The sequence below is a fragment of the Primulina tabacum genome, chromosome 3 (genome assembly GCF_025594145.1).
Source record: "Primulina tabacum isolate GXHZ01 chromosome 3, ASM2559414v2, whole genome shotgun sequence".
Classification (NCBI taxonomy): Eukaryota; Viridiplantae; Streptophyta; class Magnoliopsida; order Lamiales; family Gesneriaceae; genus Primulina; species Primulina tabacum.
Genome location: NC_134552.1, coordinates 2,298,267 through 2,368,833, shown reverse-complemented (window position 1 = coordinate 2,368,833; position 70,567 = coordinate 2,298,267). Strand labels below are relative to the sequence as shown.

Genomic DNA, 70,567 nt, shown 5'->3' with positions numbered 1-70,567 from the left:
TCTGCAATTTCTTGCAGTCAATAATTCAAGAAATATAGAAAGAGCGGCGCCAAGGGAGACCGAGGTGTTCCTGTGGGTGGAGGGAAGAACTCCATTTTTGCACACTCCTTCTACCCACAAGTGATTTTCTTGTTTATGATTGCAAGAAGTTTTTTTAATTTTTATATACGTGGTAAAAATTCGACTTTCTCGTTCTACCCTTGTTATTTCCGTAACCGCGACCTTGATTTTGTCGCCCATTTCGTTGATTTTAATGAATTTGTGATAAAGGGAAGCTTCTTTGTTTCCAGGCCCAGCTAATTCTTGAGTTTTTATGAGGAGTTGAACGTCAGAACCTCACCTGAGATCTGTCGGCATTAAATTTGAATTTTATTTTAATTTTATCAGGCAAATGCAGTTTTTTTCCACAGTGATTTTTTTTTTTCATTCGACGTTTTTGTACGCCATAAAGTCAAGATTTTGGTTTTTTGCTTCTAACAAAGTTAATTCTTGATACGTGTCTACGTATAATCCTCATCAAATAATTTCCACGAGGCCCACGATTTGGGGTTGGGTGGGCTTCTTTTTAGCTAATAAACCTTCAAATTTCAATTTTTAAAGAGATTTGAGAGACCCCATTTTGCTTAATTTAATGATCGGTGAAGTTGGAGAGAAAGACAGAATTGTTATTTACTTAATATTTTATTATTAGGCTGATTGCTTTTCCATTATTGGTGCCTAACTTTTTTAATCACGCCCTTGGATTGGGTATTAGTATCTATCATCACAAATATATATTCCCAACTGGAATCTGTCCTCGCCTGTTAAATGTTTTTCTTCTTTATCACTTGTTGCTTATCCTTCATCCTCCTCAACCAATCTCTTGCCCTCAAACCGCTTCCCCCTTGGGCTTGTGATATGAGATTGCTTTCTCTCTGGTTTTGGAAAGATCTTCATTTTTCCCCCATCACCAAGTCAATAAAAAACATCCTATTCTTACTTTTCTCTTCAAGAATGTCCCTCAGGAAGAAAAATTTTCTCTTAAAAGCTGAAAATTATGAGATGAAATCAGACATGTCGGTGCTGGATTTGCCTGACCTTGTATTGGAATGCATTCTTGAAAAGCTTCCACCCGAGGGGCTTTGCAAAATGGCCTGTGTGTGTACTTATTTGAGAGAGAGATGCATGAGTGGTCATCTTTGGGAAAAACACATGAAAAATAAGTGGGCTAGAATTATTGGCCCTGCTGCATATAGGGAATGGCAGTGGCATATTGCTTCAAGAAAAGGTTCAGTCTTTTTCAATCAAGGGAAGCAGAAGGGTGGTTTAATGGGATATCTCGCTCATTTGTGGCCTCTTGCATTGATTAGATCCAGTTCAATCAATGTCACCAAGAAGAAGAATTTACCTCAAGTTGATTCTATCATGTTTTGGTATATTGCTCTCGAATCTGGCAAGTTTTGTTTTCCTGCTCAGGTCTATAACCGAGAGGTATCGAATGTTTGGACATCCTTTTCCCTTCAACTGATTCTTCAGCTCGGATGGACTTCTTGAGTACATGATGTTAGGTTGTATTGAAGTGTTTGTTTGTTTAATGTGCAGAATGGTCATGTTGGCTTTGTTTTATCTTGTTATGATGCCGAGCTTAGTTACGATCAGCAAACTGATACTTTCCAGGCCAGGTAAATTAACATGATTTATTGGATTTCAACTTGGACCCTGATATACATGTACTTTGAGGAGGGCCTGGATTGTGGTCAAGCGGCAAAAATTTAGAATTTTAGAAAAATTATGTATATATGTTAAATATTTTTGAGTTAAGGGCGATTGTCCCATTTGTCCAGGCATGTATTAGTAAAAAAAGTGGTAGCTTTACGTTTACGTGCAGAACAAGAGTCTTGGCGGAGATACCCATTCTCAGTGACTTGTACTGCACCATTACTGATGTATTTCTGGAATTTGTTATGGGTTTCATGAATCCTTTTCGGAAAATAAATTTAGGGCTCTAAATTTTTGCTGCTGATTTTTCTTTGATGATTTTTATGCCAACAGATATCCTCCCCATGGAAGGAGAGCAAGTGCATTAGAGGCTGGCGTAACATGGGATAGACTCAGAGCTCCCCCTGTTGATACATCTCCACACGAACTTCACATCTCCAAGTGCTTGAATGACTTACAACCCGGAGATCACATTGAAATCCAATGGAGAAGAAACAAAGAATTTCCATATGGTACTCTTTGACCTGTACCTTAAAAAAAACAACATTGTTTCTGTACTTCTGTTTGTTTTAAAATGTTTTTTTCCTTATAAACTCGCTGGGATGCATTCTCAAAGAAATCAACAAAGTTTTCCTTTGTAAGGTCTATTGAATTGGTGTAAGCAATCTTTTGTGTTCTTGATATGAAATGGTTGGTGGTGGCATTAGAGTTGTCTTGTATTGATGGAATCTTGCTAAGAAACTTCTCAAAAGAATAACTGCCGTATACACCAAGATTATCTTTATGATCCCACATTGACTACGATAGAAAGTAAGGTGCGACTAGCAAGGCAGAGAGACACTTCACGGATTAAATATTCGGGTCTAGCTTTTCTCTTTGACTTATGATATAACTATTACTCTCCTTGATATCTTATTTTATATGATCTCAAAAGAGATTTTAGTTTCCTGATCAAGAAGTGCATGCTTATTAAATTGTTTTTATCGATTTCCTTGTGACAAATCTTCCATGCCATACTTTTTCCAATTAAACTTCTGGTGTGCCATTAACATTGTTTTGGCTTTTGAGTGCGAAATGTGTTTTTTCGTGATGCATTTTTTCCCCTGAAAATGGATGGTTGCCATCCCTTCATCCTTGTCGGTCACGAAGCTTGGTCAACTAAAGAAACTACTTTTATATTCTGAAAAGTAACTAAATTTTATAGGCTCTCCCTCGATCAAATCTTTTTGAAACATTGTGCTAACTCACTAATCACTTGTACAGGTTGGTGGTATGGTGTCGTAGGGCATTTGGAAACATGTGACCGGAATGCTAATCACTGCCAATGTCAGAATAGCAGTGAGTTTTTTGAATTTCATGCTGTTCAATGGATATTTTATGTTGAAAGTTGTAGATATGATCGAAATTGGACTTATTGAACCAGATAAAAACGATTATTACAATTTGGGGACCTTGACTGCTTTTTGGTGAGACATGTACAACTTCTTAGAAAGTGGTCATAATTTTATCATCATAATGTTTACTTCTAGTCATGGTACGCCGTTTCTTGATTCTATTTTGCTTCATATGTGTCTCCCATGATATATTAATGGGCCCTGAGGAAAGTCCTCAACAAATGTCGTAATCTCTACAGGCATAGCCATTAGTGCTATCTCAGTGGAATATTTGTAGCCAGCCAATCTGAAAAAGACTTGATTTTTTATTCTTTTCCCTTGCTTGGCATTTGGTTGTGGGAATTGAATGATTCTTCTTCTTGTACTGTGGATAATGCATTCACGTGTATCCTTTCTGAACACGTCCATTTGCTAGCCATCACTTCCTTGTTTGCCACGACCTAATTCACCCGTACTCTCCCTTTTTCTGCTTTTTTCCAGGTTCCTTTTTGTTTCCATACATACTGTTCGTCAGTATTATTGTCTTTTTCAGAATCTATCTTACGGGCATTTTCACTGTAGTCACCTGAGTCGAGCTCTTAAATTCTTGAATATATTCTGTTGTCCTTGTGTAAGATAATACTTATTTATTGTGGTTGGTCATGACCCTATGATCAAAACCCATCAACCGGTATCAGGATATAATTGTGTGTCTGTGTAGATATACACATTACGCTCATATTAGATGGTTTCACCGTGCAATGGCAATGCTAGTTGTGGCTTGAGATTTTCTTACTCCCAACCATTTGATTCAGACACACTGGTGCTGGAGTTCAACCAGTACACTCGAGGCTCGCGTTGGAGACAAACAGCTCTGAGTAGGAAAGATCATAGGGAAGCGGGAAATGAGGCAGATGGATTTTACGGTGGAATTCGGAAACTTTGTACCAATGAAGAGATTTCCGTGTGGAGAAAGCTCTGGCCTGCTGAAGTATTGGAATAGATTGCATGTATGATTCTTATCTTCGTCCACCGCACTACCTGCTACACTGTCTAAATATTTGCCAGGAGTTTCAAACAGTCTAAATATTTGCCAGGAGTTTCAAACAATTCTTGATCTCAAGAGGGCCAAGCACTAATTGACTCATTTTCCCACTCCCATCTCTTTTATAGGAAATATTTTGATTGATAGTAATTTTGTAAATTATTTACTGAATTGTATTCTAAGGAGGTATGTATAAAGAAAGATGTGAAAGAAAGAAACTGTAATCTTGGGAAATTTAAGTGCCAATTAATGTGTCCAAATTTAAAAAAACCAAGCTTTCTACTCTTTTTGTGTTCAATTTTCTACGGTCTTGATCTTTCTATATTATTATTTTCTCGAAGAGTAAGAACATCGCATTCAATCGTAAGCAAATTTTCACTTGATCTGATCTTGAATCTGTGAAGCATAAATTTCTCTGTGTTATTGGTAGGTGTAGAGTGGACAAATAGGGATGACAGTATGTTTGAATATAACGGGTATATGAGTATTGCTTAGCTAACGGGTCTTATATGATCCTACTCATTATCCAATATGTACATGATCTTGAGAAAATTATATTTTTGGTCGCGTATTTTTTTATTTTTAGTTATGTTTACGGGGAATTTGTATTTTTATTCCGATAACTTATATTTTTTGTCTTTTTAATTTATATGTTTTTTTATATTTTTTGTCGATGTTTACTAAAAAAACATGATGAAAAATGAAAAAAAAAGTTCAAGATACAAGACTAAAAAAATAATCATAACATTATCAAAAATGAAAAAATACAAATTATAGAACTAAAAATATAAATACATGATTAACATGATTGAAGTTTTAAAAAAAGTGTAATTACAAAAAGGTCATCCATTCTCAAACTTAATATAGATGCAGCCGTGAATGATGATCGGAATCAATATAACGTTGGTGGAGTAGTTCGAGACACTCAAGACCGGCTACTTTTGTCATTCGAAAAACAAATTAATCAACCAATTTTTGTAGCTCATGGTCAACTCCTGGCAATCCGAGAAGGCATTGAACTCTTTTATGAGAAATATTTTCAAGATGCTCAAGTTGCATCAGATTCTTTTTTTGCGGTGCAGGCAGTCACCGACAAACATGAATATCTTAGCTATATTGGATTCTACACGACAGAAACAATAAAGAACATGAAAACACCTATGATTTCTGAGATTATTCATAACATTATCAAAAATGAAAAAATACAAATTATATAACTAAAAATATAAATACATTATTAACATGATTGAAGTTTTTTAAAAAATGTAATTACAAAAAGGTCATCCACTCTTGTTTGATCTTCAAGATGTTGTATTTATAGGCCTGAACAATGATGTATACATTAAATACAAGAATATGACCCTTTGAAAATTTCATGTACTGTTTCTGAAATTTTAACGGTCAAATTCGTCTTGGTGGACATTTTCCCGAGCTTAAACTAGTCATTTAGTGGTTGGTCAACGGTTCAAACTGGTCAACAGTTGAACTGGTCAGCGGTTGAAAACAGTTCAGTGTTTGAAACTGGTCAACGGTTCAATCTGGTCAGCATCTCAATCGCAGCTCAACTGGTGTGTTGTGCAGAACCAGTAGTTCATCGTCATTTATCAGCATCTTAAGCTTGGATTCAGACTTTTTGTGAGACCCCGTGATTTGATTAACGTTAATTATGTCGATTATGGAAATAGATCTGAAAATATTGCATTAAAGTGTTGATGGCAATTGTGTAAATTAATAGAAAAATACTCAATTAAATTTGATGGCACTTGTGTAAATAAAGTGAAAAATACTTGATTTAATTTTTAAGGGCAATAGTGTATTAATACAAAGATGGGAATATCATGATATGTTACCACATGTACGTGACTTTTGTTGATTGGAGAATGAATCCAACTTGTTCCTCACCACACATATAAGTGGTTGTTCACCTGCATGAGCAATATACGTGTAAAAGCCAACAAAGAAGAGACAAGGCGGTGAGATAATCTCAATTACAGGAGTGAAACGAAAGCAAAGAAGACCGAGCGAAAGCAGGGAGAAGCCGACCAAGGAATTTCGTTAAAAATCAAAATTTGAAGTACTAGTTGAGAAATCACAGTTGTTGAGTTACTACAAATTGTCTGAGAAGGGTGAGTTATCTTCGTTTATTTTAGGATTGGAGAAGTTTTTGATTATATATATATACACTCATGTCAATTAATGAAGAGATTAGCTAAATAGTTTTAATTAACAGTTTCTTGTATTTTCTACTATCACATGTTGATTTGCGAGAAGGAAAACTAAATATTAAAAAATGATAATTAGCAATAATTGCTTCAATTTAGTTTAACAAATTGAAGAATCATAGGAAATAAATCGGTAGACATATTTGGATTATCGAATGAGAAACTGAAATAGAAATAAATATATGGACTTGTGTAGATTCCATTCAACATTGAAGATATCAAGTTTGGATAATAAAAAATAAGGTATGTTGCGACCGGGTAACATACGACAAGTATCTGTATTATATGATATATGTCGGTTTGATTGGATTGATTTGAAATGAGATTATGTGTCTATATGCCTTATTTGTTGATTGATGTGGCATACATGACATTGAGATTGAGATATCGATGTATAAAATAAATGTTTTGTTAACACACATCGTTTGATGCATACATCGATACATGACATGCACGTTGAGCTATGATCCTTGGATACCTTGATATGATTTGATTGGATTCTGAGGTTTGTGAACACAATTGCTATGTTGGTATTATATGACCCGTAAAGCATAGACATTTGTTGCCCCGATGATTGGATATGAGATTTGGGATTTGATGGCGCTTTGTCGACGCTATCATACGAGTATCCCTTATTGAGGCCGGTGTGCCAGCTCGAGCATTGATTTGGTAGCGATTCGTTTGATTCTGACATGTGCTTAGTGGATGTGCATTTGACCTGATACCTCCACGACATACATGCATTGCATACCATATATCATTGTTTAGATATCTGTGGTACATATGATTGGTTGTTCCATACGGAGCTTTGCTCACCCCCAAGGGGGGCTGTTGTTGTCTTTGTGTGTGGACAATGGCAGGTACTCCAGGATATCAGGAGACCGGAGAGGGTACTTCTGGAGGGAGCCACAGTTTGGGCTGAGGTTTTATGTTTATGTCTTGTTCCCAGTATATATGTATATGTATTTATATACCGGGGCATGTCCCGAGGATATGAGTTGTTTGTATATTATTGGTTATGATTTCGTGTGGGCATGTTTATGATGTGAGATTAAATACTATTTTTAGTATTTAAATTATAGAAGAAATATTTCGGGCTCATTGTAAAGAAATTTTAAACTCGTTTTCCGCTGTAATTAGTTAACCCTAATCAGATTGCATTGTAATAACGATTAGGAGCTAAGGGCCCCACACAGTATGGTATCAGAGCATAGCTGGGAATGCTCGATTGAGTCTTGTGTACACTTGAATAGGCACAAATGAATTGTGCGTATGTGTTTGATTTATTTGTATTACTTACTCCTACTTGATTTGATTCGAGTAATTATCTGACGAGATTGATGATATGAGATGATGAGATTATGAAATTGTTATTGATTTGTGTTATTCATCTTTTGATTTGTAGATGGATCCCACAAATAAAACTGCGAGTAGCAGTACTGAGAGAATAGTTGGGCAATTTGAAGGATTGTCCATGGATGTGGTGATGGCTCGATTCCAGGATCTAAAACCACCGAGGTTCTTTGGCACTGAGAGTGCTGAAAGAGCTGAAGCCTGGTTGAAGGATATTGAGCATCTGTTTAATATTGTTGAGTTTTCCAAGGCTCGGAGACTGAAACTTGCTCTTTATCAATTGAAAGACCGAGCTAAATCTTGGTGGGAAGCCGCTGAGATTGGACTGAAAGAGGCCGAGATTGAAGTCACCTGGGATGTCTTCAAGGCCCAGTTTTTGGAGCAGTACTTCCCTCCTTCCTATTATACTGCTCAAGAGAATGAATTTAATAATCTGCAGCAGGGAACGATGTCTGTTGCGGAGTATGCTTCAAAATTTTCTACTCTGTTGAAGTATGCACCTCACGTAGCTGGGAATGCGAGGGCAAAATATAAAAGGTTTGTAAATGAATTACATCCTGCTTTATATACTTATGTTGTTTCTGGATTGCCTACAAGCTACGCAGAGGCAGTGGAACGAGCCAAGGCAGCCGAGGCTGGACTTAGGAGAGGAGGTCCACAGTATACTCCTCCACCTCCGGTGTTAGCTCAGCAGCCTACTTTGCGGCCGAGGGGTAAGAAGTTCAAGAAGACTGGCTCTGTTTCTTCGTCTTCTTCGAGTTCGAGTGGATCACAGCGAGGGAGTCCTGTGATTGCTCCCTACTGTAGTCATTGTGGAGGTAAACATACTATCGAGCAGTGTCTTGGTATGTTTGGTACTTGTTATCAGTGTGGGCAGGAAGGCCATTTCTCTCGAGTACGTCCGAACAGGAGTACAACTTCTGCTCAACCCCAGCCAGGATTTAGAGGTGGCCCTAGTACTATGATGAGACCTGCTGTTCCTGTTCCATCTTTTCAGCAGTCGAGTGTCCCACGATATCGAGGACCGGGTGTTCAGAGTGCCCAAGTTCCTCCTCAAGTGAGAGTGTATGCCATGACTGAGGATCAGGCGAGAGAAGCTCTTGGAGGCGTAATTGCAGGTATTTGCACGCTTTGCGATTATCCTGCACGTGTTTTATTTGATACAGGAGCATCTCATTCATTCATATCTCATGCATTTGTTGCATCTCACGATATTGAGTGTACCCCGTTGTATGATACCCTATCGATAGCCACGCCAGCATGAAAGATTATTTTGTCTGAGCAAGTTGTGCATAATTGTGTATTAATATATGAGGATAATGTGATGTTCTTGAATTTGATTGTCCTCCCAATGCACGACTTTGATTGTATTGTTGGCATGGATATCTTGACGACAAATCGAGCTACTGTTGATTGTTGTCATGGAGTGGTTCGATTTCGACCGATTGATGGACCCGAGTGGAATTTTTATGGCAAGGGTTCCCAAGCCAAAATTCCATTGGTATCTTCCTTGGAAATGTCCCGATTGTTGACTACCGGAGATGAGGGTTATCTTATCTACGATATTGATATTTCGAAGAAGGAGTCTTCTTTATCTGAGATTCCTGTTGCGAAAGAATTCCCAGATGTATTTCCCGATGAGATTCCTGATTTTCCTCCTCATCGAGAAGTTGAGTTTGGTATTGATCTTATGCCGGGGACTGCTCCCATATCTAAAGATCCCTATCGCATGGCAGCTCTGGAATTGAAAGAATTGAAAGAACAATTACAGGATCTTCTCGATAAGGGATATATTCGACATAGTGTATCACCTTGGGGAGCTCCAGTTTTATTTGTTCGAAAGAAAGATGGTACTATGCGAATGTGTATCGACTATAGGCAACTGAATCGGGCTACTGTGAAAAACAAGCACCCACTTCCCCGTATTGATGACTTATTTGATCAGCTTCAAGGTACTTCTGTATACTCGAAGATTGATCTTCGTTCTGGGTATCATCAAGTACGAGTTTGAGACGAAGATGTGCACAAAACTGCTTTTCGTACGAGGTATGGCCACTATGAATTCTTGGTTATGCCTTTTGGTCTGACGAATGCTCCTGCTATTTTTATGGACTTAATGAATCGTGTCTTTCGAGATTATCTTGACAGATTCGTTATCGTCTTTATTGATGATATTATGGTATATTTGAAAAAGGAGCATGCTGAACATTTGATACTGATACTTCAAACTCTTCGTACTAGTCATTTGTATGCTAAATTGTCCAAATGTGAATTCTTGATGGACAAGGTAGTATTTTTGGGCCACGTCATTTCGAGACATGGCATATCTGTTGATCCTACGAAGGTCGAAGCTGTATTGAATTGGCCGAAACCTATGAATGTTCCTGAGATCCGTAGCTTCATGGGTTTAGCGGGATATTATCGACGTTTTATTGAGGGATTTTCGAAAATAGCTAAACCTATTACTCAACTGACACAGAAGAATCAGCGATTCATTTGGTCAGATGAATGTGAAGATAGTTTTCTTGAATTGAAGATGAGATTGATCACAACACCTGTGCTTACTATTCTCTCAGGTACCGGAGGATTTGTGGTATGTACAGATGCGTTTAGTAAAGGTTTGGACTGTGTTCTGATGCAACATGACAAAGTGGTTGCTTATGCGTCTCATCAATTGAAATCTCATGAAACACGTTATCCTGTTCATGATCTCGAATTGGCTGCCATTGTATTTGCTTTGAAGATCTGGCGCCATTATTTGTACGGAGAAAAGTTTGTTATCTATTCGGACCATAAGATTCTGAAATATCTCTTTTCTCAATCTGATTTGAATATGAGGCAACGCAGGTGGATGGATCTCTTGAAGGACTTTGATTGTGAGATTCAATATCACCATGGATCGGTGAATGTTACTGCGGATGCCCTTAGTCGGAAAGTTCATGATTCTGTTTTAGCATCTATTTGTGTCGCCAAGGTACATGAAGATATATGTACTTCTGGTTGGACTTTTCACTCGAATTGGAATTCTATCACTGTCTCAACATTGCAAATTGAGCCGAACTTGATATCAAAAATACGAAAGGCCCAACGAAGCGATGCTCAGATTCAAAAGTCGAAAGAACTTGTATCTGCTGGACATCAGTCTGGATTCCAAATTTCTTCTGATGGTTCTTTACGACTTAATGGTCGGCTGGTAGTTCCTGATGATTCTGATTTGAAAACTGCCCTTCTTCGAGAAGCACATTGTAGCAAATACAGTATTCACCCTGGAGGCCGAAAGATGTATTTGACATTGAGACCTTAATTCTGGTGGAAACGTATGAAGAAGGACATTGCTGAGTTTATTTCGAAATGTCTTGTCTGCCAGCAAGTAAAAGCCGAGAGAATGAAACCTGGAGGATTACTCCATAGTCTTGAAATCCCGAAATGGAATTGGGAACATATTGCTATGGATTTCGTGACTCATTTATCTCGTTCACCCAAGGGTTGTGATGCTATTTGGGTCATTATTGATCGACTTTCGAAATCTGCACATTTTATTCCGTATGAGCGGACTTACCCTTATAAGAGAATGACCCGTTTATACATTGAGAATGTTGTGAGACTGCATGGTGTGCCAGTCTCAATTGTATCAGATCGTGATCCCAGGTTTGCTTCTAAATTCTGGGGTAGTTTTCAAGAAGCGATGGGTACGCGTTTGGCTATGAGTACTGCTTATCATCCTCAAACTGATGGCCAGACCGAGCGTACGATTCAAACGTTGGAGGATATGTTGCGTGCTGTTGTGATGGATTTCAGAATGGGATGGCAAGATGCCTTACCATTGGTTGAATTTTCTTATAATAATAGCTTTCAGACGAGTATCGGTATGGCACCGTTTGAAGCTCTGTATGGGAGACGATGTAGATCACCATTATTCTGGGATGAAATTGGTGAAAGACAATTGACTGGACCTGAAATGATACAGGAAATGAACGTTAAGGTTCAGTTGATTGGGCAGCGGATGAAAGCTGCTCAGGATCGTCAAACGAGTTATGCGAACAAACGAAGATGACCCTTGGAATTCCAGAAAGGTGACAGAGTGTTTTTGAAAATATCTCCCTTTAGAGGCACTGTTCGATTCGGCATGCGAGAGAAATTATCTCCTCGTTATGTTGGTCCATACGAGATTCTGGATCGAGTTGGTGATCTTTCGTATCGATTGGCATTGCCACCAGCTCTATCTGCTATTCACGATGTGTTTCATGTTTCTATGCTGAGGAAATATGAACCAGATCCATCACATGTACTTGCACCTGACGAGGTTGAACTTGATCCTTCTCTTTCCTATGTCGAACAACTTGTTCGTATAATGGATCGAAAGGAAAAGATATTGCGTAACAAATCGATCCCTTTGGTTCGAGTACAATGGACACGGCATGGTGTGGAAGAATCGACGTGGGAGTTGGAAAGCAAAATGCGAGATTCATATCCGCATTTATTTGATGCTAGTCCATCTGTTCCATTGTATTCGATGTATTCTGATCCGTTTACTGATTTTAGTTTTGATATGTACTATAACTGGTAACATATATATGTTTGCCAATGTTATGTATATAGAGATATTTGAGATTTCGAGGACGAAATCTTTTAAGTTGGGGAGAAATGTGAGACCCCGTGATTTGATTAACGTTAATTATGTCGATTATGGAAATAGATCTGAAAATATTGCATTAAAGTGTTGATGGCAATTGTGTAAATTAATAGAAAAATACACAATTAAATTTGATGGCACTTGTGTAAATAAAGTGAAAAATACTTGATTTAATTTTTAAAGGCAATAGTGTAATTAATACAAAGATGAGAATATCATGATATGTTACCACATGTACGTGACTTTTGTTGATTGGAGAATGAATCCAACTTGTTCCTCACCACACATATAAGTGGTTGTTCACCTGCATGAGCAATATACGTGTAAAAGCCAACAAAGAAGAGACAAGGCGGTGAGATAATCTCAATTACAGGAGTGAAACGAAAGCAAAGAAGACCGAGCGAAAGCAGGGAGAAGCCGACCAAGGAATTTCGTTAAAAATCAAAATTTGAAGTACTAGTTGAGAAATCACAGTTGTTGAGTTACTACAAATTTTCTGAGAAGGGTGAGTTATCTTCGTTTATTTTAGGATTGGAGAAGTTTTTTATTTGAATAGGTAGTGTATATATATATATACACACACCCATGTCAATTAATGAAGAGATTAGCTAAATAGTTTTAATTAACAGTTTCTTGTATTTTCTACTATCACATGTTGATTTGCGAGAAGGAGAACTAAATATTAAAAAATGATAATTAGCAATAATTGCTTCAATTTAGTTTAACAAATTGAAGAATCATAGGAAATAAATCGGTAGACATATTTGGATTATCGAATGAGAAACTGAAATAGAAATAAATATATGGACTTGTGTAGATTTCATTCAACATTGAAGATATCAAGTTTGGATAATCAAAAATAAGGTATGTTGCGACCGGGTAACATACGACAAGTATCTGTATTATATGATATATGTCGGTTTGATTGGATTGATTTGAAATGAGATTATGTGTCTATATGCCTTATTTGTTGATTGATGTGGCATACATAACATTGAGATTGAGATATCGATGTATAAAATAAATGTTTTGTTAACACACATCGTTTGATGCATACATCGATACATGACATGCACGTTGAGCTATGATTCTTGGATACCTTGATATGATTTGATTGGATTCTGGGGTTTGTGAACACAATTGCTATGTTGGTATTATATGACCCGTAAAGCATAGACATTTGTTGCCCCGATGATTGGATATGAGATTTGGGATTTGATGGCGCTTTGTCGACGCTATCATACGAGTATCCCTTATTGAGGCCGGTGTGCCAGCTCGAGCATTGATTTGGTAGCGATTCGTTTGATTCTGACATGTGCTTAGTGGATGTGCATTTGACCTGATACCTCCACGACATACATGCATTGCATACCATATATCATTGTTTAGATATCTGTGGTATATATGATTGGTTGTTCCATACGGAGCTTTGCTCACCCCCAAGGGGGGCTGTTGTTGTCTTTGTGTGTGGAAAATGGCAGGTACTCCAGGATATCAGGAGACCGGAGAGGGTACTTCTGGAGGGAGCCACAGTTTGGGCTGAGGTTTTATGTTTATGTCTTGTTCCCAGTATATATGTATATGTATTTATATACCGGGGCATGTCCCGAGGATATGAGTTGTTTGTATATTATTGGTTATGATTTCGTGTGGGCATGTTTATGATGTGAGATTAAATACTATTTTTAGTATTTAAATTATAGAAGAAATATTTCGGGCTCATTGTAAAGAAATTTTAAACTCGTTTTCCGCTGTAATTAGTTAACCCTAATCAGATTGCATTGTAATAACGATTAGGAGCTAAGGGCCCCACACAGTATGGTATCAGAGCATAGCTGGGAATGCTCGATTGAGTCTTGTGTACACTTGAATAGGCACAAATGAATTGTGCGTATGTGTTTGATTTATTTGTATTACTTACTCCTACTTGATTTGATTCGAGTAAATATCTGACGAGATTGATGATATGAGATTGAACAGATCAATAAGAAGATTTTTGAATTAATCAACCAAAAGATTATAAGATTTAAGAATTCTTATATATTGAATTGTTAGATTTGGTATCAGGATAAGTTATTCAAATTGGGACCGAATCTCTATATTTCTGGAATGAAAAGGTGATTATAAATGTAGGTATACGACTTGTAACCTGATGTTTACGAAAATATTTACTAAGAATAATAATTTCTTGAATATACAATCACTAAAAATGGTGATTAATAATCATATACCTCAAATCAACTATTAAATCATTGATTCTGAAAATAATGTGTCATATTTTGAGGATGTGATATGTTTCCCGCATAAAATGATATAGACATTATGTCAATTAGTTAATGTTGATATTGGCTTGAGCCAAAGTTTTTGTAAAAAAATATTGATTATGCAAAAAAAAAAAAAAAAAAAAAAACGTCATATTGACTCTCAAGCAAGGACTGAAAATATATTGGAATTTATGCTGAAGTATCTTGAATCAATAATAATGTTATTTTTATATTGCAATATCAATTATTATTTTAATAAAGCAATGTTTTCTAACATTTAAGGGGTTGAACATAAAAGTTAAATGTAAATGAATGAGAATATTTTGTCGTTTTCCATCGGTTCTTATGAAATATAAAATGAACCCTTAAAATTTAGTTTACAAATACATTGTTTGATATAAAGTAAACCTGAAATTCAAATTTTAATTTTCAAATACATTCTTTGACTTAATGTGTTATTTATTAAGATATATTATTTAGTTATTATAAATATTCTAGTTGAACAATTTAGTTTTATCGTTTGAAACAATATAAATCGAATTGGTTTTTGAATATAAAAACAAATAACACCTTCAAACGAAAATATGGAATAACTTATATGTCAAATTATTGAGGCTGACTGTCCTGAAGAGATCATGATATATATAATAGTAAAACCAACCCTAGAAGAGATTTAGGTGTATGAAACATCTGAAATAAATTATTGGAATCCGATATCATATCGTATTTTACCTGCAAGTAAATCTAAATATGTCAGAAGCGTAGTCGACCATAAATTCAAAAGATTTTTTATCTTGAAAGTATAAAACTTCAGAAGAAATAATTTTACATGATACAATAAAATAGATCGATAAATCAAAACAATGTTATTTCGGAAAGATTAACAAACATACGTAAGAAAATGAAATTTGAACAAATTATTTGTCTCATGAAAACTATGAGATCAAAGTAATATGATTATTTGTAATTATTTTGATCTAAATATATCTTTTGTCAATATAATGAGTGTATAAAACTGGAGTTTGTAGATATTGGATATTGATATATGACAATATGACCTGACTTTAACCCAAAACTTCTCAAAAGAACCCGAAGTCGATTATGAGAAAATGTTTTCACTTGTAATGAATATGTTGACCGAACAATGATATACACAGAAAAATTCATGAATGATTTAAAGTATAAAATGAAATTAGATTCTACCTCCAAGATTATATTTTCAATAAAATGACAAAAGTCATTATGAGGATTAAAATAATCCAGACACATGTGATTCAATCACATTAATAGATATTCCTGAAGATTTTATTAAAACTGCCAAGTAATTAAAACACAAACTTAAGAAGAAAGACTTGAAAAATATGAAATTTTCTTTTGAGCTATGAATTCGATATTTCACGAAAGAATATATGTTAATTGTTCATCCACAACAATTAAAATACTTTTATACGAATGTGTTACATCCATTGATGTTTGTTTGATAATGCTCAAATGATCTTTGGTTCTGAAGCATCATATATAAGCATCAATTCAAGATAATGTCACCGATCTTTTCATAAGAATATTATTGATATTAAATTTTGAAAAAGTAGCACAAAAGATCGAGCAATGACGTAAAGATTTCAAGCGATACTTGCAACTGGCGGAGTAATTCAGACTGCACTCGTTACAACTTTTTTATGAATTTTTCCAAGCGATTTTTCATTACATGGTTTTAATGAGGCGGTTAGCAAGAAGTAAGAGATGTCGTACTATTTTTCCTTCGTTGGGTTTTTGTCTCATTGGATTTTTTCTAGTAAAATTTTAATGAGGCGTATTCATCGTTAAGAAAACATACAAGGAGAAGTATCTATTGTTGTATATTTTTTTCTTCGTTCAAGTTTTTCTACTAGGTTTTATTGTCAAGGTTTTAACAAGACAACACCCGACTCTTCATGAAGTTTTCAAGCAACTATCTTGCCAAACGAAAGATTCAACGAAGTAATTGTTGTATATATAATCTTCTAAGGAGGGGTGTTATAATATGATTGCGAATGTAGATGATTATGTAGTTATATTTTCTATTAAGATTGATATCTCAATCTTTCTATCTACATATTTGTATTATATCATATAAATATGGATTCTCAGTTATGAATAATATAGTTCGGAGTCATAATCCGAACTCGCGTTTCTTTCATTTCATCTATTTTCTTATTAAATTTATAGCATATACATGTTTTAAATTTGGAGACAATTATTTTTGCCATTATTTTTTAAACGATAATATTTTTCCGATAATTAAATTTGTATAGGAGACTAATTTAAAATATGGGCCTATGCTGGACCCAGGCCCAGCCCAGTAATTGTGACTATATATATTTGCCAGTTCGAGTTATACTTCTGCTTAATTTGTATGGAACCAATCTGTTCAAGTTCCAATCCCATTCTTCCCTCCAAAGTCCAAACCCCAATGTTTGATGACATTACGAATCGCCGCTAAATTATCAGCGCCGCTCCTCCTCCGTCTCGCTCCCCCCGCATTCCGGCTTTTTGCCACCGCCAGTGATCCGGAATTAGTCACAACACGCAGTTCGGAACACCAGACCTAATGGTGAATGGCGATGGTAGAACCGTTAGAGGGGATGATAAGGTAAATTTAGACGCTTAGCAGTTGACGTTGAAGTGGCCGGAGTTCATTTCACGGCCATTGCCAGACAATCATAAAAATCAAATCCAAGATTCGGAATTGGGAGGCCCGGGTTTGGTTGATGGAGTCGACCCGGATCTATCTGGAGCGTTGGCCTTAAAACCGGATAACTCTTCTCAGGTATCGGTTTTAGCTGTTAGTCTCTGCTTATTACGTGACAAGGTGCAAGGAGTTTATGGCGTGGTGTTTACTTTGAGAATGATTGGATTCTCTTTTCAGATCGGTCAGTTTTGACTTCATTGGGTTATTATGATCCATTCATAAATAATGATCGTTGACCGAAAGCAGAGTGGGTTATGGTGTTTGGTTTTGCTAGCACGTGTGATTGTAACTTGCATAATTTTCGTGCATGTTATCTCATTGTTATTATGTTCTTGAATTCCTTTTGTTCATCAAGTTCTCGAATTTGTTTTGTTAGAAAACAGTGTCTAACTCTTTTGCATTTTTTAAAGATGGGTGCTCTGTTTATCTACATTGAATTTGATTTACATAAACTACTATGTTATAGGTCTTTGATTCTCTTTCCTCGCTTGAAAGTACTGATAGGAAAAACAGTGCGAAAGCTCTTGGATGCTAAGTCAATAATTCAATTACTTCAAACCAGTAATGCTCCAGTTTATGTCATTTTCAATGAATTCAGCTCGATTCTTGATTTGACTTCTTATATCATCATTTGATGCATAAAGTATGCCAATAATGGCTATGAGGTCACAGCATTTCAGTATCCTAGCTCCATATAATTTTTATTACACGAGATTATATATACGTATGTATTTAATTATTTACGAAGCAAAGCAATAATTACTTTGTCTTAGTAGTTTTGTATTCTTTTTCATTGGTTTTGCATGCTCCTAGGATGTTAAACCTCATAAAGATATTACCATTGAAGGAGGCAAACGTATAAAGAAAAAAGCATAATAAATAATAGACATAGAATGATCAAATCGTTTTGTTCTTTATTATGATATCTTGATATTAATTTGATTGTAATGTCAACTTGTTGTAACCCATAGGGTAGCTCAGACTATAATATACTCCGTTGGGTGCTTCTCATGATCAGGAACCACTGCTTATATATGCAATCAATTCCTTTTCCCGAAGACAGCAAGAAGGTTGGAAAGTCTTCATCAGCTAAAAAGAGGCGTTCATTTTATAAGCTGGGAACTCAATCTGTCATTTTAGAGAGTTCGGTGTTATTCGATAATGGGGAGCAGACATATATTCTTCTGTTATCACAAGCAATTCTCCAAAACAGGGCGCTCAATTTGTGTTCAAAACAAGAATGGCTATTCATCCGATTCACAAACTCTTACTTCAGCTTCTTTCATAGTGGAAAATATTTTGTGGGCTCTTAAGAAAGGTGGGTCAATAAATAACCATTTGTTTTTTCAGTTAAACCCATCTATATATGCTCAAATTATGTACATATGTTGCAACAATTTACAAATGGGTCAGAAATTTATTGATTTAGTTGCTATAAATCACCCAAATTTCAAGCATTCTTCCGGTTCCATCAGTGCTGCAGTTCACACATTAGTTAAAAGTAAAAGAATGTCTGATGCGCAGGCTTTGGTTCTCCGAATGGTTAGGAGAAGCGGGGCTTCAAGAACCGAGATTGTAGATTCTTTAGTTGAGGCTTGTAAACATTGTGGGTCGAATTTATATGTTTTTGATTTGTTAATTAAGACTTATGTACAAGCTAGGAAGTTAAGGGAGGCTGTAGAGGCGTTCCGTTTGTTGAGATATCGAAATATTTGTGTATCTATAAATGCTTGTAATTGTCTTCTTGGAGGACTTGGCAGGATCGGGTGGGTTGATTTGGCTGTAGAAGTGTATGAGGAGATTGTGAAAAAAAGACGGGATATGAATGTCTATACCCTTAACATCATGGTAAATGTGTTGTGTAAAGATGGGAAAATGGAAAAGGTGAACAAATTTTTGATGGAAATGGAAGAAAGAGGGATTCTTGCAGATATTGTCACCCATAATACTTTGATTAATGCATATTTTCGAGAAGGGTGCACGGAAAAAGGCCTCGAGTTGATGAGGTCGATGGAGGGTAAGGGTTTGAAACCATGTTTGTTGACTTATAATTTGATTATTAATGGCTTGTGTAAAAATGGGCAGTATGAGAGAGCCAAGAAAGTTTTAAATGAGATGGTCCAGTTTGGGCTGTATCCCGATACTACCACATATAATGGACTGCTAGTTGAATGTTGTAAAAAAAATGACACAGAGGAAGCCGAGGGTATTATTGAAGAAATGTTGCATTTGGGTGTTGTCCCTGATTTGATTAGTTATAGTTCGATTGTTGGTTTGTTTTCAAGAACTGGGAATCTTGAGAAGATGATAGCTTATTATAACGCTATGCAATCCAAAGGCTTGATACCTGATACTGTTGTTTATACAATTCTTATTGGTGGATTCTGCAGAAATGGCGCTATCATAGAAGCTATGAAGGCACGCAATGAAATGGTGAAACAGGGTTGTCACATGGATGTGGTGACTTACAACACTATCTTGAATGGCTTATGTAAAGAAAAGATGCTTGGCGAGGCTGATAAACTTTTAAATGAAATGATTGAAAGGGGTGTTTATCCTGATTTTTGCACGTATACGACTCTTATAAATGGCTATTGTAAGACCCGGCAAATGGATAAAGCTATAACCTTGTTTGGACACATGCTTCAGAGAAATCTGAAGCCGGATGTGGTCACATACAATACCTTGATCGATGGATTTTGTAGGATAGGTGAAATGAAAAGAGCCATGGAGTTGAAGGATGATATGATTTCTAAAACTATAAATCCCAATGATATCACATATGGTACACTCATAAATGGATTCTGTAACGATGGTTTTCTGTCTGATGCATTCGGATTGTGGAATGAGATGGTTGACAATGGTCTTCGGCCAAACCTTGTGATTTGCAATTCTCTTATCAAAGGCTATAGCAGATATGGTGATCTAACAAAGGCATATGATTTCTTGAAGAAAATGGAATTGAAAGGAGTTTTTCCCAATTGCATCACATATAACACTCTCATTCTTGGTTTCATGAAAGATGAGAATGTCAATACAGCTTTTGACTTGGTGAATCGAATGGAAACCGAAGGTCTAGTTCCTGATGTAACAACATATAATGCTATTCTCCACGGGTTTTGCAGGCTAGGTAGAGTGCAAGAAGCTGAAAAAATATACAGAAAGATGATAGAGAGTGGCATTGACCCTGATAGATCATCATATACATCGTTAATAAACGGTTATGTTTCTCAGGATAATTTGAAGGAAGCTTTTAAATTCCATGATGAAATGCTGCGAAGAGGTTTTGTGCCTGACGATAAGTTTTAGTTTCCCTCTTTAATCTATCATTGTCTTGTTGTCGTTATTTGATCCCAGTTGCTGAAATTTATCCGCAACATGTCCACCAAATCAGTACCAAGGTGATGACCTATAGCATTCACACTTCACTGATCAAATAATTATCTATTTAAATTGTAAACGTGATTTCCTGCTATTCAGGACTTACTGAAAATAGTAAAAGTGAATGGAAGGCCGAAACTTTGCATCCCGTTATGGTACTTTATCCTTGATTATCTTTCTTGATGTTACGTTAGATTTTCTCGACAGGAATAATTTTGTTGTAATGTGTTTTTCTTGTAGTTAATTCAGCCAAGAGGGTTGATCCCCTAATTGCTGCATGGCTTGAGGAACAGTTGAAGTAGAAGCAAATAGGTAAGAACTGGAAATAGGGAGTTCGGTCAGTCGATTCTTAGGAAATGTCAGAATGGAAGTGAGGTGATTTGATTATAGAAAAACATAAATCCTCATGTTTTTTAGTGGAAAATATATGATTTCATTATCCGACAAAAATTCTCAAAGTCGTGACTTACAAGAGAACGAAAAAATAAAGGGAAAAAATTCTTTCTCTTGGGAAAATCATTAAGAAGATAGTAACCATGAGATGTCAATGAGTGTGCAACCTGATTTGCAGTTCTTGGACAAAAACTGGGTTCCGAATTCAAAGCCTGGGCACAGTGGGTGTTGATAAAAGATATGATAGATCCTTTTGCTGCAAACGGGGATGGTTTGGATATAGATAAGACCATGTTTAGTGCATCCGTTTCAAAAATGACATCAGGCCAACGATTTTGCAGTGCCATCAAAATACCCTCCCAAACCGCAGGTAACTCCGCAATGAAAGGTGAAAACACACCCAAAAAGCTCGTTGACCAAGCAACACAATTCCCAGATTGTTGCGAGCGACAATGCCAACGCCAAAATGCCTTGAGCCCTGAAACACCACTGCATCAACATTTATTTTGATGGTTCCAAGACTTTTATTTTGATGGTTCCAAGAGGACTTATGCTCCAGAAAACTGATGGAGAAGGTGAAGGAGACGGATCGGGGAGCAAAGATTGGCACGAAGTGTATTGATTCCATAAGCTACCTGCTCGAGCAACAACCAAACTTGGGGAAGACAGTCTCCCCTCAAACACAAACTGTTGTGTTCCAACCAAAGATGCCAAGAAACCATTGCAAAAGTACCAAAATCCTCCTCCATCCCTGACAAGAAAACCTAGTTCCACAACTCCATAAAAGATTGCCTCTTAAACCGAGAGAGTATTGGCCAGATTGAGTTTCAGACCAAACATGTTTTGCCCAAAAGCAATGCCACGGTAGATGAAATCTGTTCTGGGAATGATTTTACACTGGGAACAGATAGTGTTGATCATTACTCTTCTTGAGGCTAAATGAAATCTTGGTGGGATAATATTCTGATTGGCCTTACAGATGAAGATCTTCATTTTGCTTTGGATATTTGAATGTCGTGACTTACGAAACAAGATTGAATTATCTCCAGTGGTGAATTCATAGCTACATGGTATCTTGATTTGACAAAGTAAGTGCCACATTTGGTATAATGCCAGATGAAAACATCACTGCCATTCATAACACTCACAGGGAATTCTTCGGAGTTCGTCTCGATCAATTTGCCAAAAGAGACTTGCAATTCTGTAAGATCGTTGATTTTATTTAGAAGATTTTTACGTTTTTTACAAAGGTTCTACTTGCAATTTGCTTGAGAAATTTTCGGAAGAGAGCACATATGGAAAGCCTTATTTTTCTTCTTTTGTCATCCTCATTTATATATATATACACTAGTCTTTTTTTCACGCGTTGAGTGTACGTCATATATTTAATTATTAAAATAATTTTTTATAATAAAAATTTACTAAGTTGTAAAAAAATTAATGATAATTAAAATATTTTTGAAAAGATAAATAGGAAGGAAAGTATGAGAAATTGTAGGAAGTTTTAAAATTGTGAAAAATTACAATAGTTTTGGAAAATTCACTTTTAAAAATAGGATGTGGTTTTTATAAGGTCCTTTACTCCTTTTGATTTATTAAATTAAATAATAAATGTAATAAGACATATTTATTTTAATTGATTACAACTGTCTCCTATAAAGTTTGTTATGTTAATAAAAAAAAAAAACTAAACTATATTTAAATATTATATATATTTTCTTCGAGGACCGTGAAAAGTAAGATAAATATAAATAAATATAATGGTATAAAATATATTTTCTAGGGTATTTGCAACTATTCAAACACGAGAAGAGAATTTGAATTTGGACCCATTATAAGTCAGGCCCAGCCCAGTAAAAGCAATTGGGCTCAGAAAAGCCCAGTACAAGAAATTGGGCTCAGAAATGGTGTATTTGCTCTCCGATTCCAGTGATATTCATCCGTTTTCCAGCGGAATTTTTATGGAAACTCTTCCAATCCAATTCTTCCCTCCAAAACCCCAATGTTTGATGACCTCATCAATCGCCGCCAAATTATCAACGCCGCTCCTCCTCCGCCTCACTCCCACTGCATTCCGGCCTTTTGCCACCACCAGTGATCTGGAAACAGTCACAATTCCGGAACCCGCAGTCCGGTGCCCCAGACCTAAAGGCGGTAGAGCCGTTAGAAGTAAGCTAAACTTAGACGCTCAGCAATTGAAATTGAAGTGGCTGGAGTCCATTTCGTTCCCGTTGCCAGATAATTCTCAAATCCAAGATTCAGAATTGAGAGATTTGGATTGCTGCAATGCTAGCTCGGGTCTGGTTGTTGGGGTCGACCCGGATCTCTCTGGTGCCTTGGCAGTCTTAAAACCGGATAATTCTCCTCAGGTGTTGGTTTTAGCTGTTGGTCTCTAGTTATTATGTGACAAGGTGCAAGAAGTTTATGGCCGTGGTGTTTACTTAGACTTGAGAGTGTCTCTAGTCTTTATATTGGATTCATTTTTTAGCTCGGTTGTCCTACATTGCTTGGTTCTGCAAGCACGTGGGTTCGTAACTTGAATTATTTTCATGCATGTTATATCACTGTTATTGAGTTCTTGAATTTGTTTTGGTTATCAAGTTCTCGATTTTGTTTTAGCAGACACTTTCTAGGTCTACTGCATTTATTTAAGATGGGTGCTCTGTTTCTATGTTCTAGGTATTTGATTCTCCTCACTTGAAAGTACTGATAGGAAAAAGAGTGCGAAAGCGCTTGGATGCAAAGTCAATCATTCAATTACTTCAAACCATTGATGCTCCAATTGGTATGTCATTTTTCATGAATGCGACCAGATTCTCGATTTTAACTTCTTATATAATCATTTGAATTTTGATGCATAAAGGATGCCTTTTTTTCCTATGAGGCCACAATAATTCAGTAACACTTTCTCCTTATAATTTTTATTGCTCGTGATAATATATATATCTTTTAATATCTATGAAGCAAATCAATAATTACTTTGTCTTAGTAGTTTTGTATTCTTTCATTGGTTTTGCGTGCTCATGGATGTTCGAATTTATAAAGATGTTCCCATCGAAGAATACAAAGGTATAAAGAAAAAGCAGAATAATTGATAGAGTGATCGAATGGTTTCGTTCATAATCACATTGTGTGATTTAAATTTGTTAATTATGTCAATGTGATATAATTCATAGTATATCTCGAACTAAATATTTTCAAACTCTGTTGGGTGCTTCTCATGATCAGGAACCACTGCATATATAGAGCAATCAATTCCTTTTCCCCAAGATGGCAAGCAGGTTAGAAATTCTTTATCAGCTGAAAATGGGTATTCTTTCTAAAATTTTTATCTCCATGGCCATTGTTTTTTTCTGTCATGTGATTTTCTCTTACGGCTTGTGTACCTCTGTTGATATTTCATCAGCAGTAAAAATAAACTCAAAATCTGTCTTTAGAAGTTTCACAATGGTAAACTAGCGAGATAATTGTCTTTTCAACTTAGCCACATCCGTTTTCGGAAGACGGTTGAGTCTTCCCGAAAACTGTGTAGCAAATTATGTATAACTTTTTTTGACAGGTTTTTCATTGGAACATACCCATTAACTGCTCAATGAATCATTTCACAACGCCTCAACTGGGTGAATCAAGTTCAGTTGTGAAAAACAGTTCGATGATATATATACAACTGTGTGCTAATGGAGATTTCACAATTTTTTCAACACCACCAAAAACACGCTGTGAGAAACTCGAAATATCAATAAGCATACCAAGAATAACATGAGTTTTAAGAAGTATGCATAGGTGCTCCATGAACAATCAGATACCTATAAGCAGAAACCTATCAACACACTTCAATCATGCATGTGAGAAATAGTATAACCGGCTTTAATGGTTTAATGCCCCCCCTGTACTTATAACCTACTGAGTTTCAGTTGTAAATTCAGCAGGGTATATTTTTCTGCTAACTAATTGTGTATTGTCCTTGATTTTGGTTTCTTAAACATACATTTTGTTGCATTAAGGGATGGTGGAGCGGGGGATTTGGCTATGGATTGTGGATAGGGATTCTGGTGGCATCAGGATTTTCTGTTGTTCCAGTTCCATCATTTGTGTGGAAGAATGAATTTAAACTATCTGGAGATCGTTCAAGCAAGGTTTCATCCAATATTTTAACTTCTTGTTATATATGTATCATGATGCTATATTTTGATTTCTAAGTTTCTCTCTGTATAGACTTTAAAAGAGAGGAGAAAAAGAACACATGAGAATCTGTCATATTTTGTCAGCACTTGCATATCAAAATATATATTGACATCTTGATTGGCAGGATGATAGCCGAGATCTTGCCTCCACTCTATTTCCGTCTATTAGTTCCTTGTTGAAAAGGAAGAAAGATCATGGTTAGCAACCTCTCTCTATATTTCCAAAAAATAAGTTTTTAGCATTTCTTGATTTTCAAATCATGTAGGTCGTGCTGAGGCTTTGCTCATTGCGGCCTACGGCAAAGGACTGAAGGCGAACTTCCATTCCTCTCGCATGTTGGAAGATTCTGATACCTTACAAACAACATAATCCCACTTTATATTCTTAGCTGCTCTAGCTGACCATCAATAGTTAAGAAGTACATTTGTTGAGATAGAACATTTATGGCCGACTCAGACTAACCTGTAATGTATGGTGCAAATATTCAAACCCTCTTTGTACCACAGAAAAATGAGTCGTCCTCTAACGATTTTGCTGAAAGGCGTACGCCGAAGAATCTACTAAGTACGCCTTGTATTTACGAGCATTGTGTGATCCATGGATCTATTGGATCAAATCCCTGGTCTTACGAAGATATGACTGTAAGTTATAGTTGCTAGGAGTACTTCGATCTTCGCATGTCTTTATGTAAGATTTGGGCCGATTTTCTTGTCTTTGTGTTCTATGACAATGCTTTATTCTCTTCTTTGCCATTTTTTAAACTTGGATTTTCTTGAATCCCAGACAAAGAGAGAGCACTATTTCCCAGCTATTTTGTTAATCAAATTTCCTTGTGTTACTATATTATCCCCAATATTGAAAAATTCTCGCGGTTTTCAGTCTTAAATTTCATCCAACAGCTTTTTTAATTAAAAATAAATAAATATTGTTGTACTCGAATTTACATTTGATAAATCTTGATGACGATTTGTTGGTTGACTATTATGCACGTTCCATATAAAAATTGGAGGACTCTTTTGAATATATTGGATTGGGTAAAGACGCATTATTTAATTGGTCACATGCAGCTCCATACGCCCACTAACTAGCTTGTAACTTTTAAAAAGTAATAAATTTTTTATAGAAATATAAATAATTATATGAAATTGGTCATTATTTGGAAGATGGAGTGATGGTATTGTTTTGGATCATAGCGGGTCAAAATTAACAATTAAAGAAGACAGTTTCTAATATATTTACATTATTAAATTAAATAATATTTAAAAAAGCATACTGTTCGTGGTTGGCTCGTTTTTGTACTTGCTCATATATATAATGAACAATAGTTTTTTTAGTACATTTTTTAAAAAATAATGACTCAATTTTATCAAATAACATTTATAGTTGAGTAGGTTTTTTTGTGAGACGGTTTCACGGATCTTTATTTGTGAGACGGGTCAACCTTATCGATATTCACAATAAAAAATAATATTCTTGGCATAAAAATTAATATTTTTTCATGGATAACCCAAATAAGATATTCGTCTCACAAATACGACCCGTGAGACCGTTTCACACAAGTTTTTTTTATAGTTTGTACATATAATAAATGAATTAATATAAAAAACAAATTGAAATTATTTTAAATACATCTTTAATTTATTTTAGCCATCTTATGCATTCAGTCCATATTTATAATTAAAAATAATATTTTGATATAAAAAATAATAATTTTTTATAGATCGAATTGAGTTGGAGATCTGTATCATAAAATTATATGTTAAAATGATGTCACAAGAGTTTTTGTGTTTATTTTATTGCATAGATATAAAAAGAAAATCTTTATTATAATGTACTGTATAGATGCATAAATATTATGGTAATTTTTGTTCGTTTGTTGACCTAAATTTAGATGTAAACGACGTCGTAATACATACGGAAATGTTGAAGCCAAAGAACAAGTTTGAGTTCTATGAAATCCAAAAATGAACTGAATAAACTGTAACCTGGCCGTTTCAGTTCGCATTTGCAGATTTGACTGACTTGTTACACTCCTCCCTTTTCTCTTTCTTTCTCGTTTTATTTGACTTCGTCCATTTCACATAAAGCGTGCCTCCGTCTGTGTTCGCTTCTGGTTTCAAGATTCAATCGACTCGAGCAAGTATTACGCGCTCAAATGCGTTTATGTTAATTATAAATGACTCCAAGGTACTTTTTCTTTGTTGGTTATTGAGATGGGATTGTTTTACACGATTAAAATCGTGTTGGGCATCCGGGATTCATGACTTTCACTGATTATTTACTTTCTTTTCCGATTTTTTTTAAAATTTTTGTTTGGAGGATCAAGAAACTCTTGTAGTTCTGTTTCTTGGAAAGATTTAGAGTAAAGAATTTGTCTTTTTGGATGAACACGTTGGGGAGCCGAGTTGGATGGTTGATTGAGGTCGGCAAAGGGATTTATGGGTACCAGGTTATCCAAGCTGTAAGATTTTGGTTTTTCTGTTAGGTGGGTGACAAAGATTTCGCATCCAGGAAAACTAATGACATAAAGAAAATCCATGTTTGAGTTTATGCTTAAAGGCTAATTTGATTTGAGGTGCTTTTAGAAACTTAAGTTCCCATAATTTCATTTCTTGGTCAATATTTTATTATGGCCTATTCTAGCTCAATCATTCTTATTTCTGTTGTTTCCCCTCATTCCAGTTCTAATGTTTCTAAGTATAAAACATATTTTTAGTATGAAATCAGAATTAGAGTTTTTGCATCATTAAATGTTGAATCCAAGGATGATTCACAAACACCTTTGCAGCTGATTCCCATTAAATTTTCCCTTATGGTAGAGCTTTGTCAAAAGGTGTTTTTCAAGATTTTCTTGATCCTGTTTTGGAGAGAAACACAACAGCGGATATTGGGAAGGGTTCCCCCAGCAACGAAAGAGACCTGAAAAATCATCAGCTCAACAGCTTGCTGGATCAGGTCTCTAGTCCGGCTCGAAGAGAATTAGTTAGCAGGTATCTTCATTCTTTGTTTGCCTCATGGACAGGTTCTTTGTGTTCCTGTTGTCAAATACTAAGAAGAGTTGTATAATACAAATTAACTAGAAAGAGAACTCTGTGAACAGTTTAATTAAAGTATTTACGTTGGCCTTTATTTTCTTGTTGCAATAATAGTTTATTTTACCATGTTTGTTAACTTACAGAGCGTCTTTTGGGATGAGAACTCCTGGTAATAATGATGAGATTGATGTGGAGAGTGGAAGAACAGAAAAGGATAGAGAAAAGACAGTGAGAAGTAAAAAAGGAATTACTTTACACAATCAGGCCCTGTTATCTGGCCTTGCATATTGTTTTTCTTCGTGCAGCATGATACTGGTTAACAAGTATGTCCTCTCCAGTTATGACTTTAATGCTGGAATCTCTTTGATGCTATATCAGGTTACTTTCCATATTAAATCTTTTCTGAATTATCATAGTTCAGTTTATTAATTTAGTCTCCATGTTATTTAAATATGAACAAAGTTTGTTTTTGGATGCAGAATTTTGTCTCGGTGATTATTGTTTCCCTTTTAAGTTTCCTTGGCTTAATTACTACGGAACCACTCTCATGGAGATTAATTAAGGTCTGGTTGCCAGTCAATGTTATATTTGTTGGGATGCTGATCACAAGTATGTTTAGGTACTAGTTTCCCTTATCTGGCATCGGTTTTGGTGTAAACTGCATCTTTTGTAAATCAAACATTTGTGATTTTATGATAAAGTATCTGACTATTATTTAGTGGCTAATCCTCATGATAATCTATATTGTGGTGTTTCTTCACAGGTAATATGGCAATTAATTTTTTGAAATTGTTTTATGCAATAGAAAAAGAAAAATTCTTTTTGCTGGGAGCATATATAAATTTCAGCTTTTTTATCATTCTTGATTTTACTTAGATCACAATAGACATGAAATCTCTTTTCTTTGGTTGAATTTCATAGTTTACATGCTACTTATATCAGGAAATATCTTAATTTGTTTCACATAATGTTGCCTAACATATTATTCATGTTGAATGCAGTCTAAAGTACATTAATGTTGCCATGGTCACAGTTCTGAAGAATGTAACCAATGTGATAACTGCTGTTGGTGAAATGTATTTATTTAACAAACATCATGACAACAGGGTTTGGGCAGCTCTTTTCTTAATGGTATGTCTTCTGGCTAATACAAGATCAGTTAACTCATTAACTACATTTCGGTCGATAAAATGCCAGTATTCCATTGAGTTTTTATATTAGTACTTTGCAAAATTATAATAGTTATTTCACTCTTTTTATGTATCTTTTTAGTTGATTACTGCTGAATATTTACAAGCTAAGTCCTCAATGACCATCAATCACACTTAATTTGTCATGGTCTTATGAATATTGGTGTTGATTGACACATCAATCATAACCAAGCAAAATCAGGCTCTAAATTCCTTTTCTACTACTTCATCCAATTATTTACGATAGGTTGAATTTTGTGTCATCATTTTGTAGATCATTTCAGCAATATCCGGTGGAATTACAGATCTGTCATTTCATGCCGTTGGATATACATGGCAGTTCATGAACTGTTTTCTGACAGCATCATATTCCGTAAGTAATAGAACCTAGCTTTGTAATATTGCACCTGTTGAGTGTCACCTTCATTTTTTGTGTTTATATAATTTTGGTTATCTTCAATGGACACATTTGTGGCGACCTTCACTTTATTATATTAAAAATAGAGTGTTTCATCGAATCTTTGCTTGCTTTCAACTCATACCAATGCCAGGTGCTGCTATTCAATTGTGAAATTGCATTGTTTATTGTTATATTCTTCAAGTTTTGTTAAATATCATGAAATTGAGCTCCTCGTGGATATGGCTTAGCTTCTTGGAGTAATTGTTCGGTGTTTTCTGCAAAATGTTGTTGCATCTCTTTTTAATGTTTGAAACTGAAAGTAATATTTTTGTGGTGCAGCTGACTTTACGCAGGATCATGGATACAGCAAAACAAGTTACTAAATCTGGAGAGTTGAATGAATTCTCAATGGTCCTGCTCAACAATTGCCTTTCGCTGCCTCTAGGAATTTTTCTTATTTTTGTGTTCAATGAGGTCGATTATCTCTTACAAACGTAAGTGAAGTCTAAATTATTGGTTATTTGACTCGTGTTTCCTTATCATCGAAAATTCAAAAGAATTTTCTTTTTGAAGTTAATTTTAAGTCATTAATTTCATGAGGCAACCCTATATGCATTGTCTTGTAAAGTACAGTGAAATACTGTAACTCGCGCAAGTAATCTTGTTCAAAATTTGTTCTTTTGTTCACAATGTCAGACCTCTTTTGAGATTGCCAACATTCTGGATGGTGATAACGTTTAGTGGATTCTTGGGTTTGGCTATAAGCTTCACTTCTATGTGGTTTCTGCATCAAACAGGGGCTACTACGTACAGGTGAAACTATGCTATCCATTTCACATCTGTCATAGATACTTGATTTTGGCATCCTCTAGTGCTGAGAAGAGAGCGACAACAGACTTGAATTTTAGATTTAGGCGCAGCATTTATTTTACATCTAAATGGTGTTATACATTGATTTTTGGCTTTGAAATATCTGCCAAGAGAATTGAGAATCTAGCTGATTTACATGTTTCTTTGGTCTAAAATATATACCAAAAAAGTAGCTCATTATCTAAGAAAGTTTTGCATCTGTAGAGCTTCAGAGTTTCAATAGGTGTTATGATCATGAACATTAATAAATATCCAAAGTTACGCTTGAAATTATGAATTTAATTTGAAAAGATAATTTGATGGATTGATTTCAAAAGACATGTTTTGAGTGTATTTGAAACCAACCACAATTATTATTGAAATTGCATAACTTGATACGAAGTGAAATCCATTTCGATTTTGTCCATCTGAGCTAGTCAATGAATTTGTGATTAATGGATTTGAAATTCAACAATCCAAACACAACCAAAGGTGAAATACGGGGATTTCTTGAGATCTATTATTGTTTTCAGTCATATCGGTGATTGGTCAAGCGAAGTTAGACTTGTTCATCTCCTTTTTTGCAAATTCATTCATGTGCCTAGCATATTCCTGCAGCCTTGTAGGTTCTCTGAACAAGATACCTCTCTCTGTTGCTGGCATCCTCCTCTTTAAAGTCCCAACAAGTTTGGAAAATTCTGCCAGCATTTTCTTTGGTAAGCCTCTGTCAACTCTGGGAAACATTATATTCACGAGCCGACCTCGAAATTTTGATCAGTGACGACTTAATAGAAATTACATTTGAATATAAACTAGATTTAACAGATGGATTTTCAGTTAACGAAACCGAACATGCTCGGCCTCATCGAGCAATGCAGGCATCTGAAACTGTTAATTGGTGTTTCTTTGTACAGGGTTGGTGGCTGGAGTGTTCTTTGCAAGAGCAAAAATGCGTTAGATGGTTTCAGTTTTGAAGAAGTTGGAATTCTTTACACGTGAACGAACACTCATTGTTGACCACCCTTTTGGGCTATTTTATATGCAATTTTTGTGATATTTTCATAATTTTGGGAAATCTTTTAAATTTAAGCCGAAATTCTGCGAAAAGAAATTAAAACTTGAATTTCCTTTAGGTGGACTGGAAATTCAAAATTTTTACTGAAATTCCAATGTTTGTTTGAATTCATCAAAATCATATCATTTTCTTTTTGTGTTTCTAAGTTCAGTTGCATGATATCGGGTAGGTCGATATTTGATTTAATTTCAAGACTTTTGGGGAAAATCTTTCATGAAATGTCGTGAAAAAATAGAAGATAATTTGTTTTACTTGGAAAAATCTTAGTCACTTCAGTCTCGTATGTTTTGCATGTTTCATAGTTTAGAATCGAATGATTTTCGCGGACCTTCAATTTTTATTTATCGTCTAACAATATCCGCATAAAACTACGTCGGATCTTTTGTGAAACATTATTTAGAATCATATCTTCGTTATCTAACCGAACTCGGAGCATGTCATTGGAAAGTGATTCAGTAATTAAACCTCATTCTAACACATTATGATTTTTGTTTCAGATTGATCCTTCTCTTGATTTTGTTCAAGACTGTTTTGGAAATTTTTATTATGTTAATTTACAAGTTTTATACTATATTTGTGATAAAATTTAATTTATTATATATAATTTTATTTAATTTATTATATATAATTTTTAAATCTTAAAATATATGTTATTTTAAAAAAAAAAATAGGTTTTTTAATTAAATATTAACTTTGACTTGTTCAAATAACCATTAAGGTGAAGCAGAGTCAGGAACGACGAATATTTTAATGATAAACAGATCTATTTTTTTAAGTTCGTTATTACGGGTACTTCCTACAAAGGATCGGACTAATGACGCATACAATACTTGAATTTTTGATGTCGATGCTACATAGTTGGTTCTCATCTTTCAGACACTACGAGTATAATAGGAGCATCCGTCGACAAAAGGATCATCATTTAAAAAAAAATTTAGCAATCTATAACAAAGCAAGAGGAGTTACGTTTTTATAACGATACGAGGATTTGTTGCTCGGATTTCAATTTCCCCTTCCGGTTCAGCGATTTTTTTTAAAAATCCGATCGATAATTCATCGGATTCAATATTTTTAATTATTTTAAAAAATTTAAATCCGAGCAATTATTGTTCAGATTTAATTCAGTAAAAAAATTATTTATTTTGATCCAAATGAAACCGGTTCACGTTTATGATATCTGAGGATTAATTCCTCCGATTTCAACCTTTTCTCGAACTTGTTATAAAAATGTAATTCCTTCACATCTGTTATAGAATGGCAAATTAGTTTGAAATTGATAATATTCAATTAAAAAAACCCAAAATTTTAATTTAAATTTTAATATGTTTTTAATATTGTTACACGATTTTTATTAGTTAAATAAAAAGTATTAAAAGTTTTGAATAATTATATAATAACCAAAAAAAATATTAACATTAATAACTACTTATTTATGATTTTAAAATTTTGTAGTAAATATTTTTTATTTAAAAGAATAATAAAAATAAAATTAGAGTCGAGGTCTTTCATCTCTAGACAAAAACTTGTGTGAGACGGTCTCACGAGTCGTATTTTGTGAGACGAATCTCTTATTTGGATCATCCATGAAAAAAGTATTACTTTTTCATCCTAAGAGTATTACTTTTTATTGTGAATATCGGTATGGTTAACCCGTCCCACAAATCAAAATTCGTAAAATCGTGTCACAATGAGACCCACTCTCATGTCTAATATGAATGAGCTCGTATTTCCAGTCATATTAAAGAGAAGGTGTGGGGTCTTAGACCCGGTTTTTTAATTTTTTTTTTTTTTAAATTCTTTAATATTTCTGTAAAGATTGCAGGTGAAAATGGAGGCAAATGCACGCGAAAAAAGAGGGGGGGTTCCGGGCTTGCATCTTCGTTTTTGGTAATCAAATCAACACCAAAAGTCTTTCCTTTATGCAGTAATTTTTAAGTCCAAGTGATCAAATGCATGTATGTTGTGTTGTGTTTCAGTTTTGGTAACTTTGGAGAACATGGGATTTGTAGCAAACATGTCAACCATGGTTCTGTACTTTCACTTCGTCTTATTCTTCGATATGCGGACTTCCGCAAATACTCTCACAAACTTCTTAAGGCTCAACTTTCTTGCTCACAATCTTGGGAGGCTTCATGTCAGATACTTGCATGAACCGGCTTTACACATGCTTACTTTTTGGGTTTCTTGAAATAATGGTAAAAAGAATTTCATTTTCTTGAAGAAAATTTCCGATTCTTTTTAGTTGATTATTATCTGAAGTGTGAATTTTTTTCTTCTTTTGAAAGGGATTGCTATTGGTTACAATCCAAGCACACTCCACGAACTTGCAGCCTGATCCATGTAATAATAAACAAGCTGCATCAAGGGGAGTGAATCCATATTTTTCTACGCTTCTTTGTGTATGTTAGCGTTAGGTTGTGGTGGAGTCAAGGGGTCAATTGCTGCACTTGGGGTGGATCAGTTTGATCGAAAAGACGTGAAAGGAGGGAAGGGTGTTGCAAGCTATTTCAACTATTATCAGTTCAGTGCAACTGTTGGATCGTTGATAGGTGTGATAGTGGTTGTGTGGATTGCCCTGCATAGAGGTTGGCAGTGGGCTTTTTTCACAGGCTTGGTGACTGCGGTCGTAGGTTTCATGGTTCTTTCACTTGGGAAGCCTTTCTACTTGTTTCCACCATTATCCAACAGCCCTATTGTTCGAATATCACAGGTTCGTCCAAAAAAATTTGCTTTGTCTACGCTACACCGATAGATATACTTATCATACAGTGATAATATGTGACTCCTACAAGGGTTCAATATGATCAAGCTGTTATAGGTGTAGCTAGCCGGAGTGAGACTCAGAGTTCAACTCTAATTTCTCTCACTATTATAACTTAAACCCGAATGAGGTCATGAAGGTTACATTGAAATTCTACTGGTTTTGCAGGTTTTTATTGGTGCAATTCAAAAAAAAAAAACTTGAACTTGCCAGAGAACCCTGACGAGTTACATGAACTCGAAGACAAAGAAAGAGATCCATTTGAAGAAAAACTTTGCCACACTGACCAGTTCAGGTATTAATTCGACTTCCAAACCATTGCAAGAGTACTAGTACCGCTCACAGATGTGAACTACATCATTATTTTATCTTGTTCAAGTCCAGGTTTCTCGACAAAGCTGTTGTTCTTAGAGACGGTACGAGCCCCAAATCAGGGAGAATTTGCACGGTGACACAGGTCGAAGAGGTCAAGATACTGATACGAATGCTACCGATCATTGCCAGCACCATCATTATGAACACATGCCTAGCGCAGCTATAGACCTTCTCAGTACTACAGGAACGTGTTGGATATCAAGACCACGGTGATCTCCAAGTCCATTCTCCATATCGAGCGTTCAGCCACACTGCTCCAAGGATACTTCATGGACCCTCAGTTAGGCTCATGGAAGATCCCGCCTCCTTCAATCCCCATTATCCCCCTCGTTTTCATGGCCATTCTGCTCCCACTATATGAGTTGTTCTTCATCCCATTCGCTCGAAAGATCACGGGCCATCCAACCGGGATCACTCAGCTGCAAAGGGTAGGCGTTGGGCTTGTTTGATCAATCATTTCAATGAGCATTGCTGGTCTAGTAAAAGTGAAAAGAAGGGATCAGTCGATAAAAAATCCATTCAAAGGGATTAGCTTATTCTGGATTTCGTTCCAATATGGTGTTTTCGGGATTGCGGACATGTTTGCTATGGTTGGACTGATGGAATTCTTCTACAAAGAAGCTCCATCCGGGATGAGGTCACTTTCTACGTCTTTCGCCTTGTTGTCTTTGTCGTTCGGGTATTTCTTGAGCACTGCTTTTGTGAACATTGTGAATGCCATCACTGTGAAAGTCACAGCAAGCAAAAGAGGGTGGCTTCAGGCACCAGACTTGGATCATAACAAGTTGGATTATTTTTACTGGTTTTTAGCCATCCTAAGTTTGTTGAATTCGCAAATTATCTGTTTTGGGTATCATGGTACAATTATAGATCAGATGTCGACGAATCCGATGAAAGAAAGAGCAAGAACAAGAATTATGAATTATGATAAACAATGTGGTGGAATGTTTGTCAATTTGGGCAGATGATGTAAGTGAGTAGGATATTTTTTGAGTTGGTTTGTGTTTTTATTTCCCTTTTTTTCTGAAGCTGTTCTTGAATAATTGGCCCAAATTATTGTATTCTTGACATCTTTCCAGAGGGAAAATAAATAAATTATACTATAATTTTATCCCAAAATTCATATTTATATTCAATTCCAAAATCTACTATGATCTTCCAACTTTTGTTTTGTATGATCCAAAACCATAGGCCAAGTAGTCTTCCAGTGTGCCTGCACAAACTCAAAGAGCGACAACTAGCTTTCGTGAGATTCGAACTTAGTGTCTTCGCTCTAAGCTTCATACACTCAGCCAACTCTACTAGAAGATTTTCATATATTGTATGGTAACCATAAGTTCCATTTGTCGACGCTATATATTTTTTCAAGTAAAAAGATCGTCACGGAATAGGCAACATCTTATGTGAGACGGTCTCACGGGTCGTATTTTTTGAGACATATATCTTATTTGGGTCATCCATGAAAAAGTATTACTTTTTATGCTAAGAGTATATTTTTTATTGTGAATATCGGTAAGATTGACATGTCTCACAAATAAAAAAATTCATGAGACCATCTCACAAGAGAACTACTCTACGAATAATATTTTATTTACTGAATGACCCCACAAATAACTAAAACTTAAAAAGTTTATTTTGTAGAAATTTTCAAGAACCAAAGGTAGTTAAATAACAAATGATATGATTCTGCCTTTTGGGGAGGGAGCTTTTCTCAAGATGGAGGCTAGACAACAATATCGACTCAAAAGTTTGTTCATTACATTGATTATAATGTTATGCTAATCCACTTGTATTAAAATTATATTTTTATAAAAATGAAATAAAATATTGTTTGTAAATTTTTGAGTGAAAATTATAGTAATATCATATATATATATATAAAAATTTAAATAAAAGTAAGAATATGTAATAATCAGCTCATTTGATTTGAGTCTCTTTCAAACTAAAAATCATATCGTTGTGTGTTTAATTTAAATTAAATAAACTAAATTTAATATCAATCAATGCCACCAACCTATTCTTGGGACCCTTTATAGGTGAACGAATATTTTAGTCTAGTGTAATCATTTGAGGACAGTTCGTTCCCTTCTCAACTGACATCTCCGTTTTTACGCGAGTAGATATTCTGTGAGACTATCTCACGAATATTTATCTGTGAGACGGATCAACCCTACCTATATTCACAATAAAAAATAATACTCTGAGCATAAAAAGTAATAATTTTTCATGGATGACACAAATAAGAGATCTGTCTCACAAAATACGACATGTGAAACCATCTCACACAAATTATTGTCATTGTATATACGTTATTGAATCGACATAGGCGTTATGCATTTATATAATTTTTTTGTAAGATTGACTCATATTCAAATTAAATAATATCTTATTATAAAAACTAACAGGAGATCATATTATAATTTTAAATTATAGAATTAAAAAAAAAAGTTAGACCAGGACACCAAATTTGTCTGTATTGTTGGAGATTCAATAATATTAAATCTATAAATCATGTGATTAAATCCATATATCACAACACGCCAGGAATTCATGTCGAATTATCAAAAATATGAATAACACTAAACACGTACCAGAATCCATTGTTCGATCTAGCGTCGGAGTTATGGATCTTCCAAGACAACAGAGAATCGACCACCTTATTCTTGCCTTTGATGGGAGAATGAGAGAGATCTAGAATACATGTGCCGTATGTAATTCTGTGTTATTTTCTATGTGCCTTGGGGATTATAACCTTATATAACCTTAGAGTCTTCAACCCATCATAGAAGACGTAATTGAGCTGGGCTTCTACACATAAGGTGGATCATACCAATTTATTTAATACTTTGGAAACCCATAATTAATTAGATCACTTTATTGGGTCCTTTATTAGATAGCTTGTCCATGTACAATTAATTAAATTATGTGAGCCCACAAAATAATTCCAACAATCTCCCACTTGGGCCACATAAGTTATCCGGATATTGTACATGCAAAAATTGGATTGAGCTCTTGCTATCTAAACCAAAATATTCCTTAACAATCTGGTCTATCAATTATACCAATATCGAACCAAAGCAGTCATCGCTACATTTAAAATCACTAGACCCATCAATGATCACAATATTAGCATAATCAATAACATAGATCAAGTATGGATGTGTAGCATAGAAATACATAAATGTGATCCAAGAATAAAACATGTATTTCTAAATGGTCCTCCTAATGACTCAAAGAGTCCAATAACAGACTTTCAACCAAATGCTGAACCGCAATGAAAGACATCACTTTATTTCAGAGTAATTCAAATAAACCTCAGTCTGTACAGAAACTTAAATCATGTCAAATGAGTCAATGCTCAAACCGAATACAAACTCCCACTGTACATGCATATCAACTATATGGACAACACCAATGTGTGTCACATGCCCAAAAAATCTTGGGTGGCGAACCCATGACAAACGCATCCGCAATTATAGAGTTTGCAATCACATGCTCAATTGACACACAATCACTCTAAATTACTTCCTTACAACTAGAAACTCCATGTCAATATATTTTAACTTTGACAAGTTTCAGTTGTTCTTTAAATATAATATAGCGGCTTTATTATCACAATTGATCCTCAATGGTTTCTTAGATCAATGATCATTACCGGTGATAAAATTTCGCAACTTTATTCGGAGTCCAAATATCTAACTATTTCCAAATGTCAGATTTCCAATGTGTGAGCATAAAATCCTTAGTTCACTTTATGTACTGCATAACCCGATTAATAATCCAATGTCGGATTTCTTAAATATCTGCCCAACATTCTAATGATGTTCACAATATCTAAACAATGTTCTCTATAAATCTGAATGAGATTACCACCTGATAAAATTTATACCGCCACATATATGGACATAAACATTAATATATTCTTCTCAATGTTGACTTTCCAATATACTCACTCCCACTAAAGTCAACATACGAAATTAATTTGTATTTAATTTCAAAATTTCATGCATGCATAATGTCAATGTCATTTAAAATATTGATGTTCAATTTATCAAGCTTATCAATCAAAGAACTCATACCAAACATATTTGAATTTCGAAAAATTGAAAATACCACATGGATAAAGCAAAAACTTGATTTGTTCAAACATGAAACTAAAATCAAATTTCGTTTTTCAAATTCAAATACCAGAAAATAAAAAACTCAGATCCTAAATAAAGCTTTAAAAAAAACACCAACAGTATTATTGTCATTTTTCATAAGATGTATCTTTCACCATCAGTTGGCAACCGGCTCCTTAGGCAACCCTTTCTTTGCACGCCAATTGGCGTATTTGGGACAATCCTTCTTCACATGTCCATCAGTCCTTTTGCAAAAGAAACAAGTGATCACTTTATCTTGTTTCTGTTGCTCCATATGCTGTGAAGTCCCAGAGTTTCCTTCCTTATTGCTCTATTTTCTTTTTTTTATTGATGCAATTACCTTGATAGTTAGATGCCAAGTGAGCACTTTCAATCATATCTTGTTTGAATCTCTCCTCCTCCTGAACGCACTGCGCAATAAGCTCATTCAAAGTCCACTTTTCCTTCTGGGTATTATAACTTATTTTGAATTGATTAAATTGCGTAGGCAGAGAGATCAAGACTAAATGCACGACTATGTCTTCTGACAATTCCAACTTGAATGCTTTTAGTCGAGTCACAAGATTTGACATTTCCATTATATACTCCCTTATGTTCCCTTTCTCTTTGTACCGCATTGAGACAAGTTTATTCAGAATAGTACTTGTCTCGACCTTTTCGTTTGCAGCGAAACGATCTGCTATTTGAGTAAGGAACTTTTTGGCATCATTTTCTTCAGGAATTGCACCCCTTATAGTATCTGGAATGGAATGTTTCATAATCATCAGACTCATGCGATTTGATCGCTTCCACTTTTCCAAAGAACCCTTTTGATCAGCAGTTCCTGAACTGGTCAAAAGTGCGGGGCGATCTTCTCTTAGCGCATATTCCAAATCCATGCAGCCGAGCAATATCATAACATGCTCTTTCCATTTTTTGAAGTTTGAGCCATTAAGTACTGGAATGTTGTTCAAATTGGCAGATATAGAAGATGCTATAACAAAATAGAACAAAAAACTCACAATAAAATATAGTCCATGCATATATTTAAATTAAATAAATCACAAAATATAAGTATGCTGATGGTGTGCCCATAAATAAAATACCTAGCACAATATTGATATTTAGTCTTTGAACAAAAATAACAATTTGTAAGTGGTACATTCAAACATCATGTTTATTAAATATTGATAATAAATCCGGCCAACAATATGCATTTCTTTGGACCGACAATTACATGCATGGATAAATCCGAAATTATCACATATTTAGTACCACATATTGTGCTAAAATTTGGCCAGAAAATGACCTTCCTTTGGGCCGATCATTTTCCGCATAAATTTAACACAATTTAATATCATATAATGTGTCTACAATCTGGCAAGAAAATAATCTTCCTTTGGGCTGATTAATTTCTGCATAGTTTTGACACGCTTTAAGATCACATAATTATGTGCTTATAATCTGGCCAAAAAATAACCTTCCTTTGGGCCGATTATTTTCTGCATAGATATAAACACAATTTTTTTTAAAGTCTGCAATCTGGCCAAAAAATAAACATCCTTTGGGCCGGCTATTTTTCGCATAGATATAAATGCACTTGAAAAAGATATATTGAAACTAAAATCTGGCCATAAAATAATCTTCCTTTGGACCGATTAATTTCCGCATAGATCTAGATGCACTTTAAAATCATCTATTGTGTTTGAAATTTGGCCAAAAAATAATCTTCCTTTGGGCCGACTATTTTTTCGCATAAATTGAAACACAATTTATTTTGAACTTGAACAATATTTACATATCTCAAAAAATCACTTTATCAACATGTAATTTAAATTTAACCAAATTTGAGATACAAGATATCAACTTAACTTAAAATTTTCACAAGAAAATTTATTTTCCTTAATTGGGCCAAATAAAGCATAGATACCAAATATTCAAGAAATAAAATATTTGCACCTCAAAATTATTCATCCACAAATATTTTATCGAAATAAACAAAGACGATAAAATAATGAATAATTCCATATTAATTTTATTTCACGCAATTAAATTTTGAAATGGTCGAATTTAATTTCACAAATCAGAATTGCGGAAGTCAAAAATTAATAAAATGTCAAAATTCTGGATTTCAAAATTTGGAGAACCAAACAAGGCCTTAAATTCAACCAAAAAATACCCAAATTCGAAACCCTAACCCTAATCTTCAAAACGGCGCCGCCACCTATTCCGGCCAAACCAGTCGGCGGCGATTATTACCAGAAGTACCCTTACCACGGCCGACCACTACCCTACCATCTCCGACCAACAATCAGCCATAAATCGATTGGAATCTACAAAAAAACTGACGGAACTCGCGCAGCCAGAGTTTCCGAGATTCAGGTCACAAATACAATCATGCCGCGGACATTTTCGATCAATTTATGGTATGGATATGAGCGCAGAGTGTTGCGAACAAAACGCCTCAGAAGTCGCCGCCAGAAATCGGCCGTCGACGTCCGATTTTCCATGAATCTGGCGGCCTATCCAGGAATCCGAAAATTCAATTTCCAATTTTCGATTTTTTTAATTCGAAAATTAATCTGAATTTTGGATGTAAAATTCGAAAATACTAGATCCAAAGAACATGAATTTATTCAGATCCAAAATTCAGGGAAATTTTTTTTTATTTAAAAAAAAACGGATCTGAATCCAAAAATTTATAGATTAGAAAATCGCCTCAGATCTGGGAATAAAACATAATTTTCTGTTTCGATCCATCAATAAACAAAATTCTCATAATTCAACATGAACATGGCTCTGATACTACTTGTTGGAGATTCAATAATATTAAATCTATAAATCATGTGATTAAATCCATATATCACAACACGCCAGGAATTCATGTCGAATTATCAGAAAATATGAATAACACTAAACACGTACCAGAATCCATTGTTCGATCTAGCGTCGGAGTTATGGATCTTCCAAGACAACAGAGAATCGACCACCTTATTCTTGCTTTTGATGGGAGAAGGAGAGAGATCTAGAATACGTGTGCCGTATGTATTCTGTGTTATTTTCTATGTGCCTTGGGGACCATAACCTTATATAATCTTAGAGTCTTCAACCCATCATATAAGACGTAATTAGGCTGGGCTTCTACACATAAGGTTGACCATACCAATTTATTTAATACTTTGAAAACCCATAATTAATTAGATCACTTTATTGGGTCCTTTATTAGATAGCTTGTCCATGTATAATTAATTAAATTATGTGAGCCCACAAAATAATTTCAACATGTATTATTTATAATAATAGATATATTTATATATATATTTTTAGATATCAATTAATAAAGTAAAAATCTTAGAACAACATGATTATAAAATAAGAATTAAATGTAACATGGTAAAACTTGGATTTAGATAATCTCTTGAGTCAAAAACACATCATCATGTGTTGTATATTTTCTACTAGGAGATGATCAATTCATCTACAAAATTTTAAATTTATTTGACATCATGTAAGATCCGATTATCTCGTGTAAAAAATCCACAGCACTTGGTACTGTGTTTTTAATACAGCAGATGACCCAAATCCGTAAAAATTGAATCGAACCCAAAATGATATCATTTGCACCAAATGTCATCTGAAGGACAAATATTTCTACAATTGAATTATCTTTCTTAAATAAATTTATCGATTGTTCGAACATTGACTACAATATTTTATTTATTTTTTTTAATCTTTTTGTCACACGAAAAGCCTAATTATAAAAAGGGTTAAGGATGATGATTTGGCTCTACGCACGAATCAAATTCAAACCAATTAGCAATTAAATTTTTTTTCCCCATAATTAAAATATAGTTCGACAACATGTATATCCCACGTAAACAACATTCGCGATATCTCACTCTCATTAAAATATATTTAACCATAAAATTAGTAAAACTATGACTTGGTCCCTTAAACAATCATTCGATCTCAAAGTATGCTATAGTTTTACTATATTATTATCCATAGATTATTATAATATCTATTAAATTATCCTTTTCATATTATTATTCATAGATTATTATAATATCTATTAAATTATCCTTTTCAAAATAATCTAATACATATTTGTGTATTTATATATACAGTTTTCATATGATGCACACACTTATGTGAGTATCGATGATATGACACTCACTTATTGGACTTGCATTTTGTCCATGTTTCGTCACATCCAATAAGTGAGTGTCACATCATCGATACTCACATAAGAGTGCACGATGTGTGTGAGACATATCAAAACTACACATACAATATATATGTATATATGAATAGGTTTTCTGTGAGACTATTATATTGATTTAAATCCATAATATGATCCGAATCAATATTTTTCAAGGGTCAGATCGATTCTGGTAAAAGATATGTAAACCAGTGTTTTCAGAACTAGACCGGACCAACAGGTTTGGCCAGTTCGACCGGAGATGTGTTTGGTCTGAACACCAGTCATGGTTCGATCCGAAACACCTTAAAAACCATTTTAGAGGTCAAACTGATCAAAATCGGTCAAACCTGGTAAAAAAAGACCAGCCGAACTGGCTATGAATCGAAAAACCAATTCAACTGGTTAAACCGATTTTTCGATTTTATTTTTATTTTTTTCGAAAACTTAATTTTTTAAAGTATTAAATTTAAAATTTTTGTTTTATATATATACGATTATTTGAAATTTAGACTTCGTTAAAAATATTATTTTAGTAATAATATAATTTATTGTTTTTGTTTTTAAAAATATATAACTATAATTTGTATTTTAAATATATGTATATGTTATTTAGTTTTAAATTTTGGCATATATCTTTTTCTTATATTTATATACATCTTATACATATGTTTAGATCTTAAACTTGAATAATTATGTTTTTTTATTATTTATAAACATATTTAAAATATTTATAATTTAATATAATATAACAATTTTTTTATCCGACCAGGTTAAATCGTTTTTCAAATTAACCCAGTTTGATCATCGGTCTGGTTACAAAAATATTGATGTAAACAAATTTAATATTTTAAATATTTACCATTAAACAAAGAACATATATTGTATGTAAAAAAATAAATTGTATCTTTTAAAATCTTATATTTTAAAACCCAATTAGTGTACACACAGAAAAGTTTCATAATTTTAATCTATGTAGTTTGTCATGAAATTATTTAATTATCTTATAATATTGACTTTTATATTCAAATAAATAATTATACTAATGCATAAAAAATTAATTAAATTAACTATCGAATGTGATCGGTTGGTTCGATCGAAAATCAATAATAGGTCCGGTTCGAACCAACTCTAATAATCTTTTTTACAGTAAAAAACTTGTGAACCTTTTAAATACAGTTAGATCGGTTCACCTTTTTTAATTTTTTTTATGCATATTGATTAGATTTTAAATTTGGAGAAAGTATATTTTTTATTATGATTTATATATACATTTAAGAATTTTAGAATATAAAATATAATAATATATAATTATTTTATATATAATTTTTCGGTTCAATGGTCTGATTAAATCTATTGAAATTTTTTATTTTATTTTATTTTATATTTTTTTACTGTGGATGGGTGTGGTCATGAAAATACTGGTTTAAGAGTAATATATTTATATATAACAATAATTAAAACTTTAATGCTACACCAGATCAAATTATGATCTGTCCATGGGAAACTTGCTTCCCTCTTCAAATAAAAGACAAGATTTCATTTTTCTTGTTTATTTTTTGATATCGCTGAAAGTAATTTTCTCCCACGAAAGAAATGCTTGATTGTTCAAATGGGTTGCCGAAAATTTCCCAAAAGAGGCAGCAGATCGACGCTGTATGAATGTATATTTTTATAAATACACGTATTCACGCAGGCACAAAGGCTGCTCCATAGATGCATTACTGTGTGTTGACTGTTTCTGTAAATGGTGTATGTATATATATGTGTATTTAGAGAGAGAAAGAAGGTGGTTTTTCTTTACTTTCATTGGCTTTTGGTAAAAGCAAACAATACCTTCTCTCACTCGCACTTGCTTCATCTCTCTACATTAAAACCCCGTTGCAGTTCATTCGAGTTCTTTCGAGTAGTACTTTTCGAGGGTTATTATATCAACCAGTTTATTTGATCTGGTCTGGTGAGTGTAATTTATTTATTTATTTGGTTGTGTTTACTGTTTTTTTAATCTCAATTATCGGTTGCTCTTTGTCTAGGAGTTGAAACGGTTGTTAGGTTTTTATCAACTTGTTTTTTTTTTTTTTTTGTTTTCCTTTTGTTTTTAGTCAATAATGTTTCCTGGGCAATCGCTAATTATGATGTGTTTACTTATTTCATGTTGGTTTGGCTATTCTTTATTGTTTGTATGGTAATTCTTTTTTGTTTCATGTAAATCTGCATTTATTATAAATGTAATGATTTATTACCCTCTCTCCCCCCGAAAGCATGTTTAATTTATTTTAAGACAGGGTAAGAATGCTTATGTTGTGTTGTTAATTTAGTTTATGGCATTTCAGGCTGTGGTTTTGCTGTCAATTTTCGGACGATTGCTTGATGTTGGTACCTTAAATTCTTTTTTATGCTTAACGATGTGGTCAAATGCCATCTTATATGTTTTTTTCTCGAGTTTCAGACTCCTTATGGCAACTTAGACTCACACCAAGAAATTCGGGGTTGAGAAATTGTTTGTGGTTTACTATAAATTTTTTAGGGTACATGTGGAATAATACCAAGTTACCCTACGCTCAAAAGGTTTTTTTATGTTTGATACTAATGATTTGTTATACCGACTGCTGGTGATAGGAAAATTTAATTATGACGAGGTTTGGCCGAGAGTTTAGTTACACAATGCACAAGGAGGCTATCTCTCCTGTATCAGCCGATGTGGTTTTTTCCTCTACTCGGTTTCCAAAGTATAAAATTGGAGCTAACAATCAGATCGTGGAGGTCAAAGAGGATTCAAATGTTTTGTCTGTGAAAGAAATGGTTGCACGAGAAACTGCTTTGTTGCTGGAGCAGCAGAAACGCCTCTCAGTGCGAGATCTTGCCAGCAAATTTGAGAAGGGTTTGGCTGCTGCTGCAAAGCTGTCTGATGAGGTTTGATTTTGATTATGCTCTGGCATTTTTTAAGTTTACTTCAAAGATTTTCGGCATCTGAGAGAGTATTGATTTCATCATGTTCACTGTTCTGACATGTATTGGCTATTGAGTTCAATGAATAATCTGTAATATTAAGAAAGAGATAAGCGTGTCTATTTAGATTGTTCCAAATTTAGATGTCATTTCTTAATGGGTGGTTTCAGGCAAGACTAAAAGAAGCAGCTTCATTAGAGAAACATGTGCTTCTGAAGAAGCTCAGAGATGCACTTGAAGCTTTGAAAGGACGTGTAACGGGAAAAAACAATGATGATGTGGTGGAAGCAATACTTATGGTTAGTTTGATGGTTTTCTCCCCTTCACATCTATCACCTTTCTCTACTATCACTATTGTTTACCCATTGCCATACCAAATATGGACTAAAATATACGAATGAGAGGTTTATTTGTTTTTAATTCTCGACTTCAAACTACCTTCCTCCCAGAGAAAACCGGAGTATCATTAAAATTTAAAATCCTGTGTAAAAATTTGCTACTTGAATCAGCTGTAAAAATCCTATGTGAGATTTAGCTACTTGAAGTAGTTGTACCTTATAGTATCTCTTATATTATGTTCTATCCAATATCATCCACTTGATGATGGACGAATAAACGCTTGCTGAGGTGATAAGCTTACTGATTGTTTCAGTCACCTTTTGACTTCTCGTCCCAATCATATATAAACTGGTAGAAGATAAGAAATCTTGTCAGATTTCATGTGGTTGGAATATTTAATCCAAGATGATACTCTTCAGATGCATTACATCTGTCACTTTTTGGTTTTATTGTGTAGAGTGACAGTAATCTCTCACTTGGTATATGCCGCTTTATTTTTGGATATTTCTAATAAATCTTCCCCACTTGTCCCATTTCTCAACTTTTTCATATTGATAGGTTGAAGCTCTAGCAGTTCAATTGACTCAGAGGGAAGGAGAGCTAATTCAAGAGAAGGCGGAAGTTAAAAAGCTTGCGACTTTTCTGAAGCAGGTAAAACTAATATCTGTGGATTTCTTCCAAAAAAAGAAAAAAACTAATATATTTGGTATCTTAAAAAAATGATACTGCTACATATGTTTTTTTCATGGCATGTCTTTCTTTTTCCTCTCCCAAATCCTTGGCATGAAAAACGAAAATTGAATTTCACGTTATCTTGAACAAACTTCATATGAGTGATGATAAGAGCCTATCTTCAGTTTTTTTAATTAGTTTAGTATTTTTGTTTTTACTGTAGTTATCATCATCCGATGTTGTTGCGACATTTACAATGTACAATTAATATACTATTTTTGTTTTTACTATAGTTGTCACCATTCAATGTTGTTGCGATATTTACAAAGTAAAGATAATATATTTTTATCAGTTTGGTTTATATTTCTTTCCTAATATGCAAATTTTGTTTTGTTGCAAAATAACGATGTGGTCTATTGCCATCCCAAAACTATGTCGCAGTTAGACTATATTGGTAATTGGCTCATTGTTATTCTTTTAATTTTCTTTACTTTTATATTCAGGCTATTTGCATCCAATATCTTTCTTGTACTACTGTTTTTAGCTAATGTTATCTTTGCGATTTGCTGTCTCTTCCCTCACTCATTGCTAAAAGTATCTTTTATTAAAGTCCGATGCACTTAAGAAGATATTGATAACAATATTAAAAGAGACATAATTTTATTAATATTTATTGTCTAAAAATGTGATCCACTCTCACGTGTATTTATGCATGTGATTTGAACGTTGTATTATATGGAGTAAAGGTTTTTGTGTGTCATCTTTCTTGTTCACTTCCTAAAAAATTTTTATCCAACAGGCTTCAGAAGATGCTAAAAAACTCGTGGATGAAGAAAGATCTTTTGCCAAAGCTGAAATTGAGAATGCAAGAGCAGCAGTCCAGAGAGTGGAAGAAGCTCTTCAGGAACATGAACGCATGTCACGAGCGTCAGGAAAGCAGGTCCAATTGAAATTCTTCTGTTTATGTCCATCTCCATGTGGTTGTGTTTATCTACTCCTTGATCTTACTGTTTTAGCATTCATTTGAGTTTGGGATCTATATGTTCATGTACTAATATATAATATAGTCTTCCCGCTGTTTTCCTTTTTATTTATTTCTTGTTAGTTCAATGCATTCATGTGATTATTTGGAAAATACCTTTTATGCCATGAAACAATTTGCATATCCCTTGTTTCAAGAATTTACAGTGTTAATGCTGGTCAGTATATGCATAGTTTTGCTGTATAGGTTGACCTGCCGCTTTAGTTTCTATTATCAGGACGTGGAAGAATTGATGAAGGAGGTGCAAGAGGCTAGGAGAATCAAAATGTTGCATCAGCCTAGTAGGGTAATAATATACACATGCCACATTTTATTCTAAGATAAAGCCATCATATATTTGGCCCACTCTTGTAGAGGTGTCATTGGTTGATTCTTTTTTTATTACTACGGGAAACATTAAAACTATGACGGTATTATGGTTAATCTTCTAAAATTTATACCTTTAAATCAATGTGGAATCTAAAATTTTCCCGCATTCATCTCATGTGTATCATAAGACACATTGCTTTTGCAGGTCATGGACATGGAACACGAGCTTCAAGCATTGAGAGTTCAACTTTTACAAAAGGCAAAGCACTCACTGCAGCTCCAGAAGGAGGTCCTCTCTTGTTCTGCACGTATTTTCACCTTTCATTTATGTTGAGTTCAACTTGGTATACTTTTTTATTCTACGATAAATTTGCTACCAGAATCTCGTGTGGTAAGTTATAAAAATACTGCGATTGAAAACTGGCTGTGCATTCTGTTGCCGTTAATTTTATAAGCAACAGAAATCACAGTTCATGTGAATGTCTTCAGATGTTTAGGCAAAATTTACCTTTTTTTAAAAATTAATATTTTTCTTAAAATGGCATACAAACATTGCACCTTGATGGAAAATAATCAAATTGGATAAATCCAAACTTGGCCTGTGATTAATGAAAACCATTTAAGATCTTTATACTAGGATAAGGACAAATTTTATGGTGTTCCTTTTGCCTGAGTAAATGCATAAAAGATCAGATCGGGGTCATGATTAATTTCTGAAATATTCTGATTAACTATAACTATATAGACTGAGAGATGCAAAGTCATCATCTGCATATTAACAAATGGTGTTTGACATTCTTTTGAAGATATTCTATTTGTCTTGGTTGTTTGTTTCGGTACTCATTGATAGACATTCACTAATGGTAATAGATACAAAAGCTTATTAACTCTTTTCTTGCTTGAATATTCTCAGCTGGCAGCTAGTAAGAAGGGCGATAAAAATGCAGCTCATTTGTATGATATAGATGGTATTGAGATACTGGGTTCATATTTACGGATGTATCCATGTTCTGAAAGTGTTCCTGAACTTTCAGAATGTTCAATACAGTGGTATCGTTCAACAGCAGAGGGTGACAAGAGGGAGCTTATATCAGGTATCTACTTTGCTACAAGTGATTGAACTTTTGTAGTTAAACACGCATGTGCATGAACTAACACGTCGCATTTTCTTGTAAAAATGCATCACTCTTTATTCTTACAGTTTTTATAGTTTTGATGTTACAATGCTTTTCTGAACACAGGGGCCACCAAATCTGTATATGCTCCAGAGCCCTTTGACGTTGGAAGAATACTGCAAGCTGATATTTTGATTGATGGTCAGACAGTAACTGTAATGACTTCTGCTCCTGTAGATCCTGGTCTGTTAACTTGTGCCTATTCACTCTTAAATTTAGTTTTGACTTGGTTTCTCTCGTTAAAACATGGAATTGGTTCTTCTTATCCAGCTGCAGGATTGGGAAACTATGTGGAAGCATTGGTTCGAAGGCATGACACTGAGTTCAATGTACGCATTTGTTGTCAACTGTACAAGTGTTAGCTGTTATGTGATTTGTTTTATCCATAGAATCTTGTTCTGCTCCAATGTGAACATGACACAGGGAATTTTCTTGTATTTTATTGCATTACACGTCCCCACTTGTGTTCGAATAAATGCTTTTCAGGTTGTCATAATCCAGACAAATGGAGCAGATAATCCATCACAGTCTATCCACGTACTTCATATCGGAAAGATGAGAATAAAACTTCGCAAAGGGAAAACTACGATGGCCAAGGAGTATTATTCCAATTCAATGCAGGTACTCGACCCAACTCAAGAAAGCATGTGTGTATCATATTCACATACAGTTCTCTTCCAACAGAAACAACTCGTACACATTTGTTGAATATGTGAAGGGATTAAAAACCAAATAAAAAGAGAGTAATATTAATGTCGAACACTATACACTTCCCAGTCGTAGACAGGCTTGCACAAATTTGTCTTAGATCTGGGTGGTAACAATTGCTCTTACCGTGTTGTGTGGTTGCCTATGTGGCACATCAATTAAACATGGTGCTTGTTCTGCTTTATGGTTTAGAAGATTTGAGCTGGGATCAATAACAAACATTTGGTCATACTCTTAGTTTTAGCCCCATAGTAACAAGGAAGAAGTATTCTACTAGTATTCTACTGCCATGGCATGTTATTGTTATGTGTTCACCTTCTTTCGAATAATAACATGGACGGTTTGGAACAGTTGATGATAAAAAATTTCTTTTTGTCTTCAGCTTTGTGGAGTAAGAGGTGGCGGAAACGCTGCAGCTCAGGCAGCATACTGGCAGGCCAAGTCAGGGCTGTCCTTCGTATTAGCATTTGAATCAGATCGAGAAAGAAACGCAGCTATCATGCTTGCAAGAAGATTTGCGTTCGACTGTAATGTAAGTATAAAAAATCTTGACAATTGGATTCAAAACAAGATTCTTCTTCTCTTGCATTCGGGTTTTGTCTGCACAAAAGTAGCGCGAAACTGAAATATACGGGTAATATTCTTTTTTCCCAGATTATGTTAGCTGGACCAGACGACAGATCGGCTGCAGGAAAATGACATACCCTTCTTGTATACAAAAACTTAACTGCAATACTTGCTAGTGTTGATTGTATTATCACATTACGTTTCTTGAATGTGATCTTGTGTCAGTTGCTAGGCCTGTTTTTCCAGTTGCCTTGATCCGTTTTTTTCCTTCTTTTTTTTTCCCAATCCGAAATTGTTTTAGTTTGCATGTTTTTTTTTTTAAAAAAAGTTTGATCGTGTTGCTGATCTGGATGAAAAATCATATATTAGTCGTGTATGTAATGTTTATTGCACTATTATTTGTCATCCGTGAGGAAATATTTGCGTGATATTTCTTTTTTATTGATTATGTCCCCTTCTCTCATGTCTTGTGATCTATTAATATAGTAAAAAATATGAAATGTTCGAGTTCGAGATTCAATCATAAGATTTCATTCTCCAACTAAAAAAGGAAATGAAATGATTATAAATATAATTTTATTTGGAAAAAATTTGTGTGAGACGGTCTCACGAGTCGTATTTTGTGAGACAAATCTTTTATTTAGGTCATCCATGAAAAAATATTACTTTTTATGCTAAGAATATTACTTTTTATGTTAAGAGTATTATTTTTTATTGTGAATATCGGTAGAGTTGATTCGTCTCATATATAAAAATTCGCGAGACCGTTTCACAAGAGATCTGCTCATTCTTTTTATGGATATCTTATTGTTAGGTATGTATAATTTAGGATCCAAGTAAAGTTTTATTTTAAAAGTTAATTTTGTTATACACATTTAAAATATTGGTATACTGATTCTTATGTTGTTCTTGTGTAGTAGGATGTGCAATTAAAATTGTATTCACTTAGATTTTATGGAGAAATATAATATAGAGTAGTTATAAAAAAAATATTTAGAAATTTGTCTTTTCATATGAATTAATTTCACATATAAAAAAGGCAAACTTGCATTTACTCTCCATTCTCATTCTCAACTTTCTCCTCACTCCTCATCCCCTTATTTCTTTGTTTAAACTCCCCAATTTTCTAAAATCTTTCAAAAACATCTTTAATTCTTTAATTTTTGGTACGTGGCATTGTTATACCTATCGAGCCTGTTCTTAAAGACATATAGTCTCAAGACATACGGCTACGCAAGGTTTTCAGCTTATATATCATGCTCAAATAATCGATTTTTATATATATATAAAAGGCTCATCATGATTCCGTATAATAAATTAAATCTTTTACCTCTTTGATCGGAGTGTCACCGGGTTATATCCACCGTATTTTACAGACTACTCCTCACAGTTTAACCACTGCAGTCGCAACAGATGATTACCGACACAGATTTCTTCAGCAGCACTTGGCACAACCCTAATTCATTTCCTACCTTAGGGTGTACAATAAAAGATAAAATTTTGAAAATAATACATGAGATGGGCTAGAGCAAAAGATTCATTTATTCAAACACAAACATTTATTATTACATAGTAACCTCCTGTAGAGGAGGAGAAACTTGTTTAGCTACTGATAGTAGCTGAAATTACAGAACACATAAACTTGAAAGAAAATATTACAACTTATTTTGAAGAAAAACGAAGAGGTTGAGTGATGCCTTCATCTTTCTTCTACTTGCTTATTTATAGAAGTCCTTGACAGATTTGTAGTTCGGACTTCAAACTCTTGCTATAATATGATGCCTTTCAGCTGTGGTTGGCCGTATCTGGTTGAGTGGTTGAATGGTCTCTCCACTCAACTTGTCTTATTCCTAGATTATTAATCTAAAAACAGCTCATTCTTCTGACTTTATCTCCTGGCATAACCAGTAGATATGTGTTTGTATTATATCAGTTGAGATCTCGTTCTCTTCTTCTTTTAACAGTTTGTAGAGATCTGTATTATTTACCAGCTGATTTCTTATTCTCTTGATGCGTCTTTTAGAAACCTTTAGATATGTAAAATACATTTTCTTTAGGTTTCGAATTTTTCTTATGCGTTTCTTTTCTCCGTTTTAGCTTCTTTTTATAGATTATTTTTCGGGGTTAAACTTTCTTGTCTGTTTATTGGATTTCCTTTTTCTTAAAGATAGGGAATCTAATGGTCTTTTGTCCTTTACCACCCCACTCACATGGTGGTCCTTTCTTTTGTTAGTGGGATGGTCACATGTCCACTTTAGCTTTGTCGGGGAATCTTTGGCTTTCTGTGTCTCCGAGGAAATCGTGCTTGTGGTCCTTCCTCACTTGTACTGATGTCGGTAAAGTGTTTCCGATCAGATCTCGGCTTGAATCCTTTACCAAACTCCGGTTCTTTCTGGTTTTGGCATTCTGGGCAGATGTTCCCCGACCATCTTCCCACATGTGCCATATTACAGAATTTTCGGCGAATCTCTTTGCTTGCCGACAGCTTGCTGTTCCACAAAAGATTTCTTTTCTTTGCGAAGCTCATTGTTTTTTCTGTCATTGTATTCAACAGGAAAGATTTATTTACAGAATTTTGGTAAAACTTAAATGGATACTTGACTTTGTCCATCTCTATTAGAAAGACCCAAACTCCCCATGCTCTCCTGGTAGATATGTCATCTTCATTGAATGAAGAGACTAGGGGTGTTTCGTTTGTAGGAGGATCCTTGATGAATTTCTGGACATTCATGTCTGACCTCCTTAGCTTGATAAAATGAAATGCTTAATGTGAGCATTTTCCTGCTGGTTCTGGTGCTGCACTGAAAAAATACAGTTCCAGAATATCTCCCCCGGACAGATGATCATTGTTCGTCCAAGTTTCATGTACCGCTTCCTGTTTCCACTTTGGTAATGCTGAAATCTCCGGGAAGCTGGGTGAAGTAGTATAAACTGAGGCAAGAGCCCCAAATTCATACCAAGCCTTGACCTCATTTGGATATAAATTTTGTTTCATCCATAACTTAGGATATTTTCCTGCAACATCAACTCGAACCATGGCTGGGTTGATGCCAATTTTTGTATTCAATTTCTCCCAAGCATGTTGGTAAACCTAGAATGGAGAAATTGCAGTTTCATTAGTATCAACCTTAGCTTTGCCCCTGTCAGTATTGGGTCTAAGGTTGATCTCTCCCTCTTCAATCCCCGAGGTGAAGGGTTGACTCGAAGACTCGAGATTGAAATCTGGAGTTTCAATTTTTGTTTTGGTCGACTCATCAGAAGATGATCCCGGCTAACACTTGTGCTAGGGGTACTTGAATCCTCTGCTCCAGTTATAGAGTCCTGTATTCGAAAACTTTCCATTCGGCAAACCAATGGCTTCTCGATGCCTTGGAGGATAAGCCTTTGTGTTACAGACCATAACTGAGTATATGTCTGTAAACATCCTGTAATTCGGTCAGAGACAATTCTCTTATCCGCTTGTTGAAGCCTTCCCACAATTTCTGCGTTTAGTGCTAACTTGTTAAACTCGGTTTGAAGCATTTCAAGGTGTTCCCTCAAAATGCATCTGCATCTTGATAATAGCATCAATGTCAATGATGTCCATCTCTTGTTAAAAAATTTGCAAGAATATTTTCGTGAGATTTAATAATAATTATATCAAAAATATATTTTTGATATAAAGCTTGCCATCTTAAAATTCTAGCTTTTTCTGGTTTGGATTCAATGTTGTTTCTCAGAAAAGCTTTCACATGTGTATTATCGACTTTCAAAATAAATTTATTTGCAAGTAAAAATAATGGTCATTTTTCAAAAGCCCTTTTTACTGCATAGAATTCCTTTTCGTTGATATGCCATCTTATGGCTTCTGCATATGAGAATAGTCCACTGCAATATATGTATGGATGTTCTCCATCTGGAGTGAGCTTTGTTAAGACTGCCGCCTACCAATGATCACTGGCATCCGTATATAATACCAGATCATCCTCATTTTGAGGAATAGCCATTTTCGGAAGATTTTTACAAATTTTCTTTAACTGGACAAGTCCTTCTGTGTGTTCTTTTGTCCATATAAATCTTGCATCTTTCTTTAATAATGGACTAAACACCTTCCCATGTTTTGCTAGGTTTTTTATAAACATTCCAGCAAAATTAACAACTCCTAGGAAACTCTGAAATTGTTTCTTTTCTTTTAACTCGTTTGGAAAATTTTGCACCTTTTCTACTATATGTTCTTGCAAAATTATTCCAGACTCATCGATTTCTATTCCGAGAAATTCAATATTTCTTGTGGCAATGACTGCTTTCTTTTCTGATAGAATCAGTCCTTCTTTTTTACAAACATCAGAGAAAATCTCTAAATGCTTAATATGTTTTTCCATTTTTTAGATGCAATTAAAACATCATCAATATAGACAAATATAAATTTGAAATAATCTTTAAATAGATTATCCATATTTCTTTGAAATATCTGTGGTGAATTAGCCAATCCCATTGGTAATACCTCCCAGATATAGTGTCCTTGTGGTGTGGAGAAAGCTGTGAATTTCTTGCTTTCTTCCTCCATTCGAATCTGATAAAAACCAGACTTACAATCGAACTTTGAGAATATCTCTGCATTGCGTATGCAACTGATTAGATGTTCTCTGCTAAGTATAAAATACCTATCAAACTCCATAATCTTATTAATCTCTTGATAATTAATAACCAGTCTGGGTTTGTTCCTTTTTATTTCACCATGATTTCTTACCAGGAATCCTGGGCTACTGTATAGTGAAATTCCTGCTTTGATTAAACCAAGGTCTAAATGTTCCTTGATTATAATCTGCATATCCCTTTGATCAATTACGTTCATTGGGATAGGTTTGCATCGGACAAAATCATACTCTTTGCCTTCCTTAATCTTAATGCAAGCTTTGAGTTGATTCTTGTCCCACCATGCCAAGGGATCTTCATTGTAATTTTCTTTGATCCTTTTCTTGACATCTTCCAATAATACCTTAGATTCAAACTCTACCTCATTCTTATGTAGAGCTATTTTAAGACATTATATTTCTTCTGGTTGGAGCTCTTTATCTGCTCTTAACTGGAGCTTGTTTCTCCGAACCATCTAGAATCCATCATTTTTGGGTTCAGAAGTTTTCCTTCATTACCACGCTTGCTGCGAAACTGGATTGACAATTTTCTGTAAAATGCATCTCTTAGTCTCAAGACTATGATTTTGTGATCACAAGGTATTGTGAACACTAATATTCTACTTTCATTTTCTTGTGTATAGGAATTAAACATTTGTAGGAAATTGTTTCCTACCAAAATGTCAGCTCCTGTATCATGAAAATAAATTGGTAGGTGTTTTTAACTTGTACCAAGGTGTTTATCCCGCACCTCCGATCATGATTTCAGTCATCTTAATCCCCTTACATAAGATTAAGATTCTTCTGAAAAAATCTCTTCCAGCAATCTTTGGTAATTCTTCTTCCAAATTATTTGGAAAAACTCCTCGTTTTGCTGTACAGATTCCCGCGCCTAAATCAATATAAGCGGCAAAATATTTTGCCTTATATTCTTCATATAACATCCCTACTGGAATGTATATGGAGAATGAGCTTGTGGTCATTGGATTTTCCACATTTTATCATCTGCCATAAAATTCATTCCATATTCTAGATGTTTCCAAGGTTTGTGTTCCTCGAGAAACTCTAGTCTAAGAATCAGTCGATCTGATTCTTTCCCTGGAATTCCTTTGATATGAACTTCCAATTCTCCGATATTGATCATTCCTTGGTAAATTCCTATCATAGATTGTTCCAAATAGTATATGGTATTACAAGGAAATTGATTTCTTTGTTTCGTAATATCAAATACTATTTCTACTTCATTCCACCCTTCTGGGCATCTAAGATTTTCTATTGTAGAAAAACTTTTTAGCTCCTGTTGGGTTTCTGGGACATGCGTTTTTTCCCACCTGTAACTTGTAATTCTATCTCCCTGAAAAGAAAGTCTTCTTGATTCCAATCTAAGACTTTGATTCCTTTGTAGAGTCGGTTTGTCTTGTATTTCGATATATGTTTCCTGTATTAGCGGAAACTCAACTTTTTCTGGATAAATTGTCTGGGCAACTTTTCCAAATATCTCAGGTATTTAATGAACTCATTTCTAATAAACAACTCTGAATGATGTGTATTAGATAGAGCATATGAAATCTGGTAGGTAATATAATACAATCTATTACATTCTTTCATCAGCTTTTTTTATTTGAAATTCTGATGTAATGTCAAAGCTCGGCTAAAATCTCGATCTGCCAGGTTGTAGGCTATTCTTGGATAGATTACTAATACAATCTTTCCTGCGCAAAGATTTCCTAAGATAGTTCCCAGTACTGAATCTTGAAGGTTCCACATTCTTTTATCACATATAGCAATATCAATGGGTGAATATATTCCTTCTTTGAAAGTAGCTTTTATCATAATCTGGATTGCTCCAATATGAATCCAGGTTATAGTTCTTGCTACTTCTATCTTGAGTTTTTTGTAATTCCTCCTTAATTTTTTGGAAAGAATTAACTGCATCTCCATTTTATTTCCTGTAAGTTCCATAGGAATTGCCATTTCTTTTCTGGAAACTTCATAGATTAGATGATGTTTTCTGTTTCTTAGGTCAAGACTTTCTAAGAACTTTTCTACCTGTCCTGCAGAGAATCCTTGATATCTCTAAAGACTAGGATTTTTTCTCATGATCCTTTGGACCATGTTATAGGATATCGTTGTCTGGTTAAAGAAACCAGACAAATCTTCACGTGTCTCGTGTCGAAACACTTCGTCTTCAGTCAGATTTCGATTCAGTTCCATCATATTCTCCCTGACTCAAGACTTCTTCTTCTTCATATATACTTTCTTCTGAGGCAATATCATCGAATCGGTATACCTGAATAAGATCTTGGTAATAAACTGCTTCTTCAATATCCGGGTTGAATCGAAGCGTTTAATACCTCTTTTTTCATTTTCTGGACAGTTGGTCGAGATATGACATCTTACTCCACATGTCCAGCAATTACAATCCTTGAAACTTTCATTAGCTCGAGTATGAGCTTATCTGAAAGTTTTTTTCGTAGGTGTTCTTCCTGTGCTTCGAGATGTACTCGATGCTTGGGATGATATCCTACTTCTTGATGGTCCACTTCTTTGCCCATATTTATAAGATCTTGCTTTCTATGTAGACCAAACAGTTCTTTGTTTCCAAGAACTTTTTCCACTTCAAGCATAAGGATGAGTCCTAAAACTTTTCCTTTTATGCTTCTGTGGTTTACTTCTAATAATTGTTAGAAGATCATTTTCTTTACAACACAAAGGAGTTCTTTTGTTGATACCCCTTAGGCGTTTGTAATTCTTTTGTAATACTGCCATATGACACCATTCTGCCAATTTTTCTTTGAGAAAAGAGGCTCTTCGTGCCAACATATCCGGGTTTCCAGGTATGTATTCCCTTATGAGCATTTCTATCGAAGGACTTGGCATTTTAGCGAAGAAAAGCTACATAGCTATATCTTCTTCAACTCCTGAATTCCATCTATATTTAGTTAATAACATAATGTATTCATCTACTAAACATATATCATTTAATTCAAGACTATACAAAGCTTGAGTATATTTCTTCCTCTTCTCTGTATCTTGATTGTTAAAATAGTCCACCCCTATAAATTGTGCTTTAAATAGGGTAGCCATTTTTTCAGCGATCTCACTGAGAGATTCTCCAGCTAAGACTGACTCTTTAGTTTCTAAAGAAGTCATATCCCAAGCAATCTTAACCGATCCCATAAGACTCATTTCTAGAAGTTTAATGAATCCTTCTATGTTGAGATCAAGTGTTCCTGCAGCGATTCTCATAGCAGATGTCCAATCATCTATGAGATCTTCTCTGTTTTTGAAATCTAATACATCAAGGTTAAGCATAACCCCGTAAGGATGTATAGGTTCTAGAACAGATTTCCCATAGGGTGTTTGGTGCAAGGGAATTTGACTTCTCCTTGTCCTTGTTTCCGCTGGATGTGATGCTTCACCAGTATGGAAATTGGGTTGAGATTCTCTCATATTTATATTCTGAGATCTCACACTTTCCCTTGGTGGCTCCTGAGAAGATGATGACCAGGTTATAGCACGTGGTTCACCTCCTGCTGTGTTCATCTTTAGATCTACAACTTTGAGATTTGCAAAAGATTCTGCAAGCTATTGTAGATCCTCTAGACCAACTTTTTTAAAGTTGTCATCAGATTAATTTTTTTTCTGAGACAGTTTTAATTAGATTGATCATATTTTCTTCTTCAGTCATAGGTTTTGACACCGTTTTGGTCTTTCCTTGTTGATGTAACAAAGGTTCAGTACCAAATGATGGTGATAATCTTCCTCCTGAAGTTCTTTTACTAGAACTTGGTTGTTGTTCTAGTTTTTGACTTCTTGTTTGAATATCCTTTAATATTCCAAGATTTTCTTCTTGGTTTTCAAGAATTTTTTCAACTCGTTGAGGTACAAAGCATAGCATATTGCCATAATTTTGTACCGTTTTCTGGATTTCCCTAAGATTTGAAGAGAGCTTAGAGGAATCTGGTACTTTCTCCAAAAACTTATTAGATTGAATCATAAGTTTACCTGAGGGTGCTGTGTCGTCCCTTTATGCTCCTGATATCTAACCAAGGTTAGATGCTCTTGTGTATATTCCAAAACATTGGAATAGTTCTTGTAAATTATTTTTCTAGAACCTGAGTTCGGATTCATAATTTTTTCGAAATTCTCCTCCTCAAACATTTAGTTGCTTAATAATAATAAAATTTGTGTTTGAAATAATTTTTTCCTAGACTCTGATACCATTTTTCCCAGGAAAATCGATCATGAAAATATGTAAGGGTGTTTTTGTCAATTTTAAACTATTTAGGGAGTTTGAGCAAAGTTTTTGGGGTGCAGGGAGTTAGGATAAAAATAAGTTTGGATTTCGGGATTTAAAACCAATTTAGCCGATAAAAAATAGTTGTTACCGATTGTGTAAAATTTAGTATTTAATATATCGCGATAGTTATTGGTCATAAATTATATTTAATCGCTTAGTAAAAAAAATACCTAAAGGAATGCAATCAATTAATTCAATTCAAAAGATATTAACTCAGTTCCGATCAAAACAAATTTCGGAAAAGAAAATAAATCAAAATTTTCAGGTCAGATCCAATCGATCGATAGAATTTTAGGTATAATAATTATCTTTTTCGAAAAAATGATCGAGACGTGACTGTTGAACTGCTATACGATTTTGTTACGTTGACTTGGAAATTAACAATTGTGACCGGAAGTGGCTAAAAGCAGATGGCTCGTAAATTAACCATCCAAATGTAACCATAACTAAATAGCTCTTATAATGTTAGGATAATTAGTAAAACAAGTTGATAGATGTAGAACGCTTGAGGAAGTCAGCAGATATATATTAATTATCACGCACACGCGTTATGTGCAATATAATATAATTATTTATGTATATTTTGTTTTGAAAATTTCGATTTAGTCACGATATTTTATAAAATTAAGTATGAGAAAATATTTAGTAAGATGATTTTCTACAAAATTATAAATGTGAAAATTTAAGCATACTTTATGAAATTAAATATGTATTAGAGTTAAATATGTTAAAATACAAATTTATATAAATAAAAATTAGTTATTTCGATTTGTTCGCTTGTTTAAGAAAGTAACTAAAATCGAACCGAATTTTAAAAAAAACAAACTATTTTTTAATAAAATAAAAAACCGGAAGTTTGAATTAATGAAACCAAAGTTCTAAATTTATTAGGTTTCATAGATTATTTTCGTTGTTATAATATTTTACCTTATAATTAGTTTTTTTTAACTCCTATGAGAACTATAAAAAATTGCACAATTCTCTCTCGTGAAAATTAAATAGACATCTTAGATTTTAACATTTTCTAAAAGTTGAATGAATACCCCACGCACAACTGAAAATATGATTGTTGTGCCTAAAAAATAGTTAAAAAGCCCCACAGAAGAAGCCCAACAGATGAAGCCCAATGTAGTTGCAGTTGGCCCAGCGGAAGAACGTTGCTGCCAGTTACGGCCAGTACCCAAGGTGGAAAACCGTGGAAGATCGTGGGGTGATCGTGGAGAGGAGAAGCTGCTGTGCGGAATGTGACAAAAGGGAGGGAAGTGAATCAAAGAAGTGCCCCGACAAAATCAACACAAAAATCTACAGCAAAACTTTGCAGAATTCTCTCAATTCTATGCATGTTTATTTCAATTTTCAGCAGTCAAGTATTTGAATTTTTTACATATTCCTTCAACTTTCTTGTAAAAACGTTGATCAAGTTCATAGCAACATAATTATATTTGATGTTGTTAATGAATCTCTCTTGTAATTTTGTCATATTCCTCATTTTTGTTTGCGTTTTTGAGCCTATTTCGAAGAAGTTAGAACATACGACCGAATCGAGACCTACAACGTTTGGTAAACGAAGTCAGATTATTTCACAGTTTTGGCACGAACACGTGTTTGGCACGTCCGCAATTTTCGTGAGAAACAAGTTGGCACGCCCAGTGGGACCCAATGCCTCCAAAGCGTACTGAGAAGAATGAAGGAATTCTCCCATCACAGGGGAAAGGTCATCGTTCACAGGATGAAGAGACCGATGCTGATGGAAGATCAGTGGAACGACTGATACACAAGTTCGAAGAAGATGCTGTTAATGAAGGAATTTCATTTTCTCGTGGTGAGGGACTTCCAACAAACATTATGTTGTCCATGGAGAAAAATATCCGTGGGGATCTCAACGAAATGACTAAAGCCTTTACTGTTGTTATGATGGAATTTATGGCAGAAATAAGGGAATGGAGGAAGTCTTCGAAGGAAGAGAATAACTCACCAAAAGATGATAAACCTAAGGAAACTGGAACTAAACTACCTGAAGACCAAGGCCAGGGATCAAGGAGTTCTCAAGCAGGTGAAAATCGCCGCTTGGAGGAATCACCGACTCTGGGATCTGTTGAGGAAGGAAAGTATACTCCTCCACACAAGAGGGAATATGAGTTGGGTCCGAAACGCCAAAGTTACAGTAACGGTAAACAATTAGCAGGGAATATGTTCGCTGTCACTTCTCTTGGCATACATCCAGAAATGTATGGTGACTGGGGAATGCATGGGTGTTCAGTTCCAGGTTCAGGGAATAACACTCGGGGGGCAAATTATTCCCCACACCCATCGCAAAAAACTCCACTCTTGGACTTCGAGACTGTACATGATGTTATTCAAGAGTTGTATGGCCCAAGAGTGAGGCCAATCAACTGACCAGAGTTTCACAAGCCATACCCTGACGTGGTTGGTCGTGAAAATCCTTACCCACGAGGATATCGCATTCTAGACTTTACTTTGTACTCGGGGGAAGACGGTCAATCTAGCGTGGAACATGTGGCGAGGTTTACAATACAGTGTGGGAACTAGCAAATTTGGATGATTTTTCCAACTACAAGCTACGTTTGTTTCCCAATTCATTGATTAGTACTGCGTTTACTTGGTATGCCACACTACCTCGGAATTCTATTATGACTTGGCATGACATGGAACGCCAGTTCCATACACAGTTTTTCAGAACAGTACCTGATATCAGTATAGCAGAATTGTCGAGAGTGGTCCAGAAGCCTGGAGAATCTGCTAATGATTTCATTTACGAATTCAAAAGAGTGAGGAGTAGGTGCAAAGTTTTCATTCCAGAATCAGAATATGTGAAAATGGCGCAGCGAGGACTTGGCTTTGAGTTGAGAAAGAAATTCCAAGGGATGGAATTCCGTGATTTTTATGAGCTTGCTGCCAAGGTATCAGAGTATGAGGAATTATTGCGTGAGGAAAGTCATAAAAAGAAGTCTACTGTTGGCTCTTACTTCCAGGAAGTTGAGGGAGTCGCGTTGGCGGAAGTGGCAAATTTTGAATCACGCACCGTCCCTTTCTTGAGACGCAAGAGCGAAGAACTTACCAACAAAAACGTTTCTCCAGTGCAAACACCATATACTTTCGATGCGTCAAAGACAGAAGAAATATTTGATCACTTGGTGAAGGAAAAGTTTATAACATTCCTCACAGATCATAAGCTGCCTCACCAGAGATGAGATGAAAGGAAGAGATTACTGTAAGTATCACAATTACTTCGACCATAGTACTAATGTTTGTTGGGTTTTCAAAAATTTTTTGCAGGAAAGAATCAACAAGGGAGTTCTAAAATTTCCCAAGAAGAAAGAAACAATGATAGTGGATGAAGATCCTTTTCTTCCAGTGGCCAATGTGAATGTGAGCAGTACCGATTTGCGTTTCTTAATCAATGAGAGGAGAAGGAATGGAGGTGAGGACATGTCCATCAGGCCAGGAGTTACTATAAGGAAGTGTTGGGTGCCTCCGAAAATGATATTTGATGTTAAGGGGAAGAAAACAGAAATTTTTCATAAAAAAGACAGCTATTACAGCGGGAGTGGTGTGCATTATGGTGAGAAGAATATAAGGTATGATAGGGAATCTATGGCCAAAATGCCAGAGACCCAGTACCTAGAAGGAACTCGTCTCCTGGGTTGGTGACTAGCGAGAGAAGAAGTTACCCGCAGTTATCCCAGAAGATAATACCGAGGCCAGCACCTCAAAAATATGAAAGGAAACCCCGTTTTGTTGTTCCTCCCAGATCAATCCCCAACGGCATATGGAAACGGGTAGAGCATCCAATGTTCCCAAAACCGCTTTCTCGGACCCAAAAACGACGTTTGTTGAGAGAAAAAGCTGCTGATCGCAGATCTAAGATGAGGGAATCGCTCAGAGAGAAGAAAAAATTTGGGAGGAAGGCTACTGAAGGTAGTGAGGAAGAAGAGTTACAAATGGAGGATTTAATCTTAGCTCCGGCTCAGATGAAAGATCGACAGCCGGAGACAGATGTTTTATAAAGATGGAATAGATGAGAAGTGTTGTACAAAGTAGGCTGGATAGCCACTTTGGCTAATTTTGAGATATTGACTCGTATGAAGTTTCTGTAATATGCGAGGAATAGGCTTTTAAGCCATTCCCCGCTGAATTTGTTTGCAAATAGTGATGGAGCATATGTGAATAAATAAAAAGAAAATTTGCTCATGGAATCCTTTGCAGCTGATGTGTTTTTAAGTGTAGAGTATGTTTATTACATATTTCGATACTTTGATTGTGTTTGGAAAGTATGGATGTTAATGAGCATTGGTGATAGCGTGTTGTGAGAATCTTAAGGGAATTCCACATGCTAGTTAGCCGTTATTTTTAAGTGATTTTTTTTACAAAAATTTGGGCAGAGTTTTTCCTGTAAACGTGACATTCCAGAAATATATATATGTGTACACATGTGGAAAAACCCAAGCAACAGACATAACATAATTCCATCAACAAAATTTTATTTCCACGCATTATCCAACATCCAAAATTCAACATTAAGCCAAATCATGGCAAATAAAGATCTACTACAGAGTGGTCAGAACATCGAACAAAATACCAAAATGAAATGTTAATGGTGATGCATGAGCGCTTAAGAAAGGTCAAGACGGCGTAATTCTTCCCACTTAGATATGCAATCTGCCCGAGTCTGCTCCGCTGTTTACAAGGTGTGCTCCCACTGCTGGTAAGCATGCTTTGTTACACCAGATCATCACCCAAGTGCTGGATATCGGCCTTGAGATTATCGGAGAGAACTTTCAAGGCTTCATTGTCATGCAGAAGGGCCATCTTGTCGATTTTATGCTGAGCGAGTTCGGCCTCCAATTTCTGTACCAGCTCTTCCTTGGAGTCAAAGTTCACATTCTTCTATTGGAGAGTTGTTAGAATAACCTTTCTCTCAGAGTGCATACTGTCCAACCGCTCTCTTTGTGCTTTGAAATCTCCCACTTGAATCAACGTCTCCGAACAAGTGCGGCTTGAATACTGAAAAGTTGAAAACATTGAAAGCAGATTATTTAAGATATCATGCCGTGGGTGTTGCAAGGTGTTGCTCATCAAAAACTTATTCAGACATATTCACAAACACCTCGAGTGCAGCATGAAATGTGATATATTCTACAATGTTTTTGTGATGAGGATTGGAAAAATGGTGAAACATACCTACCTTGAGAAGGTGTGGCTTGATGTAAAGGGGATTGATGATGACAATTTTCAGAAACTTGGATGGCATTACAAAGTTGATGTAATCGACGGTTTCTTCGGGAAGATCGGTGGGCTCCGATGGAGATTTGGGGGAAGAAAATGAGGAAAAAAGAGATAAGGATAGGGTTCAGAGAATGCACACTCTATTGGAGGAAGAACATGCGTTTCATCTGTCAATTCTTCTTCAAGTCTGTGGAACTATTCCTTGTAACCATATGATTCTATGTTGAGCTTTGAATAGGTAGGATAACGAATAAAGCAAAGAAATAGTCAACTTGGCTCACTGGACCGAATTGATAGAATTAGTCAAATAGCCAAAATGAGCCAAATTGACCATTGGCCCAAATTGGCTAGGGGGCAATTGTTGTGCCTAAAAAATAGTTAAAAAGCCCAACAGAAGAAGCCCAATAGATGAAGCCCAATGTAGTTGCAGTTGGCCCAGCGGAAGAACGTTGCTGCCAGTTACGGCCAGTACCCAAGGTGAAAAATCGTGGAAGATCGTGGGGTGATCGTGGAGATGAGAAACTGATGTGCGGAATGTGACAAAAGGGAGGGAAGGGAATCAGAGAAGTGACCCGACAAAATCAACACAAAAATCTACAGCAAAGCTCTGCAGAATTCTCTCAATTCTATGCATGTTTATTTCAATTTTCAGCAGTCAAGTATTTGAATTTTTTACATATTCCTTCAACTTTCTTGTAAAAACGTTGATCAAGTTCATAGCAACATAATTATATTTGATGTTGTTAATGGATCCCTCTTGTAATTTTGTCATATTCCTCATTTTTGTTTGCGTTTTTGAGCCATTTCGAAGGAATTAGAACTTACGACCGAATCAAGACCTACAACGTTTGGTAAACGAAGTCAGATTATTTCACAATTTTGGCACGAACACGTGTCTGGCACGCCCGCAATTTTCGTGAGAAACAATGATCAACTGAATTATTTTGATGATATCTCATAAACCAATTATCAAAATAACTAGCTGATGAAACAATTAGAAAAGAAAATTTAATCTGCTACAAGTCATATTGCAGGTCGGCTAGACTACTTTGGACATTATCTATACTAACCGGACGATGTCGATTGTTGTATTCGTGTCATCCAGCTCGATCTTGCAGCGTCTAGTTGCCAACGAAAACGTCCGAACTAATCTAGCCGACCTGAAATATGATTTATATCAAACTTAGTTTTTTTCCAATTGTTTTATGTGTTTATGATAAAGGAAATATGAAATATCATCAAAACACTTCAACTCATTAAATTTTTAGCTTGTGCAGGCGATGATATTCATATAATGTTTATAAAAAGTTTAGGTGTAAATGTCTATTTAATTTTTAAAAAAATGATGTTTCACATAAACTCCTTATAACTATAAATAGTACTACGCACACGGTCGGTCTACAAGAATAAAAATTTATACTATATAAACAAAGAAGAGTTTAATAAATTTAAAATATAATTTTAAAAACAAATATCTATCTTGTCTCCTTAAAAATAGCTCAGTCCAGGCCCAAGTCCAGGCCCAGTTATCTTGTCAGAAGCCCACATTTAAACTTGGAACTTCCTCGGCGCTGTATCCCCAGACATTCAGCACCATTTCACAGAGTTCATCTCTCTCCAATTTGTCTTTTACATATCACGCAAATTTTTGATCTTGAACTGAACAAAGTTCAAATTCGTTATGGGTTCCGGTAATATTCTCCCTGTCTCTCTGTGTGGACGAATATAAAATTTGTATCATCCTCTTTTCTTGAATTTTTTCATCATTTTCCCCAAAAGAATAGTATGGAATTTTTTTTTAAAAAATAAAACGTTTATGCAGATGCGGATATGGAGGATTATGGGTTCGAGTACTCGGATGAGGAGCCGGAGGAACAGGATGTTGATATTGAGAATCAGTATTACAACTCTAAGGGTACCATTTGTCGTTTGTTTACATTCTTCTAATTCAAACTATTGGGTTTATATTATCTTATTTGCACTTTTTATGTGTGTGTATTTTCATGTGAGTAAACTTCATGTTTCTTATAGTTTAGTGTATTTTTATGTATATGTTTGGGGTTTTTTTTAAATATTAGACTACATGACGTCTTTGAGAAAAATCTTGAAGCCGAATATGATGGTGGAGTCTGCATTGATGGGGTTTCTACTACACAGGACCCAAGAAATGTGAAATTTTATGATCCCTCACGGCCTTCATCTCGATATATGTGTTGAGATTGATTTCCTTTATGGTGCTATTTTGTTGTCAATTCAAAACTGAACTGTTGTCTGTTTGGTAGGTTTGGTTGAAACAAACCCTGAAGCAGCGCTTGAAGGTTTTACAGAAGTTGTGAAAATGGAACCAGAAAAGGCCGAATGGTAAGTTTCTGGGTGTTTCTATTTGTTTGGAACTAAATGGTGTTCTTCAGGGGATTACTTCTTTTCTTCAGGGGATTCAAAGCCTTGAAGCAAACTGTCAAGCTTTACTACAAGCTTGGGAAATATAAAGAAATGATGGATGCTTATAGAGACATGTTGACTTATATTAAATCAGCAGTGACCCGAAATTACAGCGAAAAGTGCATAAACAATATTATGGATTTTATTTCTGGATCTGCTAGTCAGAACTTTAGTCTATTGCAAGAGTTCTATCAGACCACCTTGACAGCCCTCGAAGAAGCAAAGAATGAGGTGAAAATTCTGTTTCATTTAAGTTAAGCAAGCCTTTTTGCTCACTGGTTAGAGATTTCATTGGCTCTCTCTTCTACAGAGACTCTGGTTCAAGACAAATCTGAAGCTGTGTAAAATATGGTTTGATATGGGTGAATATGGACGGATGAGTAAGGTATTACTTTTAATTTACTTGCAGCGTTAGGCTAGTATCTGTTGACTGTATATGTTATTTAGCAACCATCATTCTTGATCAGATTTTAAAGGAACTTCATAAATCTTGTCAAAAAGAAGATGGAACTGATGATCAGAAGAAAGGGACACAACTGTTGGAAGTATATGCAATTGAGATCCAGATGTACACTGAGACTAAAAACAACAAAAAATTGAAGGTAAGCAGTTGGTGCTTTGACGTCTTTATGTTTGTCGCTTTTAAGTGCAATCCTTTTTTGGGTTCCAGTGCATGCTTTTCATGCCATTATGAACATATCTGAAGCGTGTTCCATGAATTGTACGGTGTTGGTTAGAAAATAACAACACTGCCTTGCCCTTGATTCTTTACCATTTGATTTGGGTTTGTTAGTTTTCTACTTCAAAATTAGAAACTGCCACCTTTTTTTCCCTGCATTTAAAATAGCTCTCTAATAAGGTTTCCTTAACAGGCAATGGACTGGAAACTACATATCTTTTAGTATTAAAAGTTATGGGCTTCAAATAAGAAAAGTAAACTGTTCATAATTCTATTTCTTACTTGAGGCAATTGTAAAGGGTAACTTACCAATCAATGCAGCTAAGCTAGTGAAACCTTTTTTCGCCCCTGAAATGATAAACGGATATGCTAGTAGCTTTGGTGAACATAAGAGTTTTTTGAACCGCCATAAGGATTGGGATGTGCCATGTTCAGCCAAGAGTCATGTTATGGTTTCTCACTACAAAAACTTCTATTTTGTGCCAAGTCTTATCTCTGGTATTGGTGATCTTACGGAGAACAAGTTTTAATTCTTGAGGACGTGATATTTTGGGAGATCAAATTGTATTGTTGAGGTATTAAGAATGCCAATCGCTGTTCACTATCTTCCTATTTTCTTTGTTTATAATGCGCCAATACAAAATTGAAGTGCAACAACCGACAGATCGTGCATATCACATAGCATGATTTAGGGCTTAATGTTAGCGAGGGTATTATATATTCAGAGTTCTCCTTTCATTAGTGGTGCCTTGGACAAAAAATTAGAAATAGGCAACAGGAAATTTGATTAGCTTGGTGAGAACTGGGGTGAAGTTCTATTTATGTCAATATTTAGAGCTTCAGTTGCATTCTTCTGTTTCACTAATCAATAAACTTATAACCGGTAAAATATAATAATAATAAGATGGATCTAGCTGCATATGATGCATGGACATTTCTCAATTACCAGTACCTTTGTACAACTACAATGACAAGAAACTTGCTTACTTACCACGTAAATCCCTCTAAAACATGTCTAAGAATTTAAATTTCTTTTTAATTCTTGTAAGGTGTTTACTTGGCAATTTATAGATGTTTTGAATGCCTTGGAACAACAATTTGCCTGTTATTGAATGGCAGAAGTAAGATTGATCTTGCTTTTGTTACTAATTTAACCAAGTGGCACTCCAATTTTGAGGGTCAGTCTCATGTTAAAGTAAGTTGGCTAGTTTTGCCATTACTGCTTCTTATTTATGCTTTTATTCCACGTACTCTTTCTTTTTTTGTTAAAGGACTTCTTTTACTTGTTTTTTAGCTGGATATTAAGCTGCATGAATGTGGACTTTATTGTAGGAATTATATCTGAAGGCACTGTCGATCAAATCAGCCATTCCTCATCCCAGAATCATGGGGATAATTCGTGAATGTGGTGGAAAAATGCATATGACTGAGAATCATTGGGAAGGGGCAGCTACTGATTTCTTTGAAGCTTTTAAGAACTATGATGAAGCTGGAAATCAGAGGCGTATTCAATGCCTTAAGTAAGTCTTGTATAAATAGCTGTCTCTGAGGATGGGTGTGTATGCAATGTTTACCTGCTTATACAGTTATACTTCATTTCATGATTTGCTTGTCTTCATGAACAGATAGACATGCTTAATTCATGTTGTTTGCTGGAATATATATCTTTGCTCTATTGTGATGTCTATCACATACCCTCGAATTATTTTCAGAATAATTTAAGTAAATTTTGTTGTTATCGATTGCTTGCTACCTTTGATTAATTAAACTCGGGGAGTGTTTATGTATTTTACTTATAACAAAACAGATGGAGAAGTGGTACCACTTCTTTTGAGACTTGATTGCATTTGAAAGCAAATATGGGTTGGTGTTTTTGGTTGTTAATGCAAATTTCTTTTCAGTATAAAGGCAGTACTATCTGTTTATTTACTGTTTTCTAACATTGCACGGATGACTGGGCCATGCATAAATGTTATTAACTAATCGACATTCCCCTATGTTGAGATCGAACTCTAATTCTAAATTTTCTGGATAAATAATGACGATTAGTTTCATGATATATGATTGTCATTACGTTGAATTTTTTCCTTCAAAGCAAAAGTCATGTATGCACTGAAAACTATATTCGAATCACCTCATTCTACCAGATGTTACTCAACGTTTATCCATAAAAGGGAGGAAAGCAACCAACACACGCTTTGAACTTCATGGCTTTTAGACCAATTTATTATATTCAG

At 34.9% G+C, this 70,567-nt stretch overlaps 7 protein-coding genes and 1 pseudogene across 26 annotated transcripts in view; 7 read left to right on the top strand and 1 right to left on the bottom strand.

The window, feature by feature from the left end:
- The window catches only part of LOC142539267 (F-box protein At2g32560-like), a 4,335-nt gene extending 221 nt beyond the window's left edge, over positions 1-4,114 (top strand). The window contains exons 1-5 of the mRNA XM_075644599.1: positions 1-1,470; positions 1,582-1,661; positions 2,032-2,210; positions 2,962-3,036; positions 3,887-4,114. The exon at positions 1-1,470 is cut by the window's left edge and continues 221 nt beyond it. Of these exons, the coding sequence (XP_075500714.1) occupies positions 808-1,470; positions 1,582-1,661; positions 2,032-2,210; positions 2,962-3,036; positions 3,887-4,074 (1,185 nt within the window). The 5' untranslated portion in view covers positions 1-807 and the 3' untranslated portion in view covers positions 4,075-4,114. The remainder of the gene's footprint in view (positions 1,471-1,581; positions 1,662-2,031; positions 2,211-2,961; positions 3,037-3,886) is intronic.
- A 12,866-nt stretch (positions 4,115-16,980) lies between these two features.
- LOC142539266 (uncharacterized) lies at positions 16,981-22,412 on the top strand. Of its 10 annotated transcripts, none has more exons than XM_075644589.1 (4): positions 16,981-17,397; positions 18,338-20,720; positions 20,800-20,855; positions 20,941-22,412. In XM_075644589.1, exon 2 carries the CDS (start codon positions 18,481-18,483, stop codon positions 20,626-20,628), a length of 2,148 nt encoding a protein of 715 aa, XP_075500704.1. In that variant the 5' UTR covers positions 16,981-17,397; positions 18,338-18,480; the 3' UTR covers positions 20,629-20,720; positions 20,800-20,855; positions 20,941-22,412. The 10 variants fall into 10 exon arrangements, with proteins under 10 accessions (XP_075500704.1, XP_075500712.1, XP_075500711.1 ...); XM_075644597.1 differs by having other exon boundaries at positions 18,338-20,855; positions 20,950-21,012; positions 21,272-22,412; XM_075644596.1 differs by having other exon boundaries at positions 18,338-20,855; positions 20,941-21,012; positions 21,272-22,412.
- A 570-nt stretch (positions 22,413-22,982) lies between these two features.
- On the top strand, positions 22,983-26,023 carry LOC142539265 (Holliday junction resolvase MOC1, chloroplastic-like). Its single transcript, XM_075644587.1, has 6 exons — positions 22,983-23,462; positions 23,773-23,878; positions 24,322-24,374; positions 25,098-25,229; positions 25,403-25,475; positions 25,544-26,023. Exons 1-6 carry the CDS (start codon positions 22,998-23,000, stop codon positions 25,645-25,647), a joined length of 933 nt encoding a protein of 310 aa, XP_075500702.1. The 5' UTR covers positions 22,983-22,997; the 3' UTR covers positions 25,648-26,023.
- A 1,178-nt stretch (positions 26,024-27,201) lies between these two features.
- On the top strand, positions 27,202-31,956 carry LOC142539263 (GDP-mannose transporter GONST1-like). Of its 9 annotated transcripts, none has more exons than XM_075644578.1 (11): positions 27,202-27,465; positions 27,634-27,739; positions 28,098-28,268; positions 28,457-28,691; positions 28,793-28,932; positions 29,315-29,444; positions 29,778-29,876; positions 30,243-30,397; positions 30,600-30,716; positions 31,371-31,468; positions 31,667-31,956. In XM_075644578.1, the coding sequence occupies exons 2-11, from the start codon at positions 27,717-27,719 to the stop codon at positions 31,708-31,710; spliced, it is 1,212 nt and encodes a 403-aa protein (XP_075500693.1). In that variant the 5' UTR covers positions 27,202-27,465; positions 27,634-27,716; the 3' UTR covers positions 31,711-31,956. The 9 variants fall into 9 exon arrangements, with proteins under 9 accessions (XP_075500693.1, XP_075500696.1, XP_075500695.1 ...); XM_075644581.1 differs by having other exon boundaries at positions 27,617-27,739; XM_075644580.1 differs by having other exon boundaries at positions 27,605-27,739.
- A 1,709-nt stretch (positions 31,957-33,665) lies between these two features.
- Positions 33,666-35,983, top strand: LOC142538285 (protein NRT1/ PTR FAMILY 4.4-like; annotated as a pseudogene).
- A 3,329-nt stretch (positions 35,984-39,312) lies between these two features.
- Positions 39,313-39,983, bottom strand: LOC142538284 (uncharacterized). Its single transcript, XM_075643640.1, has 2 exons — positions 39,446-39,983; positions 39,313-39,329 (listed from the first exon to the last, which is right to left on the bottom strand). The coding sequence occupies exons 1-2, from the start codon at positions 39,981-39,983 to the stop codon at positions 39,313-39,315; spliced, it is 555 nt and encodes a 184-aa protein (XP_075499755.1).
- A 4,779-nt stretch (positions 39,984-44,762) lies between these two features.
- Positions 44,763-51,492, top strand: LOC142539262 (stomatal closure-related actin-binding protein 1-like). Of its 3 annotated transcripts, none has more exons than XM_075644574.1 (13): positions 44,763-44,941; positions 45,905-46,198; positions 46,405-46,533; positions 47,132-47,224; positions 48,045-48,185; positions 48,505-48,573; positions 48,802-48,885; positions 49,510-49,690; positions 49,838-49,954; positions 50,042-50,100; positions 50,258-50,392; positions 50,862-51,011; positions 51,134-51,492. In XM_075644574.1, the coding sequence occupies exons 1-13, from the start codon at positions 44,882-44,884 to the stop codon at positions 51,176-51,178; spliced, it is 1,557 nt and encodes a 518-aa protein (XP_075500689.1). In that variant the 5' UTR covers positions 44,763-44,881; the 3' UTR covers positions 51,179-51,492. The 3 variants fall into 3 exon arrangements, with proteins under 3 accessions (XP_075500689.1, XP_075500692.1, XP_075500690.1); XM_075644577.1 differs by having other exon boundaries at positions 44,801-45,242; XM_075644575.1 differs by having other exon boundaries at positions 44,805-44,949.
- A 15,262-nt stretch (positions 51,493-66,754) lies between these two features.
- The window catches only part of LOC142539261 (COP9 signalosome complex subunit 2), a 5,967-nt gene continuing 2,154 nt past the window's right edge, over positions 66,755-70,567 (top strand). Inside the window, exons 1-7 of the mRNA XM_075644573.1 lie at positions 66,755-66,900; positions 67,032-67,124; positions 67,492-67,570; positions 67,642-67,882; positions 67,962-68,036; positions 68,119-68,253; positions 69,663-69,850. Coding sequence (XP_075500688.1) covers positions 66,891-66,900; positions 67,032-67,124; positions 67,492-67,570; positions 67,642-67,882; positions 67,962-68,036; positions 68,119-68,253; positions 69,663-69,850 — 821 coding nt within the window. The 5' untranslated portion in view covers positions 66,755-66,890. The remainder of the gene's footprint in view (positions 66,901-67,031; positions 67,125-67,491; positions 67,571-67,641; positions 67,883-67,961; positions 68,037-68,118; positions 68,254-69,662; positions 69,851-70,567) is intronic.

What these genes read in the sequence shown, in the direction of transcription:
- LOC142538284 (XM_075643640.1), bottom strand. Translation starts at nt 39,983, where the DNA reads ATGGATTTGGAATATGCGCTAAGAGAAGATCGCCCCGCACTTTTGACC.
- LOC142539266 (XM_075644589.1), top strand. Translation starts at nt 18,481, where the DNA reads ATGGGGAGCAGACATATATTCTTCTGTTATCACAAGCAATTCTCCAAA.
- LOC142539263 (XM_075644578.1), top strand. Translation starts at nt 27,717, where the DNA reads ATGGGTACCAGGTTATCCAAGCT. An exon ending in CTGATCACAAGTATGTTTAG is followed by an intron (nt 28,933 to 29,314) that starts GTACTAGTTTCC and finishes TGTTGAATGCAG; the next exon opens with TCTAAAGTACATTAATGTTG. An exon ending in TTCTGACAGCATCATATTCC is followed by an intron (nt 29,877 to 30,242) that starts GTAAGTAATAGA and finishes TTTGTGGTGCAG; the next exon opens with CTGACTTTACGCAGGATCAT.
- LOC142539262 (XM_075644574.1), top strand. Translation starts at nt 44,882, where the DNA reads ATGCTTGATTGTTCAAATGGGTTGCCGAAAATTTCCCAAAAGAGGCAG. An exon ending in TTGCGACTTTTCTGAAGCAG is followed by an intron (nt 47,225 to 48,044) that starts GTAAAACTAATA and finishes TTTATCCAACAG; the next exon opens with GCTTCAGAAGATGCTAAAAA. An exon ending in TTCTGCTCCTGTAGATCCTG is followed by an intron (nt 49,955 to 50,041) that starts GTCTGTTAACTT and finishes CTTCTTATCCAG; the next exon opens with CTGCAGGATTGGGAAACTAT.
- LOC142539265 (XM_075644587.1), top strand. Translation starts at nt 22,998, where the DNA reads ATGGTGTATTTGCTCTCCGATTCCAGTGATATTCATCCGTTTTCCAGC. An exon ending in AACCATTGATGCTCCAATTG is followed by an intron (nt 23,879 to 24,321) that starts GTATGTCATTTT and finishes TCTCATGATCAG; the next exon opens with GAACCACTGCATATATAGAG. An exon ending in GAAAAGGAAGAAAGATCATG is followed by an intron (nt 25,476 to 25,543) that starts GTTAGCAACCTC and finishes CAAATCATGTAG; the next exon opens with GTCGTGCTGAGGCTTTGCTC.